Source organism: Dioscorea cayenensis, chromosome 15 (assembly GCF_009730915.1).
Source record: "Dioscorea cayenensis subsp. rotundata cultivar TDr96_F1 chromosome 15, TDr96_F1_v2_PseudoChromosome.rev07_lg8_w22 25.fasta, whole genome shotgun sequence".
Taxonomy (NCBI): Eukaryota; Viridiplantae; Streptophyta; class Magnoliopsida; order Dioscoreales; family Dioscoreaceae; genus Dioscorea; species Dioscorea cayenensis.
The window spans coordinates 6,360,642-6,430,530 of record NC_052485.1 but is presented as its reverse complement, the minus strand read 5'-3'; the positions used below and the strand labels follow the sequence as shown (position 1 = coordinate 6,430,530).

The 69,889-nt window shown below is 34.6% G+C and overlaps 2 protein-coding genes, 1 long non-coding RNA gene, 1 other non-coding gene and 1 pseudogene across 5 annotated transcripts; 4 read left to right on the top strand and 1 right to left on the bottom strand.

Annotated features, from left to right (window-relative positions):
* The first annotated feature begins 21 nt into the window (after positions 1-21).
* Positions 22-2,089, top strand: LOC120276685. Its single transcript, XR_005541354.1, has 2 exons — positions 22-1,374; positions 1,722-2,089. It is a non-coding gene; the product is annotated as an uncharacterized LOC120276685 (long non-coding RNA).
* Positions 2,090-17,328: 15,239 nt separating this feature from the next.
* Positions 17,329-17,435, top strand: LOC120278335. The gene has a single exon (XR_005541671.1). It is a non-coding gene; the product is annotated as a small nucleolar RNA R71 (small nucleolar RNA).
* Positions 17,436-30,657: 13,222 nt separating this feature from the next.
* Positions 30,658-40,395, top strand: LOC120277639 (annotated as a pseudogene).
* A 1,518-nt stretch (positions 40,396-41,913) lies between these two features.
* On the top strand, positions 41,914-43,134 carry LOC120277638. Its single transcript, XM_039284495.1, has one exon. It carries the CDS (start codon positions 41,914-41,916, stop codon positions 43,132-43,134), a length of 1,221 nt encoding a protein of 406 aa, XP_039140429.1.
* Positions 43,135-58,817: 15,683 nt separating this feature from the next.
* On the bottom strand, positions 58,818-60,955 carry LOC120278147 (non-specific lipid transfer protein GPI-anchored 25-like). 2 transcript variants are annotated; one of them, XM_039285068.1, is made up of 3 exons: positions 60,570-60,955; positions 59,967-60,020; positions 58,818-58,973 (listed from the first exon to the last, which is right to left on the bottom strand). In XM_039285068.1, exons 1-3 carry the CDS (start codon positions 60,940-60,942, stop codon positions 58,837-58,839), a joined length of 564 nt encoding a protein of 187 aa, XP_039141002.1. In that variant the 5' UTR covers positions 60,943-60,955; the 3' UTR covers positions 58,818-58,836. The 2 variants fall into 2 exon arrangements, 1 of the variants encoding a protein (XP_039141002.1); XR_005541563.1 differs by lacking the exon at positions 60,570-60,955 and adding an exon at positions 60,139-60,163 and having other exon boundaries at positions 58,941-58,973.
* Between the last annotated feature and the right edge of the window lie 8,934 nt (positions 60,956-69,889).

Genomic DNA, 69,889 nt, shown 5'->3' with positions numbered 1-69,889 from the left:
TGGAAGTTGCCATTGCTCATTCAAATTAAGTATTTTTTCCATGTTGAAGTTTATTGAAATGAATGGTTAAAAGTTTCTACCTGAAAGTTATTTTAGTGTAAACTACTCCGTGCCTGTCTGGTTATCTATTCCCAATATTCATGTGAACAAATCTCTGTGTGGGATCAATGATCATAAGAATTTTTTTTCTTTCATGCTTCTGTGCATCTGTCGAAAGTTTCAATAAATTTTTTGCTATTAGAGCTCATGACTTAAAAGCTTTTAAATTCTATTGGAATGAAAAATGCCATTGACAACCTTGAGCAGTCTAATGTGTTATGATCACCATACAGGCATCCTTTTTTATGCATGTGTCCAATTTGTTAAAATTTTTGTCTTGCAGAAGTTCTATTGTTATCATTGTTTATTTGTTTGGCGATGTGCTTATGATTGTTGAAACTAAAATCACAATGTTAACCAGGATAAATAATCTATTTGATGTCGGGAGAAAGGCTTCTTCCTACCACAAGTCAATTGGCATTTCATGCTTCACGGATTCCAGTGTCTCCAGACAAACGTGAGAGTTGGACCAGACAGTGAAAGATATCTGAATTACAGTTAGGAAAGATATGTCACTGAACTAGTGAAGATTATTTTTCCTATTTTCACACATCCCTATATATTCTAGTGTCTTCCATTACTCAAGTAAGAAGAAGAATTCAGTTTACTTCTTCTAAACTTATAATATCCATTGAAGTTCTCATATATGAATTGTACTATGCGGCAATTAGGCAATGTGGCAAATCCTTCCGTTACCAATATTGTAAAGAATTTTTATGCATCCGTGAAATAAAATCACAGTAACTTCCCAGAAAATGCAGCCCTATGAAATGAGTGTTTCTTCCCATTGTTGAATCAGATTATGCAAATACAATGCTAAATTGTATAGATTGAAACTCATCGATGGTTGTTAGTCAATGTTGTTATTTGTTAGGTTTTGTTCTTTAATCATGTTAGTATCATACAGTGTTATTATGCACATTATTAGAATATCTCTAGAGAACCATAGTGGTCTATCCAAACTCATATCAAACATGTTGATTTATGAAATATACTGTGATTTTTTTTCCTGTTTTCTTTGTAAGCAGTGTCCTGATTTCATTCTCTTGTAAGTTTTTTATTTTTAAATTAATTTCTGAATCCATGTATGATTAGATACTAAAAACCACTTGAGCATAAGAGCTCCTTGTTGTAATTCGACCCGTGGAAGGGTTTTTAATGATCTTCATTGTTTTGCTATTCATTTACATTTTTCTCTTATATGTTTCAATATTATGACAGATTTATGATAATTAATTATCACGAAAGAAGAGGACAAGTGACTAGCAATTTCAGGTAATTGCCAGCTGTTTATAATACTATTTGTTATTTTTTGCTTCAATTTGTTGTGGATATCAGTGAATCATTCATGCTTGTATCACAACATTAAAAGTAGTACATACTCATATAAGGTGTGGACATTCAATTAGATATAGCACGACATGATAATCGTCTCAAATTATTCTTAGGTTACCATGATATTTATTTTGGGCAGGAGAAAATCTCCGACATGAAATGTGTGCTTAATCTCTTCTTTGTTTCTGTCAAGATAGCATGCCTTCTATTCTTTTTCTAAATTTATTTATAGAAGTTGTTATCATGATGAATGTTATATTCCTTTGACCAGTGCTTTATTTATATAGCAAATAGCCTTATCTTAGGAAGCACTGCCTTCAGATTTAAGAGAGATACATTGACTCCAGAACTGGTGGGGGGCTTCCATTTGTTTGATTGGTTCACAAGGACACTTGAGGTTTTTCTTGTTCTTCTTTCAAGAGAAAGAGGATAAAAGAATGGGCACAATCAGTTGATCCCAAATTCTTCTCTCCCATCCAAGCCGGTAGTGTTACCCTCTAAGGGATGTACTATTATATTCTCTCTTTGAAGTCTACTCATTGACTTTTGATATTGTAAAGTTAATGGTCAAAAACCAAAATTGTAAATATGATTAATTGCAAAAAACTTCCTTTCATACAAAAATTATACAATTTATCAGTGGCCTCTTGATCTATTGGCACGTGTTCTATCATGCTGAGAAGATGAGTTTGAATCTCAGTCTACACCGGAAAAAAGGTATTTACTCCGTATTTATGCACATCCCTGACATATGACTTGTTCATATTAAAAAAATTATACAATTTAGAACATTTTCTTGTTTTTTTTTGGATAAATGTTATGGAATAAGGCACGATAGACATTTAAATAAGGCTTGATATTCAAAATTAAAATTTTCAATGTACGATGCACATTTCATTATTATTATTGTGAGGATAAGTATCGGCTATGTAGATATGAATATATAAGTGGATGTATATGAATTTTGGTTGTAGGAGAAGGTTTTTTCATGTAAATCACATCCCCGAGCCTGAAATATATATATATATATATATATTTTTAATATTTGCATCCCAATATTATATTATTATTATTATATAGAAATGTTGAAAATGTGATGAGTGATGTAGATGATGAAGCACGTTGTGGCGGTGGCGTCTCCCCACTTGCAGAAGTGATCTCTGACATTGCAATGCATCAACAGGACTAGTGAATAGTTGATAAGGACACCACTCTTCCACTTTTATTCCCTCGTTAAAGGCATGCCTTTTCTTTGTAATGCATCAACAACACTAGTGAATGGTTGGTAAAGACATTTTTATATTAATATTAAAATATTATCTGAATAATGCTATATATTTATTATGGAATAGGTTTTTTCAAAGATGTCAACGCCAACTTGTAATCTTCGTCATTCATATTATTTATGTCATTTTTTCTTTCGTAAATTTTAAATTTAAACCATATAAATTCCCAAACTCTAAAAATAACATTATAAAATTCTATCTAAAATCCAAAAATCTTGAACTCAAATAGTATGAAACCTAAGATAAATTTTAGACTTTAAATCTTAAATCTTAAGCCCTATTTTATGTATGTGATTTACAATTTAAGGTTTAGAATAGAGTTTCTGGTTTACCGTTTGCGAGTAAAGGTTTGTTTAAATGATAAGAATAAATTCAAATCTTTTTATCAAAAGAGAGGAAGAGAGAGAATTAATGACCAAAGGTCGTTACTAAAAGATCTTTGGTCTAATGGTACTGATCTCAAAGATCTTTGGTCTAATGGTACTGATCTCACTATAAAAGATGTCTTATGGAGATTTTTATAACTTATGAGTTGAAATCCGAAATTATAAATTAGAAATAAAATGGTGCTAAAAAATATCCCTTGCAGCTAGGTGAGTACACAAGAGCGGACCATCAATACATATGACTCCTATGGCATATGGTTTTTTTCATTTACCAAGTGACTTTCTTTCTTTAATGATATATGATTTATATATGCATTTACTTCATCAATCACTATATATATCTCTCATATTTTATGTTTTTTAATTAAGAATCTAAGGTGGTATTTTAGTTCTATACTAATTAGTAAATTACTGTATAAATTACCATAAAAATTGTACTCCGATCCCTATTAGAAACAATAAAGTTATCAAACATTTGTAGCCGCTATATATATATACACACACACAAACATTATTAACATAGGGAAACATAAAAATAAAAATAAAGAAGCCAAACTATATATATGACAATGTCCACATCTACAAAAGAGCAACTTAAGATGTCCACCGTGTCCATGAACCTCCCAAAAGATTGTCTGATGGAGATTCTTTCATGGCTTCCGGCCAAAAAAAACAGCAATTTTGAAGACTGTGAACAAGAACTTCTTTCACTTAATATCCAACTCTTTCTTCAACGCTTTACAAGCGAGTCATGTTAAGAGTACCAACGCCGGCACCTTGATGAACAGTTACCATTGTCAGTGCATCAGTGAAGTTCTTTTTTTTGATCACGCATTCAATGTTCCACCAGATTCTATGAAGTTTTTGAGCAGGAAAATGAAAAAAATTTTGGGCTCATTTAATGGATTAATATTTTTTGAGGGGAATGATTATCGTTTATATGTGTTTAATCCTGTGACAAAAACTATTGCGGAGATACCTTCTCCCCCAAACGTTCAACTACATCAACAGGCCACGCACTTGTCCCTGACCGTGTGTGTGAGCTCTGACAATGGTGAAGAATTTGAGATGATATTCATAGCCTCAAAAGTGCATCTTGTTACAGAACCCCATCTGGAGGTGGAGGCCTTGTACTTCACGTTGGAGTGCATGTCTTACTCATCTAAATACATGTCCTGGGAGTATCTTGCTGAGGTTGATCATGATGAGAGGAATATATATGCTGAAGATCCGGTGTTTCTGAATGGGTATATCTATTTTGTTTGTCTTAAACTAGTAACTCTCAAGTAGATGGTCGTCGAACAATACATTCTTGCCTTTCATGTTGAGAAGAGAAGGTCAGAGATTGTGCTTTTGCCAGAACAAGTGCAAAAAATGGATGGTCATAGTTATGAGGTTAGAATTGCACCATCTAGCAATAATAATACTGATGGACAGTTGTGTTTGATTCAATATATTAAGAAAGAGCGGGTGGTGGTATGGGTGATGATGTATCATTCATCATCATCATCATCATCATCATCATCACAAGGCTTTTGAAGGAAAGTCCATGAGGTTGATATAATCTCATTGGGATTAGGTGAGGTTGATAGAATGGCATTGAGGTTTTGTGAGGACCGATATAAGGAGATAGCTAGGTAACTACATATTGATCGATGGCATGCTTCTTGTGTTTTCGGTTTCAATGTATATATATACTTATGATTTTATTGAAGGATCTTTGAACAAAGTTGGAAAACATAAACAAGGCTGGCGTCCGCGACTTAATCCATATGCCAATACTTTACATTCATGTGGGAAATTTGAGCAACAAATTTAATTAAATTGAGGAGAACTAATATGATCTAGTAGCTCTCCCTAGCTATATATCTTTGGAATAAATATATATAAACAGTTGATTTAGTTAGATGGTTTGACTTTTTTAGCTTGATATTCAAGCAAATACATTATTATTATTATTATTATTATTATTATTATTATTATTATTATGCGTTTACATACATACCATTGATCTTAAAGTATTACCTAGACAAAAGATTTGCAATAAATCCAAAAATAAAGCATCTCATACATATAAACTTAAACAATATAGGCTTAATTACTAAAACAATTTTGTACTTTTTTTTCTCTTTCATTTTTGGTCCGCAAATTATTATTGTCCTTGTATTTAAATAATAATAATAATTATTAGATGAAGCCTTTTTCTAATTTGATAAGCAATCGTAAAACAATAATAATAAAAAAAATAACAATAATAAAATAATAATAAAATTTAAAAACTTAGTTTGATGTCATCCAAGAGTCCATCAATAAAGAGGTAACTTGCGGCTACATGATTGACATGATAACCTACGTCAACAGCGCCAACTTGGGCGGCCTTTTGTGTTCCTATGTGCTAAGCAAAGAGTCGACCATCCACATCGCCATCATTGAACAAATTAAAGTGTCTCCCATGCCAGCCAAACCAACTCTCTTCATCTCCACCATCCTCAGCTAGTCAACCACCTTGTTTATCGCCCCAACATCAAGGTTTGCAATGCTGCCACTGCCAAGAACCTCATTATCAAGAAGGAAGCTAGAGTCATTGGCGTAGTGACTAACTAGGCTTTAGTGTTAAAGAATCATAACACGCACAGTCATGCATATTGGAATTTTAAGGAAATGAAAATTAACAAAATAATAATAATAAAATCTTTTGAGAATAAATTTATTGTGGGGTTCACACCAAAATTGATAATTCAGCATGCCTTTAAATATGTAATACATAAAGAATTTATAATATCTAAATTAAAAAAAATAACAAATATAAACAACTAAAATAAAAGCTAAAATGTTAATTAATTATAAATTTGAATTATTTTCTAACGTGAGTTCATGCAGACATGATGGACCATTTTTAATTCTGAGAAATTCTTCTCTCAAGACCCCACACCTCCTATTACCCCACGGGATGATCACTCAGAAGATGAATTGTTGGACTGGGGGGAAGAAGTTGATTTACCCTCGGATGTGATCGCAGATGACGATCTTATTCTGAATGAGGAGAATCTTAATCATTTTGATTCTGGTATTCACCCGGATGATCTAACTTCTGATACTTTAACTGCTCCTGGAATTGGGCTGCCTAGTGTCAAGGAACCTCACTCAGATATGCTGACTGAGAAAGTCCCTGATTCCACACTACCTGGAAAGCACTCTGCTGTAGCCTCCACACATGGTCAAAATCTTCAGCATATCAGAAGAAGCGATCGTCCCAAGAAACCCTTCGGCCGATGGAATGAAGAAGCTGGGTTTATTCCTATCCCACCCAGATCATCCAAGAAAAAAGTTCCTGTTGACCCTCGAGACGGTACGCCTAATTCTTTTAATGCAACTGTTTTTTCTTCCTGGACTGATTCTCAGTTTTTCAACTATATCAATGCATGTGGTGTTAATTTTCAAGGTTCACCAAATCATAAACATAAATGTTTAGATAAAGTACGCAAACTTGAAACTTCTAGGGTTGGAACTTCGACTTCCCCTTCAGGATCTCCTTCGAGATCAGATTGTTAGACCCTTGCTGTTTTAATGATTTTTCTATGTTGGAATGTCAGAGGTCTTGGCAGACCCTCTAAACGCCACTTAGTTAAAGACATAATTTACTCTTCACGGGCAGACATTGTATGTTTACAAGATACTAAACTCCAAGAAATTCATAATTCTATCTGGAGGTCTATTGGTGGTTCGAGACTTAATTCTTTTAACTACCTTCCTGCCCTTGGCACCGCTGGTGGTATCATTATCGCCTGGGATAGTTCACAGGTCATGGGTACTTTAATTCACATAGGGTCCTTCTCAATTACCATGGAATTTACTAACCTTCCCCTCAATACTAAATGTGCTTGCACTAGCGTTTATGGACCTAATACTAGCCCCTTGAGAATTGATTTCTGGAACGAACTCCGATCTATTAAAAATTTACACGAACTACCATGGTTAATCTGTGGAGATTTCAACACTCCATTCACTTTGAGTGATAAAAACAAAGGAGAACCTAATCCTAGGGATATTGCCTGTTCCCAAAAGTTCTTAGGAGATCTCAACTTTATTGACCCCCCTTTACACGGGCGCAACTTCACTTGGACTAATGGTCAATCTGATCTGATCTGGGTTAGATTGGACAGATTTCTTTACTCGCATGATTGGCCACTGATATTCCCTAGAACCTTTCAAAGTTCTCTCCCTAGAATTAGCTCTGATCACTCCCCTATTTTTCTGGACTTTGGAAATCATTGTTCGCGCTCTAGAACCTTCAAATTTGAGAAATCATGGTATTCCAATGATCAATTAGAAAATTTAATTCAAAGTTGGTGGTCGAATCAAAACTTTGTTGGCTGTGGGGCCTACATCATCTCTAAAAAATTCATGTTTGTAAAATCTAAACTTTGTATCTGGGCTAAAGAAAATTTCGGTGCTTCTAATATTCACAAGAAAAATCTTCTTGCCGAACTAAACTTACTCGATACCTCTCGTGAAAGTAGATCTCTTTCTGAGATTGAATCAGCTCGCTTCTCACATATTCAATCTGAGCTCTACAACTTATTAAAACAAGAAGAAATTTATTGGAAACAACGTTCTCGAATTACTTGGCTCAAGGAAGGTGATGCAAATACAAAATTCTTTCACCTTCTGGCTAATGGTAGGAGAAATAGAAATTACATCCCTAAAATACGGTTTAATGGAAATTGGATTGAAGGGAACCAATAAATTGGGAAAGTATTCACTGATCATTTTCAATCCCAGCTTGGTACTCCGATTACTCATAGATTCCTTCTCAACTGGCATCATCTGTTTAATTTCAAGGATAGAGTTGATCTCTCTATGCTGGAACTCCCTTTTACTCATGATGAAATTAAACAAGCGGTATTTGAGCTTAACGCTGATAAGGCACCAGGTCCAGATGGTTTTCCAATGTTCTTTTTTCAAAAACACTGGAGCCTTATTCAGGAGGATTTATTAAAAATCTGTAGCGATTTTTATGATGGCACTATTAACTTTGAAAGAGTCAACTGGGTTCACATCGCGCTAATCGCCAAAACAAATACCCCAATTGAGGTCACTGATTACAGACCCATCAGTCTTATCAACTCTACTTGCAAAATCATTTCCAAGATTCTCGCCACCAGGTTGAGTCATAAGATTGATCTCTTAGTGGATAATTCTCAATCTGGATTCATTAAGGGTAGATGCATTGCAGATAATATCATAGCTACCCAGGAAGTGATTTTTAATCTCCAAAAAAGGAGAGTCCTTGGCTTTGCTTTTAAAGTGGATTTTGCTAAAGCCTTTGACTCCTTAGACTGAAATTTTCTTCTTGAGATTCTCGAAGCCAGAGGTTTTGGTAACCGCTGGATCTCTTGGATACACACAATTCTCAAAACTGCCAAAACTCAGATTCTCATTAATGGAATTGCACAGGGTTATATCCGCTGCAAAAGAGGATTGAGACAGGGCGATCCTTTGTCACCCCTTCTTTTTGCTTTAGCAGCTGATACTCTAAGCGCAATGTTTTACCACGCTATAAATTTCAAGGTTTTGATTGGAGTTCAACTTGATCAATCAAACAACATCTGTCATCTACAATATGCCGACGATCTTATCATTTTCTCGGCAGGGGGACACGAAGATCTTAAAATCATTAAATTAATTCTTTATCTATTTGAAGGCTGCTCTGGTCTGTTAATCAATTTCTCTAAAAGCTGCCTATATTCCACCAATTTTGGCTTCCAACCGCTCTCCTCTTCTACGAGAATTCTTAATTGCAACAGAGATTGCCTTCCCATTACTTATCTGGGTATTCCCATTTCTGGTAGATGACCCAGAAGAACTGACTAGTCTAAGTTGATTGATTTTGTTCGCTTCAGACTTAGACCCTGGAAAGCAATCTATCTTTCATTAGGAGGAAGGTTAACTCTTATTAACTCCGTGTTATCTTCTATACCAGTTTACTGGATGTCAGTTTTCAAACTTCCAGCCTGGGTCATTCATGAAATTGACAAAATCAGGAGAGATTTCTTATGGAAAGGGCCTGATCTTGGCTCGAAAGGAATTAGATTAATTGCATGGAAAAGGATCTGTCGACCCCGTAGTATGGGTGGCTGTGGTATTCTTGATTTACAGGAATTCAACAAAGCCTTACTTGGAAAATGGTGGTGGAAATTCATCACCACACCGAATTCTTGCTGGTCCAACATCATCAGAGCCAACTATTTCAATTGTGATTCTCCCAGTATCTTGTATTCACAATCACCAAGAAATAAATCTTTCTTCTGGGTAGGAATCAACGCCATTTTGCCCACATTCCGTGCCTGCTTAATCAAGACAGTTGGTAATGGTGAAAACACCTTATTCTGGTTTGATAGATGGCTGGAAGGCCAATCCCCCAACAATCGTTGGGCATCTCTTTTCCTGGACTGTTCCAATCCTTGGATTACTTTAAAACAATTTATTTTCATGATTAATTCCCATGTTAATCCTTTTCGAACAGCCACAACTGTAGATTATGACTTTTTATTACATTCTTTACCGGATTGTGCAATTGATTCTGAAGACTCATACTCCTGGTCTTTAGATAAAAATGGAAATTTCTCCGTCAAATCTTTCTATAATTTCTTAATAGACGGAGGTCTCCGCTCCCAACTCTATTCCAATTTCTGGAAATCTAAATCTCCTAGCAAAATTACTTTATTCTGTTGGCTAGCCTGGGATAACAAGATTCTTACGCTTGAAAACTTATTCAAGAAAGGTTGCAATCCGAACGCCACTGACACATACATTCTTTGTCACAATAACTCTGAATCAGTGGACCACCTTTTGATAAACTGTATCTTCTCTTCTCGTATTTGGTCCTTTTTCAAGTGCCTTTTTGATTCTGAAACCCTACCTTCCTCAGTCTCAAATATCTGGACCAACTGGATTCCCTCTTTGAATCCCTCAATTAAAAATCTATGGGATCTTTGTACCAGAGCCATTTTCTGGATTATTTGGCTAGAACGCAACAATCGTATTTTTAATTATAGTTGTTCTAATATTTCCTCTATCTTATACAAAACAGCTAACTTGGTTCTTACTTGGTTATCTGCAGACTCGGAATCTCACCAGCAGAAAGCTTCAGAGGACATTCAGAAGATCAAACGCTCCTTAAGCTTCCTGAGCTCCAGATCCACCGACTTCTCCAGCGAGCTGGCGCCCAGCCCAAGCCAGGAGTAATCCGTTACATCCGTTTCTGGACAGGCCTGTGTCTCCAGATGTTTGACTTCGCCGGCTCCAGATTTTCCCTTTTATTGTGTGTTTTTTTTGTGTTTCCTTTGCTCTCTGTTCTTCTCATCTCTAGTGAGGTTTACAGTTTTCTATCTTTCTTGCTTTTTTTTTCACTGCTACTATTGTACCTTGTACTTTCCTGTATTACTTTTTTAATAAATTAGTGGTTTATCCACCTTATTAAAAAAAAAAAAATGATGGACCATTTGGCGCTATCAAAGTCAAGAGACTTCAAAACATATCTCAGAATGATCGAGTCCAAAATGAAGGTCTTGGACATGACCGTAGTTGAGGATGCCACTGTTAAGTTCACCGATTCCAAAATTTAAGATTTTTATCATTTTTTTCTTTTTAGTTTGTTAAAATTAATATTTTATTTGAAGAAAACCACTTCAGCTAAATTAGTCAACAATTTAAAGCAATAATATATAATAGGATGTTTGGTCGTGTTGTTGGTTCACTCTTTTTGTTTTCTAATAAATCGGTGATTTATTCACTTTATTTAATAAAAAAATAATATATAATGGTTTTATTTTTGAGAAAATGCAAATGCCTCTTAATTATTTGTTTATATATATATATATATGTTTATATATATATATATATAATTGATTATTTTTAAATATTGACTATGTCTCCACCCATAGCAGGGGAGTATTGAACTCATGTTTAAATATGAAGATGCCTATAACTAGATTCTTAAACTAAGGAAAAAAATATATTGTAGAATTCTATGTGATTACCTCCAAAATATACAAAAATTTGAAGAGATATATTCAAACAAAATATTAAATTTGGAAATGCTTACTGACATTTTGTGTTTATCCTGTGCAGTACTAATACATGAATGTCCCCTGATTTTTTTTCATAAAAAAAGCATGTTATATTTTCTCTTTATCTTATTTTTTTCTTTCATTTGCGATGTCTACACTTATTTTGAAATTTTCAAAACAAAAGTAAAAAATCCATAGTATTTTTTAAAAATTAATTCTAATAATATGAAAAAAAATTTCAATACAAACTCAAATTATTCTAACTAATAATAAAGCACATGCATGCAAAAAAGACCCACGGCATATGTAGCATAAACAAACAACTATTTATAATAAAAAACCCTCAATTTGATATATATTAATACCTTTTGAGGTTTTATAAAACAAAAATATATAATAGACTTTATATTAAATGAGGTCTCTTTAAATTTTATATTATTATTATTTTAATTATTTTAATTTAAGACTCTTTGAATACTTGAGATAATATGTAGAGCATTTATATATACGGTATATTAGAGAAAGAAACAAGTTATTATTTAAATGTGTGTGTATTCAAATAATCAATGAACAAGATAAGGAACAGAATAATGTAGCAGAGAACCAATAAAAACTTAATATTAATAAAGAGAGACAATGACAATTGTCAACAAAATTTATAAATTGATATTATTGTGAACTTCCCATTTGTAAGGTATTCTAATAATTTGGTATTTATAATTGTAAATGCTTGTAATAATTGTAAAAAAAATCAGTAAATTTATATTTATAAAATTGATTTATTGAATTTTGAAATATTTTTGAAACAGTACATTTAATTGATTGCAAAAATGTTATTTAATTTTATTTTTTCAAAAAAAATATTAAAAAAAATAATTTGATCCTATCACAATAGACGAATGGTAGTATGCTTAACTTCCTATGCGAAAAGTTGAGAGTTCAACTTACATCATATCATTAAGGATTTGAGATCTGTGTAAAGTGACTTCTCCTACAACTACTACTACTAATAATAATAATAATAATCTGATTAAAATGAGATCAAATGACTAATCTGAATGACAACCCAATAGACTGAAAGAGAGCATGAGGAACAAAAAAATCCCTTTCTGAAGAGCACGAATACTAAAAATCAAATCAGAACAACTACACAAGGAAATGATTTACAGTCCTTATTTAGAGTTTTAGAGAGAAACAAAAGAAACAATTTAGTTTGCATGTGCATGTTTGAACAAAAGTAAAACAAATGGGATCCATAAGCATACCAGCTGCTGGATTGATTGATCCCAAACCACTCTACCAGCACTGCTTTCCCTCCTGCCTTTCCTTTTCCTCCGAATTAACAAAGATGAAGAACCCTCTTCTGATGATGATCATCGATATAATTAGTTTTTTTCGTTATATATATATATATGGTTTATCTATTTTTTTTAAATATATAATTGGTTTTTTTATGATACTATTTTGTGTATGCATGCATGCATATGACATTGTGTATACATGGTCTTTTTTTCTTTTTTCTTTTGCTCATATGCTTTAGTTTTAAAGAGAGTGATAACATCGTGTGCAACTATGAACATGGTAAAGAATTTTCATCTAATATTATGAATTTGCAGTGATACATATGCAAAAACAAAATAAAAAAAATTCCTGCAATGAACAAATAAAAAAGTATTGTATCAAAATAAGTAAGACTTCAATGTACATAAAATGCATTTTATTAAAATACACGAGGAATAAACGTTTTTGATATTGAGGAATAAACGTTGATAAAACCAATGTTAACATAACTCAACAATAAGACAATTGGAGTCTTGTATAGGAGATTGGGAGGTCAAATCTTTCCTCGCACATGGTGAATAATATAAATAGTGTTTTGTCCACTTTGTTAAAAATAAAAAATCATAAATATTGTTTACAATTCAATTATTAGGTTTTGTTTTTTTTTTGTTTTTAATTCCAATCCTATTTTATTTCATATAAGGAATGTTTTAGTAACTTCCTTAAAATCAGAACTAACAGTTAGGAATAGTCCAAAACATACAATCATTTCATTATTTACAAGTCATTTATAATCACACATTTCATGCATCTATTTAATAACAAATTACGTTGATTTCTCTGTTGTAAAACTTCTGGATGCGGGAATCATTTATCCCATCTCCAACAGTGCGTGGGTGAGTACAACTCAAGTAGTCCCAAAGAAAGGAAGAATGACAGTGGTGAGAAATGAAAGGAATGAATTAATTCCAACCAGGACAGTTACAGGTTGGCGTGTCTACATTGATTACAGAAGGTTGAATGGTGCAACTCGAAAGGATCATTTTCCATTGCCGTTTATTGATCAGATGTTGGAACGATTGGCTGGGCATCATTTTTACTGTTTCCTTGATGGCATGTCAGGATACTTTCAAATCCCCATAGCTCCAGAAGATCAAGAGAAGACAACATTTACTTGCCCCTACGGTACTTTTGCTTATAGAAGAATGCCTTTTGGGTTGTGCAATGCACCAGTGACATTCCAACGACGCATGACTGCTATTTTTGATGATCTCCTAGAGGACATCATGGGATGTTCAAGGATGGCTTTTTAGTGTTTGGAGATTCCTTCGACATTTGCTTGAGAAACTTGGAGAAAGTGTTGACGAGATGTGAAGAGACAAATCTTGTTCTTAATTGGGAGAAGTGTCACTTTATGGTCCAAGAAGGCATTGTCCTTGGTCATAAGATTTCCCAAGTGGGAATGGAGGTAGACAAGGCAAAGATTGAAGTCATAGAAAAACTCCCTCCACCTACAAATGTGAAAAGAGTTCGAAGTTTCTTGGGGCATGCGGGTTTCTACAGAAGGTTCATCAAGGATTTTTCAAAGATCACTCAACCGTTGACAAAACTCCTTGAAAAGGATGCCCCCTTTGATTTCAGGAATGATTGTTTGATTGCTTTTAATTTGTTCAAAGAAAAATTAGTACAAGCATCGATTCTGATCATGCCAGATTGGAACGAACCCTTCGAGCTCATGTGCGATGCAAGTGATTATGCTATTGGGGCAATTTTGGGTCAGAGGAAAAGTAAACAGTTCCAACCGACTTATTATGCTAGCAAGACTCTTACGAGTGCTCAAGAGAACTGTATAACTACAGAAAAAGAATTGTTAGCAGTGGTGTTTGCTTTTGACAAGTTCAGGCCATACCTCATCTTATCTAGGGTCACTGTATTCACCGATCACTCGGCACTCCGTTATCTCATAAACAAGGCCAATGCTAAACCGAGGTTGATCCATTGGATCCTACTCTTGTAAGAGTTTGATATAGAGATAAAAGATAAGAGAGGGACCAAAAATGTGGTTGCAGACCATTTGTCTCAATTGTAGGGTTGTGAAGGTCAAGAGCCATCAAACAAAGAAATTAACAATTTCTTTCCCGAAGAGCATTTATATGCAGTCTAGAGTTTGGCATCAGAGGACACTCCATGGTTTGCGGATTTTGCAAACTACTTATCGGGGAAAGTGCTTAAGCAGGGTCTCACCTTCCAACAAAAGAAGAAGTTCTTCAGTGATTTAAAGAATTACTTTTGGGACGATCCATTCTTGTTCCGCATCTGTGCAGATCATGTGGTCCGAAGATGTGTATCAAGGGAAGAAGGTTGGGACATCCTTGTGCATTGTCACTCCGGGCCGGTTGGGGGGCATTATGCTTCAAGTAGAACTGCTGAATAGGCCTTGTCTGCCGGATTCTATTGGCCGACTTTGTTTCAAGATACACATCATTTTGTTCTTTGATGCGATGCTTGTCAAAGGGCCGAAAATCTATCGCGTCGGGATGAAATGCCTCAGAATCCGATGCAATTTTGCGAGGTGTTTGACGTATGGGGTATTGATTTCATAGGACAATTTCCAAAATCCAATGGTAATCAATATATTCTAGTGGCGGTTGATTATGTTTTTAAATGGGTGGAGTCTCAAGCTCTACCCACTAATGATGCCTGGAAAGTGGTAAAATTTTTGAAGAGGCTTTTCACTCGATTCGGAACCCCACAAATTATAATCAGTGATCGAGGAACTCATTTTTGTAACACTCAACTTGAAAAGGTGCTGAAGCGTTATGGAGTGCATCACCGTTATGGGTGGGTCATTGGGTTGATTAGATTTCCTCCCCAACTTTGTTGTCTCAACCAATGTTGTATGATCATAAATTGCACACAAAATTTTCTTGGACTGCCAAGGAAAAATTTTTGGTTAGGAATTGGCTAGTCCCAGCATATGTGGGTTGATGGATGCCTTTAGCTTACTACCCACATCTTCAAATACAATTCCTAGAATTTTTCTAGTGCACTTGACCAAAATGGACAGATTGGTTGAATGATCAATGTTGAGGCAAGTAGCTTCTTCAGTTGTCATTAGCTCAGTTTTTTCTACCTCCTCACATTTTTCTATGGCCATGGATTCTTCTATCCCCCTTTCTTCTTCCATAAAATCCTTAGGTGGAACTTCTACTGCTTGTTCATTGCTCTTTTTCTCTCATTAACTGTCTTGAGAAGTTCTACCACTTGTTCCTCAATTCTGTGAATATATGCTTGCACAATTGGCATGCTTGTTTCCAAAGCGTTTAAACGAGATTTCGTGATCCTCATGAACTTGGCTAAGACATCTTCAATGGTAAACGTCCTCTCAGTTAGTGGTGATCATTGTTGTTGGAACTTAAGTGGTTGTCGGGGTATTTGTAGCAATCTCTGTTGAGGGGGCACCCACTGTTGTCCACGGTGATGTGCCAAAAAATCCGGGTGCCCTCGCGAATATGGATTGTAGACATGTTGGAATTGATTGCTTTGGCTTGCTTTCCAGACCATGTATTCATTGATCTACCATTCTTGAAGACCCATTGCCCTGTGCATAAAAAAAAACTAAAAAAAAAATTAAGGTATAAAAGAACACAAGAATATTTATAAAAGAAAAGATAAATGACTAGAGTAGCAAGCTAGAAGTTTTCCTAGCATTCTTGGATGTCCCTGGCAATGGTGCCAAAAACTTGATGGGTGAGCGCACGACATACTAGAAAGCGAGCACACAACTCACCTCCCGCAAGTGCATGCATTGTCAAGTAATAAACCTCCCGCGCAAGCATGAGAGGATGGTATTCCCAAGGGCCCAAGATCTGCTATTACTTCCTACTAGGTATCACTATCTAGTCTACCAAACAAAGAGATTGTCGTTCCAAAACACAAATATGAAAATAAATATAATAAAGAACTATAAACAAAATGGACTAAGGCACACCATACAAGCAAGCTAAGGAGCAAGCAGCAATGAGAACTAGAGACCTCGGGCGAGGATCCCCACGGGAGAAGAACAAGTTAGGATGAATCTGGGAATTTAAGCACAAGGTTGGCTAGAGTTGGCCCGCTTGACTAGGATGTTGACTACCACGGAACCTCAGTATTGTAGCCCTAATCCAATACGGGTTCTTTCATCCGGAAGATACCTTTATGATGTCTTTGGGGAGAGGAAGTCTTGGTTAGGATAATTCTAATGATCGCTTTCGGCTAAAATTACCCAAACTTCACGGGGAGCTACCTGCACCCGAAACCTCTGATGTACCGGCACATTGAATTCCCCTTCAATCATTGTGCGACCTAATACATGCAAGCATCCTGCATTACATATACAATTTATGAATCAAAACCTACGGAATCCATCAAATGTAGGTTGAACATCAAAACAATAGATTGAAACCAACAAACATGCTAATATTCAATTAAAACTAACAATAATCAGGTAGCTTTAAGCACTGAGATGGGGCATAAAGTAACAGTGTGCCCCCTCCACAGGTTTCACATTTCATGACTAGTGTAACACTTGAACTTGCCCTTTCAACCCTTTCGGCCCTTTCGGACATAAGTAAACTAACTTGCCTTGCTAAAGCTTCATATTTGGCATCCCTAGCTACCTTATCCTTTATTTCATGGACCCCTCAAGTCTGGGTCAGCTTTGTTCTAGATCCCCAATGAGATTCATTCTTTGCCATGTTCTCAATTAGTTCTTTAGCTTCATCAGGATACTTGTTACTGAAGGAGCCACTGGCCGCGACATCAATAAGTTAACAGGTTTGATGATTCAACCCTTTGTACAATATCTGAATGTGTATCCAAGAAGCAAAGCCATGGTGTGGACCTTTCTATAAGAGATCTTTGAATCTCTCATGATCTTCATATAGTGTCTTAGAATCTCTCTAACTGAATCCTGAAATTTCTTGCCTCAGTCTTGCGGCTTTGCTTGGGGGAAAATACCTCCCAAGAGACTTTCTAACCATGTCTTCCCAAGTCTTGATGGAACCCAGAGCAAGTGATGTGAGCTATCTATAAGTGGTGCCCCATGAATTGAATGGGAATAAACGAAGTCTTACGGCATCATCAGAGACCTTGAATGTCGAGCACATCTGTAAGAATTGAGATAAATGCTCATTTGAATCCTCATCGGCCAAACCATCAAATTGAACTATATTTTGTATCATTCCTAGTGGTCTAGCCAGGTCAAAGTTGCCTGTACTAATAGCAGGTTCTTGCACACTAAGCTCACCCCCAGTGAATTGTGGTCTCTCATAATCTGATAGGGTTCTCCTTTCCTCTGCCATAGCAACTAAGATCTCTTTTTCTACTTTTTTCTACTTTGACAAATCTTAAGAATGAACTCTCCTGAACTTCTCTCAACTTCAAGGTGTATAGCATGCTCAATTTCTTTGTTCGGTTCTACCAACCCTATGTGATTTGCACAAGTTATACACGAAGTACCTTGCAAAGAGTAGAAAGGGTGAATTAGTTAATATGCACAAAGTGAAAAATAAAAACAAGGAAGAATAAATATTCACAAACAAAAATAAAAAGACTAGATCATTGAACCAAAATTTTTCCTAGTATTCTCGGCATGGTCTCCGGCAATGGTGCTAAAAGCTTGATGAGTTGTGAAATGACACTCTAAAAATAGAGCATAGGACTCCCCAGGTGCAAGTGCAAAGGTTGTCAAGTAATAACCTCTCCCACAAGTATGAGAGGATCATTTTCCTAAGGGCCCCTAGATCTACTATTACTTCTTTTTGGGAATCACTGTCTAGTTGATCGAAATGGAGTTATTGTTTGTGAAAATAAAAACTAAAGAAAATAAAGCATGCGAGTAAATAAAACAAGCTAAGCAACACAATCTCGAACAAATGCAAGGATGAAGAAACCAAGTGTGAAGAAAGGCCTCTGGTGAAAATTCCCAGGGGAGAAGAGAGTAAATACGGATCACAATGGAAACTTAAGCATAAGGTTGACCTGATTTTGGTCTGCTAGACTCGAATGTCAACTACTCTGGAACCTCCGTGGTGTAGCCCTAATCTAATATGGGTTTATCCATCTGGGAGATACCCCTACAATATCTTTGGGAATAGGGAGTCTTGGCTAGGATAATTCTAATTCTCGCTTTTGGCTAAAATTACAATAAACCTCGTGGGAAGCTATCAATACTCGGAACCTCCGGTGTATTGGTACAATGAATCCCCCTTCAATCATCATGCAATCTAATACAAGATAGCATCCCGCCAAACAAGTATTATTCAAAATCAATTTTACGGAATCCATCCATTGTAGAATGAACAAGAAAATGATACATTGAAACCAACAAAAAATCAAGCATTCAATTACTAAATATAAATGTCATCAATACAAAGTCTTCTCCCAAGTTTTACTGGAAGCTCAGTGGCCTTGGGACTCTAGTTCAACATGGCAAAATAAAAGAGTTTAAAATACATATAAAGCATGGCAATAATGATCAATGAACTCCCTTGAAATGTCAGCTAAAAGGTGGTGATATTAACTCATCGGATCTGCGCCGTTGAGTTCCTTGATGCTTTCCTGGATCCTCCTCTTCTTCTATACTTTAATTTCCCTCCAAAATGGCCTCCTTGAATGAGAATTTCATCTAGGGTTGCTTGTAGATGGATGGTCATAAAGCTCCCTCTCAAAACCTTAAGGATGGGTATATATACCCGTTCATGTGTGTAGGCAAGTATTAAGGCATAACCAAGGCCGCATCCCACTGTTTGGTCATCAAAATAAGTCATCACAAGCTTGTGCAGGCATGTGTGTGGCCGCACGAGAGCCCGGACAGGCTTGTGCCTACCTTGTGCAAGCCGTGCACCAGGCCGCACAGCTCACTAGTAGGGCTATGCGACCTATATGTAGCCCACACAGGATGTTGCACAACCCTCTGTTTGGGCCATGTGGGCTATACAGGGCCTGCACAAGGCCTTCTCGTGCTTAGAACTTGGTGAGGTTTGTTCGATTCACATCTAGAGCTTGTGCAATCTTTGTTTTTTCACTAATTCCCTATGAAATGACTCATAAAATACTTCTCCTAGCATATATGGCCTCCCCATGTCCTACGATGAAAGAAATAGATATAGTGCGCAAAAGAAAATCGACATTAACCAAAAAATGCATGATAGTGCAAAGAATCTATAAGTAAAACATGGTGTATTTAGACACTTATCAAATACCCCCAACCCCAACACTTGAGCGTTTGCTTGTCCCTAAGAAAAAAAATATGAAGAATAAGAGAAATTAATAAGTGTCTAAATACACAACCTCCAGCTTAGAAGTAAGTATACAATAGCAATGGTAAAACTCAAGACACTTCGCATCAACCATTTAAGAGAATTCATGCATTCAATGGTAATAGAATGATGTGTGTGTGTGATAAGTGCTAAAAAGACAATATTTTTTATATCATTTACACTACATCCAGCATGAAATTTGACATGTTTAGCACCTCATTAGTATGAAATTTCATTCTTTTGTTCACCATGACCTTTATTTCTGCTTTAAGGAAAACGAAAGTTAATTTGGGGCATTTTAAAGCAAAATAAACCAAGTTACTGAATGAAGGCTTCACCATGGCTCACAAAGGGTGTGGTGGCAAGTTACCATGGCCATTGTCTACACTTACTACTACCATTATCAAGCTGTGGCAGCATGGAACCATTGGAAGTAACACAGAAGCCACAATATCCTCACAACGGCCATTGTGAGGGCACATCAAGACCGTGATCTAGCCACATAACACCCAAAAAGCCATGCCAGGATGTGACTTGGAGCCTAAGCAATAACTTACTCACCATGGGTATCATAACGCTCGTGATGAGGCCGTGATAGACTAGACTCTATAAATACCCTAAGTTTCTCTAAAATTGGAGATATTCTTTTTGTTGAATAAGGTAGGCCAGCCAGAGTTCTAGAGATCTGAGTGGCTGGAGATGAGTTTTCTTTCATATTCCATCAGATTCCAGAGAGTTTCTTAAGATGAAGTCAACGATCATCATTAGAGGAGGGCGCTCATGATAGGTGACGAGTGCATTTTATATAGATATTTTATATACCCTATTGTGTGTTTTACTTATTCTTTTAGTATATTTTGGTTATAGATAGATGCTACTTAGGGTATGTTTGCTAATTATTGCAAGTAATTGGATTTAGACCAAAAGGAATGAATAGAGATAAATTATGATGCAAAACAACGTTGGAATACAATTTTCAGGACAAGCATGGTCTAAAGCACACCCGTGCTTGGAAACATGGTCAGAAGTACAGGCGTGCTGAGCCCATGCATTTTACTGGAAAATCCTCCCCAAGGGAAGCATGGTAGTGTAGCACAATTACTATAACACTGGTACTGTAGCATGGTTTCACTGCTCTTGGCACGGGCGTGCTCAAGCTAGTGTTTTCTACTAGGATTTCACCAAAACTGATTTCCAGAATGTGGGAAAGAGCACGGTCATGAGCATGGCCTCGAGCACGGCTGTGCTTGCCTTGGGAATGCCTTTTTAAGCCCCAAAGTTAGGTTTTCAAGGGGAATTTTGGCTAGGTTTCTTCCAAATCTGAGGGAAGATGGTGGCAAAGCTTTATTATTGATGGATTGGGTAGATCTGAGGCACTAGGACACCAAGTAGTCTGTGAGACTTCATCAGAGCACTGTCAGAGTTGTTTGTGAAGCAAGAAAGGTGGTTTTTTTATGATTTCATTATCTTTTGTTTCCTTTACTCTTTCATGTGTTTGTATAACTATGAGGGGCCAACTATCTTGTGGTAGCTCGGATTATTAACCTTGACTTTTAATGTTTTGATTTTAGTGATATTGATTATTGAGTTTCCTTGTGGTCTCCCTTTTGTTCATATTGTTTATTCATCTTTGTGTTAATTGCCTTATTATGGGGTTATTGTTAACTTTACATGGGGATTACCGATAGTCACGTGGGTGTTGATTTTTCATTGCTAGTTCCTAGTCGTTGTAATTGTAATTAAGTTGCTAGTTAACACTAGATTATCTTTCCTCTGTCTAGAGGATAGACTCGATTCATCAAGCTAGGGCATACATTAGGGAAGGGTTTGAGTCCGCTTCAAGCCATGAGTGAGGACATACATTATCAAACCCTTCATAGGTGGCCACCACAGTCCAAGAAGAAACTCATGAATCATTGCTTAGTCATTGCATTTGTCGAGGGGATTAGTCCGAGTACTACTTTATCTCAGTAATTCTCACCTAGGTCACCTCCAGTCCTATATTTACCTTAGCTGAGTCTTAGTTCAATTTCACTCTTGAAACCCTTTTTATTCCACTAGATATTAAACTACCTGACCCATTCACGAGTACTGAAAGCTTACCAGTTCTTGTGGATTTGACTACCTGACCCATTCGGATACGCTTTAACTACTTGTACGACCTATGCACTTGCAGATATGCAAAAGGCGTATCAATAGGCGTCATCTAGTCAAACTTGGGATCCTCTCACCCTCAACCTTTGGAGACCTATTCGAGGGAGTTAGTTTAGGAATACTTTGAATGAATATATATATATATATATATATATATATATATATATATATATATTCTTTCTTTGGTCTTGTGGCTCTCTCATACTTTAATGCTTTATTTTTATGATCTATAGGAACCTAATTTGAGGGGAATTGTATGTCCTGGTCCTCTGACTATCATTCATGAATCTTGATTGTTTAATTCAATAAATCTATCTAGTCTATGAGATAAATCCCATGTGATTGATATTCTTGTTAATGTGGATGAGGAAGCTATGCCCCGATGTTAAGAACACATATGCCATGATAGATCTATGCATGCACTAAGAAATTAGGTATAGCTAGGTTTCCGGATTAGGGATTGATTGCCCTTTAGGCTTAGGATTTGATTTGCTCCTTCTCATGGAATTCTTGTACTTAAGGCAAACATAGGAGGCTAAGGTAGGGGAGATTCCATCTTAAGTTTCTAGTGATTTAGACCTAGTCACCAAAGATTGTGGTTAGTAGGCCTTTGAATTCCCCCTGTCCAATTCTATAATATGATTGTCACATTGAACGCCTATCATAATTAACAATCAAGATAACTATCATACAACCTCCTAACTCCTTTCTAATTGTGCTTAACGATTCTCCAATTGTATTATGTAATAATTTTGTAGAAGTAGACTAAAGAAAGAGCATAAACATTTAGGCTATTGATTAAGTGAAAATGAAGTAATAGAAATCTCTCGCCATTCCTGGAGAAACACGACCCGCGTGCTCACCCATGAGGTATTACTTGACGACCCTAGAGGTCCATCAAGTTTTTGGCGCAAATTGCCAGGGAGCGCTTAGTCAAGAGATTGTAGGAAACTTGTAGCTTAGTGTTTTAGCCATTTATTCTTATTGTGTTGTTTTATTTATATTCATACAACCTTAAAGACTTATTGCCACCACTCTTTTCTATAGGAGACTATTCATGACTAGAGCTAATCCCACTGATCTAGCAGAAGGAGACAATAAACCAGAGAAAACCCTAACGTTGTTAAGAAGACTTCATAAGAGGGCAATTGTGGAAGCAGGTAGTGGTAACGCAGAATCTGCTACCATGGCTGGACCAAGAAAAACACTGTCAGAGTATAAGAGGCCACAGTTCTTAGGAGAAGAGTTCAGTGTGCAAGCCCCAGCTGTGGCGACTAACAACTTTGAAATCAAAGCTAGCACTATTGGGATGATTCAGAACTCCTGTCAGTTTCATAGCCTAGTAGATAAAAACACAAATGCCCATCTCTCAAAATTTCTGTAGATCTGTTTGACATTCAAGATGAGTACAGTTACAAGTGATGCAATCTAATTGTGACTCTTTCCTTTCAGTTTGAGAGGTTCGGTGTACCGGTGGCTTACTTCTCTAGCACAATGTTCTATCAAGACATGGAACAACTTGGTGAAAAAATTCCTTGGACGTTACTTTCCACCAAGCAAGGTAGCAAAGATCAGACAGGAGATCTCAGTATTTAAGCAAGGAGAGTCTAAAACATTGTTTGAAGCACATGAATGATTCAAGGGGTAAGAGATCTCAGTGTTTAAGTAAGGAGAGTCTGGGATTTGGGGGTTGTGCGGCTCCTTCTTGTGCTTGGAACTTGGTGAGGTTCATTCGGTTCATGTCTAAAGCTCATGCAATCTTTATTTCTTCGCTAATTCTCTCTGAAATGACTCATAAAAGACTCCTCATTATATAAATGGCCTCCCAATATCTAGTGATGACATAAATAGATAAAGTGAGTAAAAGGACATTGACATTAACTAAAAAATGCATGATAGTGCAAAGAATCTATAAGTAAAGCATGGTGTATTTAGACACTTCTTAAATTTCTCCAAGTTATTCATCATAAAGCAAGAAAAGAGAGCAAAAATCAAACTTCCAAGTTCAATCACAACCCTAGATTTGTCATCCTAACCCAAAACCAAGAAGAATAAGGAAAGAAAGAAGAAGAAAGTGTTTACCTCTAGATCCAAAAAAAGAAGAAGATATGGCTTCAATCCATATAGAAAAAGACGATCATCCAAAGCCTTCTACTTCTCCAAGAGATAACAAAGAGAATGAGATCAAGAAGAGGGAAGAAAGGGAAAAGGATTAGGTTTTACAAAGACTCATAAAACCCTTAAATCGAGGCTAGAAAATTCAAAGCACTAGCGTGCTTAACCTGTGAACTGTTATAGTAACTTTGCTATTGTGATGTGCTACAGTAAAGAGCACGCTTGCACTTCTCCAGGAAAGTACTGGTGTGCTTCACCTCATGCAAATCTCTGGAATTTCAAAAAATACTCAACAAAGATAGGGGCCTCCCAGCAAGGGTGTGCTCTCCGAACCATGGGCGTGCTTCAGGGTGTGCTTATTGCGGTTTGGCCAATTTTTCTCCAAAACTAAGCCAAACACTATCCAATAAAATGCACAGGCATAAACACGGGTGTGCTTATGTTTTAAGACTGAAAAACAACCAAAATGATCAATCCACCCTTGCAAACTCTCCCAGTTAAACCAAACACTTCCGGAAACACTCAGAAAAGATGATATAAACAAAGAAAAGGTCACTAATACTACAGTCTTATGACACCCTTGTGCCTTTCTAAAGAATAGGTATAGTGTACCATCCACAAGGGCACCCATACGGGTGTGTGGGACATCCACACGACCATATGGCACCCTATTTTTCTTTCTGTCAAATTACTACAGTACTGTGCTATAGTAATAATGCTACATTAATAATTCTACAGTAATAACATTTAACACCAAAAAGAACAAGGATACTCACATGAGGGTGTGAATGCCGATGTGTATTTTGGGTCATATATTATGCAAAAAACACATAAATGACTAAACTACTCAAACTACACTACGACACACACCCAAAGCACAAAAACAAGCTCGGACAAAAGGTACATGGAACAACATACATGGGTAAGATACACGCCCATGTACTTGTCCATGTACTGGTCAAATTCCTGGAGGTTGATTTGCTTAAAATGAGTGTGCATGCAAGTGTACACGTCAATCGAAGTAATACATACAAATAGCAAGGTCGAATCCACAGAGACTAGATAATATAAGTATTTCCTCTATCTTTGCTAGCTAACCAAATAACAAAGATCAATTCCAAATTTAATAGAAAAAATATAAAAAAGACAAAGAACCAAATCAGAGGAAATAAGAGATTAGAAACGATGGATAAAACCGTGCCCGAATTGACTTCACCTAGGAATCTAATGATTAGGATGGTTGCAAATCAATAGAGATTAAACCTCGGCTACACGGATTGAAGGAAATCAATGTTACACCAAGTCTTTTCTCAAGACTCCCTAGTATCTTATCCTATGCTAAAGGTGGAAGTGAATCTCTCCTATTTCTACCCTCGCACGATTGCAATGAGCTCTAGGATTTTCATGTCAAGAATCGGAGGAAACTACCAAAATTATAATTGAAAGGTACATGGCATCCTAATGATCACTAGCAAGAATCAATGATCACAAGGATACCTTGATACACAAGTGAAATCAATTTGGTAAAGCCTCTCCTGATAAGCAAAACCAATAGAGAATACAAGGATGAATCTGGAAGTGGAAGGCAATCAATATTAAAAAGGAATTAAAAGATAAGAATATTCCCAAGCTACATCAATCCCGGCACTCAAGGAAGTTAGCCTTCCATAAGGCCCAAGTTCATCATTACAAGTTAAAAAAAATCACAATCTCTAAAACCCTAAGCATGTAAGGAAAACCCCCTCTCAACATCATATGGTTGGAGATGATGTGAGCCGCTATCATCGCCAATGGATTGTCACTCCCGGTGACTCCTTCAAACTCCTCCTTCAACCCTTCCAAGCTCTCTTCAACCATAGCCAATAGTCTTGACACACCCTTTGTGTATGTCTGCAAGTGAATAAAGTGTATCCACTTGGTAGGGTAGTCGAATTCACAGTGAACGAAAGTATTAGTAGTAGCTACTTCTAAGTTATCTGGTCAAATGGTTAAAAGTATGATGAAATGAACTAAATCACGGAGAAATTAATGTCACAAACAAGTAACCAAAATATAAAATGAAAGTATGATGAAATAAACTAAATCACGGAGAAATTAATGAAGATGAGACATTCTGGCGATGCTCCCTTTAGGATTCAATAATAAGCACAAGATTCACAAAGTGTTCCTAAACCGAGTTAATTAAGCCATGGAAATTCAAAGATAATCGGTCCCTGTCTCCAGATCACTGATACTACCCTACGAGGTCTTGTGGAGAAATCACTCAATCTTAACACCTCATACCACATATGATCGCAAAATACTCTAGGGATTCCAAAGGGTGTATCCGATTCCTAAAGATAGACCTACACCTACCCCTACTTCTAGGTGAAAGGTACCTAACCCCCTACAAGATCCTGGTGGAGACCTCTCTTAATCTTGACACCTCACACCTCATATGGTTGCTTAGATTTTAGGGAATATAGAGATAGAATACACCAATCGGAGGGGAAAGGAGACACTCCACTACCTCATGACTCACCCTCTCAACCCTCTCTAATACTGAGATTCTAACCCTAATGGAGACCTCTCCCTCACCAAGGTGAATGAATCAATGCAAACACATCAATCAAAAGACCAATTAAGCAAGCAAGCATTAAGAACACAAGATTAAAACTAGATTAAACTCAGATTGAATGGACAACACAATGTAAAACAAAAGAAAAATAGAATCCTAGGGTTCACATACCCAAATAAGCACTAGGATTTTAGCCCTCCATGGAGCAAGTTACAAAACAAAGAATAAAGGAAAATAAATCTATAAATGCCATGGAAAACCCCTTTTAATTCATGATGATGGCCTTGATGGGTAGTCTCAACGTCTTGAAGGACTACTCTCCGAAGCTAGGGTCGCCAGTGGCTTCCTCGATGCTATGACAAAGGGAAAATCAATCAAAGTTGATAAAGAGATGTGCCCAAAGCCACAAAGACCTCCTATTCAAAACCTAGCCACTTTGCTTCTCCAAAACTGTGAAAAAAGTCTCCAAAAAATAGGGCAAAACCGTCTTTCTTAAAGCCCGAAACGTGCCTATCATGTGCCTCCATGCGACCCTGTGAGCCTCCACCCGCCTGGGTGGGCTACAGATTTGCCCATGAGACTTGGTGGAATTTTCACACATTCGTCTAGTAGGTTATAAGGTTTCTTGTCAAATAATCATCATTGGGAGAGCTTTTGAAATTTTCACATAAGTCGAGACACGGGAATGTGGTTGCCTTTGTGCCCTTCCACTTTGAAATCTAACTTACATTCTCTTGGAAGTCGGCACACACTCCTATGTAAAAGCTCCGCTTGTGTCTTGACCCTTGTAATGCATAAAAGACTCCCATATTGTACCTTCATTACCTATCTTTGCTTCATTTTCCTCTCTAAAAGCTTTCACATCTTTATTTGCACAAAAGAACACCAAATACAATTTATGAGACATAAAACATAATAAAAATGATGCTCAATGCATGTAGAATATATAAATAAATATGTTCACTCGAACACTTATCACGTCTCGAGATCCTTTCCCCCAAATTTGGCCAAAATCGGATGGCCTAAAACCCTTGCAATCTTCTATTTATAATTATAAGAACTCGACCAGTACATGGGCAAGTACACGGGTGTGTATCTTGTCCTGTGTAGCTCCCAGGAAAACCCAAAGTCTACTAATCCTAATGTACATGGTTGAATGTATACGGCCGTGCACTTCTTCATCTGGTTGTATAACTCTCAGGTCTTCGCTTCTCTATTGCTCTCGAGTTGCAAGGCCATGTATCAATCTTCTACCTGTGTTCTTCTCTTGGATATGCTCTACAACTCCTCAAATGTGCACATGCATGTTTTTCATTTACACGACCGAGCTCTCCTCAGTAGGAGAGTAATAGGGAAGTCGGTGGTTGATCACATGATGCTCATGTGATTTTCTGAGTGGTGCTCTACTGAAGTGTACAATGGCAAGTACACCGGCATGTACCCTGACCGTGTGTCTCACTGTTTGATAATTTTGACACTGATTTACTCCTGATTTTCTTTCTTTGGATTTTGTTATGCTTTTTTTAACATGTGATACAAAATGAAACAACCAAGTACCAATTATCCACAAAAATATTCTCTTTAGGGTTCATTAAGTGTTGAATAAGTTCAGCAAAATATGAATAAAATAGCACTTATCAGAGATATAAATAGAAGTTTGGGAAAGTGATTGGTATCCAACTTTTGACCTAATTTATGGGGGAAAAGAACCAAGGACTAATAGCTACGGTATGGAGGAGATCAAATGCGGCAAAGAGGAGATTGAAGGAGTTGCCAGAGTGAAGATCCATGGGTGACGATATCGGCTCACATCTATTCCAATATTGATGACATTGAGAGGGGGCTTTACTTTCCATGGGTAGGGTTTTAGAGTTTTATGTTAATTGATTAGAGATGAACATTTGCCCCATGGAAGGCTAACTTCCTTGGGTATCCGGATTAATGTAGTTTGGCAATAACCTTAATTTGATATTGTTTATTAATATAGATTGCCATTAGCTTTTCAAGTTCATCTATGTTCTATATTGTTGATTTAGCATAATGAGAGTGAATGTTTCATATTTATTTCATGATTAAGATCTAGAGATTCATTACGAGTGATCATCCCTAGATGAAGGGAATTAGGAGTGTGTGCTAGAGATAGACCACTTTCTGATAATCTGAATTGGGATCACATAGCGAGAACTCCAATTTCTCATAGGGATTTTCTAAATCTTTATGCAATTGTGCAAAAGTAGGATTATAAGAGATTCATTCCTACCATAACATGGGATTATGAACCAAGGAGTTTTGAGAGAGCACTTGGTATATTTTTGAAATCCCTAAGTCAGATAAAGTTAGAGCTTAACTATATTGAATTACAATTACATTAATTCCTAATTTCCTAAATGGAATCATATCCGGGCACTGTCTTCAACCATTGCTTCTAGTTCTTATCACCTTTGATTTGGTCTTTTATTTATTTTATTATATTTTTTTTTTGTCTTTTTAGATTGACTTTCGATCGTTGACTACTAGTTAGCTAACAAAGATAAGATTAGTATTAGTACTATATAGTCCTTGTGGATTCAACTTTGCTACTATTCATGTTATTACTTTGACTTGCACACACATTTGTGTGCGTCTCATATCAAATTTCCTCTATCACGAAATGTTTCTCAAGAGATGAAAGATCCATTCTCTCTTTGTGAGTGAATAGAGCTTTCCAATAATTAAGGAAGTGGTAGGGTCTCGGGGAATCGAGGAGAAAGCGAAAGTGATCTAAGAAGATCTTACCTAGTTCTTGGTCCCCTTCAACCCATACCCACTACGGCTAATACGAGGTATACAATTCTTGTTACACCTGCCATTAGCCACTAGGTAAAAGAATATTGTGTTGAAATCCCCTTCTTTAAGCCACTTAATTCTAGAGCGTTGTTTCCAGTAGATTTTCCCTTGCCGTTAAAAGGAATGTAACTCCAACCATATTTGGGAAACACGTTGACACACGATGTTGGAAAGGGGTCAGTTTTCACTATTGGTGTCCAGGGAATCTAGTTCCAAAGTAAAGATCTCTTATGCATTTTACAATGCCTGCCTTTCAAGTGGATAAGTTTCTTAGAGAGAATAAAGGTACCACTTTCCTCTGGGTTAATTTCAAGCCACCAATCCTGGATTGAGGCTCCTAGTTACTCATTTGAGTACCAGGATTTCTCAAAGCGAAAGACTCTAAATCGTGAAGAATGTGTACCAAAATCCAGGCAAAGAGGAGTATGATCATATCCAAATCTAGGAAGGGCGAATTGACTTGTCCTTGGAAAGACAGAGGACCAGATGTGGTAAAGTTAAAAACAATCTAAGCATATCCGCAGTGGATCCAATTGACCATTAATCCATGTGTAACCTCGACCATGGAGAAGGCGGGATGAATATTCAATATTCATCATGCCTTGTTAATGTTGATTTCATTGATAAAATCAACCTTTTTTCCCTATGTATTTTAAAATATTTTTAAAATAATATCAATATCAAAAATTGAATCAGTAAAATGTTATTAACAAAAATGAAAAGCTTATATAGACTTCTTATTTATAGGTAAACTTTTTATGTTAATAATTTAAGAATTTACATAAATATGTTTTAATATATTATAAGATAAAAGAACTCACCTCAATTGTTTGAAAATTTACTTTATAACATTGGAATAATAATAATGATAAAATTTATTTATAATATACGATGAGATAAAATTAGCTATTTCCATTTCCGCCATATTCAGACAGGGTAACGGTTGCCGTTTATACACTGTGTTTGACACGCGCGCACACACACACACTCTCTCTCTCTCTCTCTCTCTCTCTCTCTCTCTCTCTATATATATATATATATATATATATATATATATACCCTTTGAAAAGCTGGTGACCTTCAAAGTCGGGCGTCTCTCTTGTTTTCCATTCCAGGGACAAGGCAAGCCTTCTCGCCGGCTAAACAAGAAACACCTCCAGCTTCTCAGACACCAGCCTCGATCTTCTCGCCGGCGAAACAAGAAGCACCTCCAGCTTCTCAGACGCCAGCCTCGATCTTCTCGCCCGCAAGAGCTCTACAGCATCCTTCTTGCTGGTCCAGTGCGCCAGGTCTCATCTCTTTTCCTCTTCTTTTATCTCCCTCTATTTCTTGATGTACTCTTCAATGGTTTAAAATGTAGCAACGCGATCGAGATGCCTCTTTATGTTTGTAAAATTTGAAACGTTTAGCACGGTTTTAGTGTTTTGATAATTTCTGTTTGAGCACACTATGATTGATTAATGGCGTCAAATCTTCATTAGACCGTGTTTCTTAATCAAAAAGACTACTTTGAAAGGAAACACTCATATGTTTTTTATCACTGGCGGTGTTTAATTTGAATGCATACATGTTCTTGGAACAACCTGTGGTTCACTAGTGCATCAGACCGTGTTGGTTTCTTTTACATCCCGTGTTATGTTGTTTTGTGCTGAACATCACTGATTTTATTGTATCTTGTACAGTTACAATGCCGAGAAACACTATCGCAAGCAGACATGCTAAGAGACCAACAGAGGAGGGACAGAGCTCCCTAGCTGTGACAGCCCCCTTTGCTGATACTGAAGATTCTAAAGACGAGCATTTCAGGAGATTTAGAGTTTCTACAGTTGTCAATGATGACGTTCTCACAGAGGTCTTGTCCTGGGTTCCAGCCAAGGCAATGGTCAGACTACAGCATTGCAACAAGGTCATGGCCAGGCTGATTAGAGATCCCTTCGTCCAAGGCCTTCACATGAATCGAGTCAACCAAGGACTCGCCATTATAAATTTGAAGTCTCCCGTATTTGATGCAATCGCTCTGGACAAGGCCTTCGGTCTTCCAGCTGAGGCGCAAAAATTTATGAAAGAAGACGTCAGAGAAAAATTGGAGTGTCAAGACGGCCTAATCGTATATTGGAGTAATTCTGGTGACCTCAGGGTATTAAACCCGCTTACTAAAAGGTTCTCTATTATTTCCACGCCTCTAGGACTTCGCCATGGCGGGAACAAGAAACTGGCTGTATGTTTGCGGGCTATTAATGGTAAAGACTATGAAATAATTTCTGTGGTCTCAGATCACAGAATTGTAGAAGAACGTCCAAAGCTAGCTTTGGAGGTTTGGCGTTACTCCACACACAAATGGGAGCACATTGCGAGATTTGATTCTATTAGCTTTGACATCTCAATGCGAAATGCAGTAGTTGTGAATGGAGTGTTATATTGGCTAGCTTTTTGTGAAGAACGAAAACTGATTTCATTTGACATAAATACGAAGATACAGCAATATGTGCCTTTCCCCGAAAATGTCTCAAGTGAAATTTCTGTTTCTACACAGGTCGCAATCTCTCCTTGGCCCAATGAAACACTGGCGCTTATCGAAAACAAGAGAACTGGACGCATAATGAATATTTGGGTCAGGAAGGGTACTGCCTCTGCAGAGTCTCACTGGGTTCATGTTGAATGCATCAATCTGAAGATTGGAAATGAGGAAGCATGCTTTCATGCTTTACTTTTTGATAAGGCAGTTATTATGTCAATTCAAAAGAAGATTTACAAATTTACTTTTAAGGGAGAGGCATTGGAGGAGCTTGGACAATTTAGAAGTACTGAATTAAGTATGGTAAAAAAATATGTCGGCACATTTCTCTCAACTGGAAACAATGAACACCGTTTTTGATGTATAGAAAATACATGACAGTCATGACAGTATTTTTGTTGAATGAGGACATATAGTACAAAAATGTTCTATCTTTTTCATTCTCTATGGTTTTTTTGTTGAATAGAAATGCCTGACAGTATTTTTGTTGAATGAGGACATATAGTAGAAAACATGTTCTTTTTCATTCTCTATGGTTTTTTTTTTAATAGAAAATGCATGACAGTATTTTGTTGAATGAGGACATATAGTAAAAGCACCTGTTTGAGAACATAAAAAGTGTTGTAAATACCCCCGATTATAACAATAGACAAAACTTTCATGTCAGGCCCATGTTTCATGTTTCACATACGGCAAATTTCTCATTAGTCACACCCTTTTTTTTATTTGGAAGGCCATTTTCTTTGTTTGTAAACTGGACAAAATTCGAGCTAAAGAAAGATTAATTGACATCAAATATAAACTTGCTAGAGTACACCATGCAATGGGAAGAAGTCACTTAGACAACTGCTTAATTAATGTCTGATAAAAGTTATCATATGCTTATGAAATTTGTTTTAAATTAAAACTTCTCTAAACAATGTACCTGCAGTACTTTGGTTTACTTATTTTGCTGTGGTGTATGATCTGACTAATTGTTACTGGATTGGTGAAGTTGTTTGGAGACAAGCACCGGAATGTTGTACATTTATATGAAAGAGATTGCAGTGTGCAAAGAAGACACCAAAAGATAATTGAAGAGGCTCGAGCAGTAAAGATAATGGTTTCTGTTGCTCGTTTGTTAATATTTTTCAATTGTGATAATTTTAATCATTCCTTGTGCAGCCAAATGTAGTTAAGGAGTTCCGCTCTTACTTGGGTGAAGATGCTGTCTCTGCTATAAGTGTCTAGAGATGCTATCTATGTATTAGTTTATTTCATGCTGTTGGACTAAATTCAGAGTTTTTCTTTATCTATTACATTAAATCACCTCCTAGTTGTAATATTCAGTCCCATTTTACTCAAATTATTGATTATTTATTATATTAGTTCCTAATATCTAGAACTTCACAAGTAATAGAATTGTCAGGTGATTTCCTTTTGCTTTTCATGATGATTTGCCTTACATGTTGGATCATTTCTTTTCTTTATCTGCATAAATTAGGCATTTTTTTACTTCATAGAAGTTAAAAAGAGAAGTTTTGCTTGCTTTTTTTATATGCATATATTTAAAATTATGTCACCTGTGATACTTCTCTCAGTTCTCTGCTTTTTCATTGATTCTCTTTTCTCTCTCAAGATGGTGGACATTATTTCCTGACCACATTAGAGTTTATCCGTGTGGTGCAAACTAAACTTTAAACGCATATGTTGATTTGGGAAGCAATCAATCAATCTCAGAATTAACTTGGAATTAATCTATTATTTAAACAACTGAAACTGTTTTGTCCTTTTCTAGTTGGTCCAATCAAAGTTCAATCCCATTCCCATGTAGTTGGTCCTAATTTCTGATTTATGTATCAAACTTAACTTAAAAATATGGATGGCCTATTAACATGCTACATTGCATGATCTCTTAAGCATAACATGACTTTTAATATTAATATTTGCAACACGGAATATAGAACAATAGACAACATCTCATAAGGTATTTGAAATGCCTTCTAGTTGTGATAACTCTTGATTTGTTTGTTGCAACTCTCATTTCACATACTATTGTTTTCCTGATAACACTTGGTAGTTTACCGCACTGGAACTCCGGAATTTATAATGGACACAACCTCAGGCCAATTCCATTTCATCGAGATGAATACACGTCTGCTGGTTTTTCTCGTATTCTGTATCAATTGAGACTTTTCAAGTCGTAAATTATTGAAAACAAAATTAATTGAAAAGTGAAATTTGAACATTGTGTTGACTGTAGATATTTAGCTTGTATATTTGGTTAATAGTGTTCTCTACTGCATGATGGACCTGATAATTAGTGAAAACTGTTGTGTATGGAAACTGTTGTGCATGAATTGAGATCACTGGATCCTGCCATAGTAAACTTACCAGATATGCCAGTTTCAACTCTGTTTATGATAACAATCTCAGATCATGTGCCATTGCCAATTCTGAACACGTTTTTCCATTTTTGGATCTTACTGGTAATTTCATTGGATATAGATTCTCAGATTGCACCCTGAAATTCTGAGGTGTATTGCTTCCATATTTTCAGGTTTTTGTCGGCTATTGCATCAATAAGTATTATCAGATTGATCACCATTCATTTTTGTTAATCAAGTGTTCCAAAAATATGTATAAAACATTAATTTCTAATTTTAATGTGATGTTTGAAGGTTGAACATCCAGTAACTGAGATTATTGTTGGTCAAGATCTTGTGGAATGGCAGATTCTTGTTGCGAATGGAGAACCCCTTCCTTTGACACAATCAGAAATTCCTTTGGGAGGTAAATTTTGAGTAGGATGATTGCCAAACACTTATGTGATGGAAGTTCTTTGGCAAAACTTAATGCATGCCCTTGTACTTTTGTCCTTGCTCTGTGTTTTCCATTTTTTAGTCCTCTATTTGGTTCTTTCTTCTTCTTTTTCTAGAACTATAACATGCAAGTATCTTGCAAATCATAATTCAAGTTTAGCTTTCCCACATACATCTGTTGAACAAGTCAAACACCTATCTTGGAGTTGTCTGCTAGCCTAATGTTGTTCATTTTCGAAATACCTTCTCTCTCTTTGTTTCACATTTGATGCCAAGTTTTAACCTTTATCTTTCACAGTTGCTAAGGTTAGTTACACAGATAGCTTTCGTATCTTACACCTAATAAAAATTCTATAGAATAAACAATCAAACTTGGTTTACCTTTCCAAAAGTTTCTGCTTGTAAAATAATCAACAAGATTGAGCCTAATTGTCACGCCCGACGCACAGGCCCCACATGTGACATACCGCCACGGCAACCCAGGGAAGGTCAAAGACCTGCCTCAACCCTAGATTGCCGTAAGGCTAACATGTTCCTTGTACAAAACTCACTAGAATAACTAGGAAAACTCAACAATAATCTGAATGTAACAATTCTCTACACAAGACTAACTTGATTATTTTAAAGATAGGAGACATAATGCCCACACTTCAGAATACAAAATTTTACTACAAAACAAACGCTGAGTATGGTTTCTCATGCAACACTTAGACCACAACTAATACAAGGGTTCCTAAGATATAGAAATGAGTACACAAAATCATCCTAGGAAGTGGCCAAAGCACACAATGCAGCTAAGGTTAGTGCAGCCTTAGTTGCTGCATGTATTTGTGATAGGGAGTACATTACTTCAAAGGAGCTCTTCCCAGGTATTTGATTCTGTGAAAAATATGCTTGCTGTTCTGCAGTGATAGGCATCTTCTTGTATTAGTTTTATACACTTATGTACTCAGCATGCACAAGTGGGGACAGATTACTTTCACTGTGGTATACAAATCCCCCTTTCAGGATGCATCACCCTGCCAAGTGTACAGTGGAACTTGAGTGGGATAAAGAACAGATAGATGACAACCAGGAAGTATTCAAATTCATTATCACCTATCAATTAGATGGAAGTTATTTAATTGAGGTAATGATAACAACCCAAAAGCAAGGCGCTGATGCATCTTTCTTCTTGAAATTTGATTTTTGTTTGTTCTTTGATTTATGTATTAAAAATTACTGTGGTGGTGTGAGAAGGCTTGCTTATAAATGTCTGGTATATGGTGAGGAACATAATATTGTGATCAAAATTGATAACTGTAGTTAGTTGTTAGGGTGCATGAATTACATTTCAGTAGTTTTGGGGTGTCTGGTGGTTGATGGGGTTTCAACTGAGATCATCCATGACTTATTTTTATTTCTTGTTATGGTGGCTCTATAAAGCAATGAAAGTAAAATGTCTATAATTGTTCTTGAAAGTCTTTTTCTGGAAATGTATTGGAAGAATTGAAGTTTTTAGGCTTCGTTTGGTTGGGAAATTGCAAACACCCGTATAAAGAATTGGAACAACAATAATGTTACTTGATAAGAAATAATGAAATATTAGTGAGAGATATTACCCACCTAACCTGTACTATTTTCATACCTGGAATAGTGAGAATAATTAGATTTGAGCAGAATAACCATTCTTCCTATTCTCATGGGCATCAATTAAGCATTTGGCTGGCATAATTAGCCAGCGTTGTTTCTCAACCAAATGGTTTCTCAAGCATTGTCTGGAATTTCTTGTAAACTCAGTACATTTAACATGTCTTATGTTTTACGCAGTTGATGCAACGTATGTGTCTTATTACCTCATTTTAATAATAGCAGACTGAGGATGGCAATTCCTGTGGTTGGGAGATCAAGGTTGTACATTTAGGAAACAATGAGTTCAGAGTTGATGTGGATGGACGACATACTCATGTTACTTTGGCACTCTACTCCCAGGTCTCTTTCCTAGATAATTTTTGACTAATTTAGAAGCTTTATATCTTCATAAATTGTTATCAAATTATAAAAAAGAAGTATATGTCGTACATCTTCTGTGAACTATGTGTTGCCTAATTGCCAGGATAGTATGAGGCACTTGCATATTTTGCATGATGAACATCACCACCATTATAGACAAATTATTAAAGCTTGAACGGGGAAAAGATGATGGGTCCCAGCATAAATTCAGATTTGAGGTTTCATCTCACCCAAAAGGCAGTGTTTTGGCCCCTATGGCAGGTCTGGTGGTTAAAGTTTTGGTGGAGAATGGTGCTTCTGTGGAAGGAGGCCAGCCTGTCTTAGTATTAGAAGCTATGAAGATGGAGGTTCAGAGGAGCAATGCTTTGCTTTCTTGCTGTTCTTTAAACTTTTTAATTTTTTTTTCAAGAGGTTATTTTTCTAACTACTGTTTTTACTTTTTATCTTTCAGCATGTTGTCAAATCACCCCATGCTGGATACGTAGATGGGCTCCAAGTAGCTGTTGGCCAACTGGTTAATGATAACAGTGTTCTTTTCATGATCAAGGTATCCATGCCATTCTATTTCTTATTTTCTGAAATTCTAACAACTTGAGGAACCCATTTCTTTGTTCACCTCAACAAATCTGTTGATGGTATGGACAGTTTTTGGTTCATCATAAATGGGATTAATGGTGAAAAGTATAAATTCCACTTCTTTCCTTTCACTTGTATTGTTGCATCTAGCATGCAAAAGCATGCCTGCTATCTTATGAACCCCTTTCTTACGATCCACCTGAACTTATTAGTCTGCCATTTTATGTTGGAAGCTCATCTAGTGGCAGGAGGTACAGAAGCATGTACATCAAGTTTACACAATAATTGTGGTTAGATTCAAATTTTTTTAAAAAAATTATTAAGGGTGTCTCGCACATGATTTGACTTAAATAATTTTGAAGCAGGAAAGTGAACAGTGTTTACTTCTTAGGGCTATTAATGGGCTTGTCTGGTGGATCCACCTGAAAATTTGGTCAGTAAACCTCCAGTCTTGATATAGAATAAAGCCTAGGCTGGCCACAGGTCTGTGTTTTCTGAAATTGAAGGCCTGACTTGTCTGAAACATATCCTGAGAATAGCCTAACATCGGGTCTGATAGGTCTGTGTTTGTTTCTGAAAAATCTTGGTTGGATCCTGTAAACTTAGCCCAGAACCAACTTGTGTATAAACCTTAATAGGTTGGATGTTATGATAAATCTTTGGATGATAAGATTGGTTTCAAGCTAAAATCTGTCAATGATTAAATATAAAACATGCCCAACACATTTATTTTTGCTTATGCTTATGAGCTGGATTATGAATTTTAAGCTATTCTGAAAGCAGTTTCAGTTGAGTGTTGGGTATAAAACCCTCTCCATCCTTGTGGAATATTCCGCTTTCCTACAGCTTTTTGCAGGTTTCCCCATGTATGGCATACTCCTGCTTTCTTACCTTCAAAGATTACAAAAAATTCATAATCTTGTTTCATTTCTTTTGTAAAATAATGACATAATGCATTTAAGGCACTGATTTTGGCTGTTGCTGTAGAGGCTTTCCATAATGCATTTAAATCTTTAGCAATAATAATAATAGTAGTAGTAGTGGTAGTAATAATAATAATAAAATAATTACTTTTGATCATTAATTGATGGAGCTTCTAAGGAATAGGGATGCCTTCTTTCTTTTTCTTCTGATTCTGACCCCCAATATTAGCATCAATGGTATTTGTCGATTCAGACTCAACTTTTCCCCTGGTTGTTCAGTTTAGTAAGCCATGGATGTTGCAGTTGATCTAGCCATTGATGTCGTATATGATTAAGTGAATTTCAAGATTCATGTGGACCGTCATGTCAACTTCTCAAACTCTGGTTCATATTCATTTGCAACCAGTTGTTAGAGTAAAAGTAATGATTATATTAATAAATGGTGGAGTTACATTTATTGGTGTAGAAGAGAGAGGAAAGAAAAGTTATGATAGAGTCACTAATATGGTTTCTCCATCCAAGGCTGTAGCCTCCTTAACTAATTGAGCAATGCTGAAATATTCCGGATATCCCGATTATTCCATTGCAATTGTTTTTATAGCCTCTAGTCAAATATCAGTCATATCTCCTCCATAATTGCTGATTCTAATTCCATTTGTGCTGCTGATCCATCTTCCTTTTCTGCCTATTCTATTTCCTTATTTTGTTGACATATTTTCCTTTTTGGGTGCAGACCCTTAATGGCCAGGATTCCTTTAAATCCTGCACCTCAACTGGTCCTTGATTTCCTGCTGAAATGCCCTCATTTGGATTTGCATGACTTGTCTCTTCACGTATGATTTGTTGTCATAACACCAATTGTTGATGACTTGCTGGATTATCCAAAAACTTTAGGCCATTTTTTAGCTCATCCTTTAATTACAATTATCCCAACTAACTGCATTTTGATTTTATTTGCAAATTTCTTCCTGTTTTAATCACATCAGCATGGATGGGTTAGTGTGGTATTTTATCTATAAGGGTCTGTCTGTCTAATGTCTATGCAGCATACATTTCACATACGAATGCCATATTCTACAAAATTGGTACTTCCGGATTAAAATTAATGAATAATTTTTCATTCAGTGGAATTTGAAGCACCAAGTTTAAAAGAATAAGATAGTTTGCCAGTTGACATGTTGAATTTATCTGAATTAGTACACAATGCACTGAAACTTGAATTCAGTACTTGCAAAATGGAATCTGATGAGTTATACTTGGCTTGTTTGGTCTATCTAGTTCAATTAAATTTTTTAGTTAAGTATTGTGTTCTAAATCAGTACTTTACCTAAGCTTGAGGTTTGTACATTAATATTTGGCTACTGGATGTAACAAATTCTACAATATTCATATGATTTTGTCACCACAATTCCTCAATTTACTATGTGCTCAAAATCAGGCTACTTTAAATTCAATTATGCACAATTTTGTTCTGCCTAATTTAACAAGCTACTTGAGATTTAAAATTTAATGCGTTCTGCTATATATATATATATATATATAGATATATATATTCATTCGCATACACTCACGTGATAAACTATTCAAAATCACGTATCTTGCTTGTTGAAATTTATTGAATTGAATGGTTAAAAGTTTCTACCTGAAAGTTATTTTAGTGTAAACTACTCAGTGCCTGTCTAATTATCTTCTCTCAATTTTCATGTGAACAAATCTCTGGATGGGATCAATGATCAAAAGAATTTATTTTCTTTTATGCTTCTGTACATCTGCCTAAATTTTCAAATAAAATTTCTGCTATTAGAGCTCATGACTTAGAAGCTTTTAAATTCTATTGGAAAGAAAAATACCATTGACAACCTTGAGCAGTCTAATGTGTTATGATCACCATACAGGCATGCTTTTTTTATGCATGTGTCCAATTTGTTAAATTTTTTTGTCTTGCAGAAGTTATATTGTTATCAATGTTTATTTGTTCGGCGATGTGCTTATGATTGTTGAAACTAAAGTCACAATGTTAACCAGGATAAATAATCTATTTGATGTCGGGAGAAAGGCTTCTTCCTACCACAAGTCAATTAGCATTTCATGCTTCACGGATTCCAGTGTCTCCAGACAAACCTGAGAGTTGGACCAGAAACTGAAAGATATCTGAATTACAGTTAGGAAAGATAGGTCACAGAACTAGTGAAGATTATTTTTCCTATTTTCACACATCCCTATATGTTCTAGTGTCTTCCATTAGTCAAGTAAAAAGAAGAATTCAGTTTACTTCTAAACTTATAATATCCATTGAAGTTCTCATATATGAATTGTACTATGTGGCAATTAGGCAATATGGCAAATCCTTCCGTTACCAATCCTGTAAAGTGTAAAGAATTTTTATGCATCTGTGAAATAAAATCACAGTAACTTCCTGGAAGTGCAACCCCATGAAATGAGTGTTTCTTCCCATTGTTGAATCAGATTCTGCAAATACAATGCTAAATTGTATAGATTGAAACTCATCGATGGTTGTTAGTCGATGTTGTTATTTGTTAGGTTTTGTTCTTCAATCATGTTAGTATCATACAGTGTTATCATGCACATTATTAGAATATCTCTAGTGAACCAGAGTGGTCTATCCAAACTCATATAGAACATGTTGATTTACGAAATATACTGTGATTTTTCTTCCTGTTTTCTTCCTAAGCAGTGTCCTGATTTCATTCTCTTGTAAGTTTTGTTATTTTTAAATTAATTTCTGAATCCAGGTATGATTAGATGCTAAAAACCACTTGAGCATAAGGGCTCCTTGTCGTAATTCGACCAGTGGAAGGATTTTTAGTGATCTTCATTGTTTTGCTGTTCATTTACATGTTTCTCTTATTTGTTTATAATACTATTTGTTATTTTTTACTTCAATTTGTTGTGGATATCAGTGAATCATTCATGCTTGTATCACAACTTTAAAAGTAGTACATACTCATATAAGGTGTGGACATTCAATTAAATATAGCACAACATGATAATCGTCTCAAATTATTCTTAGGTTACCATGATATTTATTTTGGCCAGGAGAAAATCTCCCACATGAAATGTGTGCTTAATCTCTTCTTTGTTTCTGTCAAGATAGCATGCCTTTTATTATTTTTCTGAATTTATTTATAGAAGTTGATATCATGATGAATGTTATATTCCTTTGACCAGTGCTTTATTATATAGCAAATAGCCTTATCTTAGGAAGCACTACCCTCTAAGGGATGTACTATTATATTCCCTCTTTGAAGTCTACTCATTGACTTAAGATCAAAAACCAAAATTGTAAATATGATTAATTGCAAGAAACTTCCCCTCATACTAAAATTATACAATTTATCAGTGACCTCTTGGTCTATTGGCACGTGTTCTATCATGCTGAGAAGACGAGTTTGAATTTCAGTCTACGTAGGAAAAGAGTTAAGATGTGTTGAGTTTGAATCTAAGATAGTATTTTAGTTCTATACTAATTAGTAAATTACTGTACAAATTACCATAAAAATTGTACTCCGATCCTTATTAGAAACAATAAAGTTATCAAACACTTGTAGCCGTCCGCTATATATATACATAAACATTATTAACATAGGGAAAGATAAAAATAAAGAAGCCAAAGTATATATGACAATGTCCATATCTACAAATTAAAGAGCTCCTTACATTATCCGTGTCCATGAACCTCCCAAACGATTGTCTGATGGAGATTCTTTCATGGCTTCCGGCCAAAAAAACAATAATTTTAAAGACTGTGAACAAGAACTTCTTTCACTTAATATCCAATTCTTTCTTCAACGCTTTACAAGCGAGACATGTTAAGAGTACCAACGCCGGCATCTTGATGAACAGGCACGGTTGGCGTTACATAAGTGAAGTTCTTTTCTTTGATCAGGCATCCAATGTCCCACCAGATTCTATGAAGATTTTGAGCAGGAAAATGCAGAATCTTTTGGGCTCATTTAATGGATTAATCTTTTTTGAGGGGAATGATTATCGTTTGTATGTGTTTAATCCTGTGACAAAAACTATTGCGGAGATACCTTCTCCCCCAAACGTTCAACTGCATATAAATGCCACACTCTTCTCCCGGGCCATGTGTGTGAGCTCTGACAATGGTGAAGAATTTGAGATGATATTCATAGCCAGAAAAAAGAATCTTGTTACAAAACCCCATCTGGAGGAGGAGGAGGAGGAGCCCTTCTACTTCACGTTTGAGTGCATGTCTTACTCATCTAAATACATGTCCTGGGAGTATATTGCTGAGATTGATCTTGGTGAGAGGAATATAATTGCTGAAGATCCGGTGTTTGTGAATGGGTATATCTATTTTCTTTCTACTACAGCAGCAACTGATACAACTAGCGTCCATCCCTACATTCTTGCCTTTCATGTTGATAAGAGGAAGTCAGAGTTTGTGCCTTTGCCAGAACAAGTGCAAAAATTGGATGGTGATAGTTATGAGGTAAGAATTGCACCATCTAGCAATAATAATACTGATGGACAGTTGTGTTTAATTCAATATATTAAGAAAGAGCGGGTGGTGGTATGGGTGATGATGTGTCATTCTTCGGCATCATCATCATCATCATCATCGTCATCATTATCATCACAAGGCTTTTGGAGGAAAGTCCATGAGGTTGATATAATCACATTGGGACTAGGTGAGGTTGATATTATGACATTGAGATTTGGTGAGGACCGAGACAAGGAGATAGGTAACTACATATTGATCGATGGCAAGCTTCTTGTGTTTTCGGTTTCAATGTATATATATACTTATGATTTTGTTGAAGGATCTTTGAACAAAGTTGGAAAACATAAACAAGGCGAGCGTCCGCGACTTAATCCATATGCCAATACTTTACATTCATGTGGGAAATTTGAGCAACAAATTTAATTAAATTGAGGAGAATTAATATGATCTAGCTAGCTCTCCCTATATATCTTTGGAATATATATATATATATATATATAAACAGTTGATTTAGTTCGATGGTTTGAATTTTTTAGCTTGATATTCACGCAAATACATTATTATTATTATTATTATTATTATTATTATTATTATTATTATTATTATTATTATTATTATTATGTGTTTACATATATACCATTGATCTTAAAGTATTACCTAGACAAAAGATTTGCAATAAATCCAAAAATAAAGCTTCTCATACATATATACTTAAATAATATAGGCTTAATTACGGGGTAGTTTCTCATAAAGAAAGATAAAACATAAATTTGAAAAAAATTGAGTAAATAAAAAAAAAACTCACGATTAGTAATTTACAAACAATCTAGAGTTGAATTTTACTACTTGATTTATAAAAATAGAGAAAGAGAGTGAAATTAAGATTTTTTTTTTATAGATTGTGAGAGAGAAGTAGGGATTTTAATTAAGAGAGGGGTTGTATCTATTTTAGGGTTTTATTTATATTTATATTTATTATCATCATTATTATTGTTTTTTTAGATATGCTAAAATTTGATTGTTATTAAGATTGTGTATGATAAGTCTAATAAAAATATATATCTAAAATATAAAATTTAAAAATGACTTATCTACAATAATAAAAAATTTAAAAATAAAAATATTAAATCAATCTATATTTGAGTAGATATCTTATTTATTATTATCCTTAATATTTAATTTTTATTTAATATATTTATTTTATTATATTATTTTTTAAAATAGTGAGGATTATATATAAAAAAAATCCATAGTGCAGAGTCTGCATACCATCTCCCAGACTCCCACGTGATTATTGTTATGTATTATTTTTTTTTTTTTAAAAAAAATCATATATGCATATGTTATATGTGCCATGGGTGTGCAAAAAAAAAATTCCCCCCATCCACCACTGTGCACAGTCATGCATATTCCCTCCATCCGCCACTATGCACAGTCATGCATATTGGAATTTTAAGGAAATGAAGATTAATAAAATAATAATATTAATATTAATTTGTTAAAAAAAAATAAATTTGTTTATATATATAATTGATTATTTTTAAATATTGACTATGTCTCCATGCAGAGCAGGGGAGTATCGAACTCATGTTTAAATATAATTCTTAAACTAAGGAAAAAAAATATATCGTAGAATTACATGTGATTACCTCCAAAATATACAAAATTTTGAAGAAATATATTCAAACAAAATATAAAATTTGGAAATGCATACCGACATTTTGTGTTTATTCTGTACAGTACTAATACATGAATGCCCCCTGATTTTTTTTCGTAAAAGACAGCATGTTATATTTTCTCTTTATTTTTTTGTTCTTTCATTTGTGACGTCTACAATTATTTTGAAATTTTCAAAACAAAAGTAAAAAATCCATAATATTTTTTAAAAAAATTAATTCTAACAATATGAAAATTATTTTTTCAATACAAACTCAAATTATTCCCACTAATAATAAGCGCATGCGGAAAAAATCAACGGTATATGTAGCATAAATAAACAACTATTTATTATAAAAAAAACTCGCAATTTGATGTATATTGATACCTTTCGAGGTTTTATAAAACAAAAATATATAATAGACTTTATATTAAATGAGGTCTTTTAAATTTTATATTATTATTATTTTAATTATTTTAATTTAAGACTCTTTGAATACTTGAGATAATATGTAGAGCATTTATATATATGGTATATTAGAGAAAGAAACAAGTTATTATTCAAATGTGTGTATTCAAATAATCAATGAATTATAAGAGAACGAACAGAATAATGTAGCAGAGAACCTATAAAAACTTATTGTTAAGAAAGAGAGACAATGATAATTATCAACAAAATTTATAAATTGCTATAATTGTGAAATTCCCATTTGTAAGGTATTCTTATCATTTGGTATTTATAATTGTAAATGCTTGTACTAATTATGAAAAAAATTAGTAAACTTATATTTTTTTGAAATATTTTGAAGCAATACATTTAATCGATTGCAAAAATGATTTTTAATTTTATTTTTTTAAAAATTTTAATCCAATCGCAATAGGCGAATGATAGTATGCTTAATTTCCTATGCAAAAAGTTGAAAGTTCAATTTACACGGTTTTGTTAAAGATTTGAGACATTTGTAAAGTGACTTATCTACACTATCCTAAATAATAATAATAATAATAATAATAATAATAATAATAATTAACAACAAATAATCCGATTAAAATGAGATCAAATGACGAATCTAAATAACAAACCAATAGACTGAAAGAGAGCATGAGGAACAAAAAAAATCCTTTCTGAAGAGCATGAATCCTAAAAATCAAATCAGAACAACTACACAAGGATATGATTTACAGTAGTTGTTCACAGTTTTACAGAGAAACAAAAGAAACAGTTTAGTTTGCATGTGCATGTTAGAACAAAAGTAAAACAAATGGAATCCATAAGCTTACCAGCTGCTGGATTGATTGATCCCAAACCACTCTGCCAGCACTGCTTCCCCTCCTGCCTTTCTTTTTCCTCCGAATTAACAAAGATGAAGAAGCCTCTTCTGATGATGATCATCAAACTCATTATCACTAATCAATCAATATTCATTCATTCATTCATTCACTCAACATGTTTTAAGTTTTTTTTTCCGTAACATGAACTCTATAATATAGTTAATAGAGTTAAAATATTAATTATTAATATTAATTATTAATTTGATGTTTTTACCAATTTATGAAGACGTAAATTAACTCAAGAATATTATAAAGCTTATCTACAATTAGACATCAATATAATTAGTTTTTTTCGTAATGCACATGTGGTTTATTCATTTTTTTAAATATATATATATAATTAATTTTTTCATGATACCATTTTGTGAATACATGTATGCGTATAGCCTATTTTATTTTTCTTATTCTCATATGCTTTTGGTTTTAGAGAGAGTTAAACATCTAAGCGTGCTACTACAAATATGACATTGTGTATATGATAAAGAATTTTCAACTAATATTATGGATTTGCAGTGATATATACGCACAAACAAAATAAAAAAAAAATTCCAGCAATGGACAAATAAAAAAGCGTTGTATCAAAATGATTAAGATTATCATGTACATAAAATTGCATTTTATTAAAATACATGAGAAATAAACGTTGATAAACCCAACGTTAATATGCAAGTTACGATAATGAGTTGAGTGGAAATTGTGACCTGAATTCGGAGGTCATATAGGCGGGATTTGTAGAAGATTAAAATTGAAAAATTGTAATGATTTATTTGATCTATCTATCTGCCAAATTTCATATTTATTGGGCTTACACTCTATAAGATATGATCCATTCTATTTGACGTGTCCTAAAAATAATATTGTATGGACTTATGGATTCATAGACAAATTCCGGACTTAATTAGTAAAATGAGACAAAGTGCTCAGTATAGAAAATATTCCTTATTACCTTGACCTTTAATCTACAAAATTTCAAGTTATTGGATTTGTAGATTAGAAGTTACGATCTATTAAAAGACTTGTACAAGATGATGTCTTTACAGAAAATCTTCAGGTTTAGCATGATTTTTCTCACTTCTGGAGACTAAATTTTGTGAATGATTTGACAAGGAAAAAAATATTCGAGGATTGTCCTAAGTTTGTTACGGTCAAATATCTTTGCAATTTTTGGTATGATGTTGGAGTTATGTGTTGAGAAATGAAACATGTTAGAATTGATATTATGCTGAGACCTTGAGAGTGTAAACTTTCAAGGTGATTGGTTTTTATTTGATGATTTTTCATTTATATACTTTTGTAAATAATTTCTGTTTATTCAGTTATTTTCCCTAAAGTGGGATTCTGAAATTCTGTATTTTTGCTCGTGTGAGTATTTTGGGAAATACTTGTGAATATTCTGTATTTTGGCTTTGAAATCTGTCTGAATGTTTTGGTCTCTAATTGAGCGATATGCAACCCTGTCAGTGGGGGGTTAAACCCTGACCTTGTCGACAAGAAATTCTGGAAAAATGAGACTGCAGTTTCGCACCGTGTCCGTTCGGTGAAATAATCAACGGCCATTTGATATTCAGTCTCGGGTCACCGAGGGTAAATAAATGACTTCTTTTTATTCTGGCTCGGGTCACCGAGGGTAAACAAATGACCTCTGGCATCTATAGTGAATTTGGAGACATATACTAAAATCTGTTACTTTCTGCTTTGTTCTTTTGATTTTGATTATCTGCAAGGATACGAACTTTTTGTTTTGTCTTTAAGTTGTATTTCTGAGATCGTATTCTGGGTTTTAAATTTTTATGATTGACATGGAATTAATCTTTTATTAGAATATTATACTCTGCATTTTGTTTAAATTATAATTTCGGAGATTTGTATTATTCTGAAAATTCGATAAGCTTGAAACACACTTTTAGATTTTCTGGTTGGAGTAATTTTATGTTTTGGAAATGTTTAGAGAACCAGTTTCCGTATTTTTGCTGGTAGTTATGAGTTATCCACTTGTTTTCACCCCACTCACTGAGTAACCGAGTTACCCAGCCTCTCTTCTTCTATCTTTTCAGGTTCTGGACTCTAAGGTTATTGTGCTTAAGACTAGTGATGTTCAGCCAGTGCTAGGATGGATCCACTAGGGTTGTCATTTTCTTGAAATTTGTGAAAACCTGTATTTGTACTTTGGATTCTTGTATCTGCAAGACTGTCTTGTATTTCTGTACCATTTTTTTTATATTTTCTTTTTTCCTCCTCAATTGGTTTGTTATAAGTTATCTGCTCTGAATCAAGTTCTGAGGCCTTGCAGGCTTATGGGGTTTATGCCTTGTGGATCTGCGGCCGTTTGTCCGCGCGTTGGGTCCGGCGAGCCGAGTTCGGGGCGTGACAAGTAAACATTCTTTTTTTGGATGACGGCTTTGGAACCTAATGTGTTGATTTTGTTAGATACAAACTAAGCATGTTAACCACCTTTACATTAGAAGGTTGGTAATTATTTCCCCTGCTCAAAACAAAAAACTGAAATGATTGAAGTTTTTCGATTTGGAATCGTCTTAGGACCAATTCCTATTACTTTGGTAGGATTATTTGTATGCATATTTACAATATAGGCATGGTGATCAATTGGATCTTTACTTGAGTAATATTTTTTTTATTGACCTCTGCTAAGTGAGAGGTTGAGGATCAACTCCCTCTCACGACATTGATCAAGATGGGTGGCTTATCCACTTTATCGAAAAAATAATAAGGGACTAAGCATATTATCTAGGCCCACTAAAGCTTAAGTTAATAGGTTGAGAAACCTGGGATTATATATCTTGGTCTACATGTACTAAATTAACCATTGTGGTATTATTAATTATGCTAATATGTCCTTTTTGGTATGTGGTAGCATACTTTAACTTGCCATGTTGTAAATAAATCAAATAAATCAAGCTATAATACTATGTTACATACAAACTAAATATATTATTAAACTTTAGTTCAGGCCAAAAATTAAGCTAATAAGTTGAGGAACCCAAGCTTGTATATTTGTTCAATGCAAGCTTAACATATTATCTAAGCCCGAGTTAACTCAAAAGCATTCATGTATAAGATGAGAAACACAAGCTTTATATATATTCAGGACTATATTTACTAAATAACTGATTCCGGATTATTAGCAACTCCACTAGATATGATAGAAAACAATTGTCATTTTCTGATTGTTTTGCAATTTATGAGCGCTTTATGTATGTGCATTTTTCGGAGATCAATACAAGTCTAGAGAACACCACTGCCTGTCCAAATGCACATCTATGGTATGAGGCACTTGCTTTTTCATGTGCCAATTGATTTTCAATTTTGGTATTCATGTCTGAAGATCTTCAAAAATACGCACACAGAAAACATGCAGCACAAGTGTTTTCAACCTTCTGTAATATTTACAAAGAGTTTGCTCGCCATGGTATATGCAATGACAATGATCTGTGTACTTTGTCCCTTTTAGATATTACGACAATTATAGTGTGAACATACTCACAAGCAGACATGCATACACCAGAAGACATCATGACATGAGCAATTTTCATTCTCGGCTTTCATCCTTCATTGTGTGATATCTACATAAGACAACATGCCATGCTTGGTGGGATGTGTGATATAAATAATGAACCAATACATGGCCCTTTTATTTATCACATGACCTTTAAGGCTTTATCGTATATTTTTATTCCAAATAACTAACAACAATATGATTGTTTTCATTGCCCAATTGTAAAAACACATTTTTCTTTTTTGGGGGGGATAATCTTTACTATGGTGGATTTTTTTTTTTCTGTAGGGAAACGCGTGTAAGAGAACTTGTGACGGTGTTGCTTCGACTCACCGACGCAGAGCTGGGACTGCAGAAAAGCTAGATTTGGAGCATGATCAGAAAAAGCAGAGAAGATCAGTTCTTGATACCCCATTATTGATTTATCACTCCTGCTCAAGTTAAAGAACCACTGTGTGACACACAAGATATATATATATATATGTACAGCTAAAGTGGCTGGTTTTCCAGTGTAGTTAGTTGTGTATTCGAGTTGTATATAGTAAAGAAATATATTCAAATGAAATACTAAATTTGGAAATGAAGACTTCTGTGTTGATCCTGCGCACTATAAATGATGCCCTTTGATTTTTAAATAACATGTTTCATTTTCTCTTTCTCGTATTAATTTCTTTGCCTTTCATTTTCTATGTTCTCCACTTAATTTAATTATTGATAGAATTTCAATTCTATGTCTTATAATAAGAGTTATACACGTACGATATACATGAGAGATAATTATAATAACAATATACATGAAAGATAGTTATAATAGATGAGTTTTATAATATAGTGTGCACTAACAATATGATCTTCATGTAACAGTTACGGATTTTTGACTAAAATTCAGAGCATGGCATATCCAAAAAAAAACCTCATAATTTGTATGCTCAATATTCATCATGCCTTGTCAACATTGATTTCATTGATAAAACCAACTATTTTTTTCCCTATGCATTTAAAAATGTTTAAAAAATAACAATCTCAAAAATTGAATCAGTAAAATGTTATAAAAAAAATTGAAAAGCTTATATAGGGTTCTTATTAATAGATAAACTTTTTATGTCAATAATTTAAGAATTTTCAGAAATATACTTTAATATATTATAAGATATAAATATTTTTAGATCTTTTATACAACTTATATATAAATGAACAGATATATATAAATGAACATCAATCCGACCGAGTACTGGAGATAGATCACCTATAGTTTTTTTTTTTTGTGGAGCATGATTGAAGAGCTACCGATCCATTTAGGGCATGTGGTGGCCTATTTAATCAAGCACTAGTCTAAAATTCTCGAGTTGCAGTATTATTCTGCGGGTCATATATCATGAGATATATTATTATTATTCACACGTCAGTATGTCTAGTAGTTCATCGGAGAGTTATGTTTCTTGTTTATCTTTCTGTGACGATGACCTCCCTTAGTGCAAAAACAATGCTGAGGTGCAAGAACGTCACTCGTAGAACGGGCAAGAGGGCGAGAGAGAAGGGAGAGAGCTCTCGTCCTGCAGCACTACCCTAGAGCTTTTATGACAATGCTGAGCGCTATATGAATATATATATATATTTTTTTATTTATGCTGAGTGCTATATGATTATGATATTTGATTTACGCATTTACTGCATCAATCATTATCTATATATATATATATATATATATATATATATCTCTTGTGTTTCATGTTTTTAAGTTAAAATAGTATTTTAGTTCTATACTAATTAGGAAACTACTAGCATATTACCATAAATATTGTACTCCGATCCTTATTAAAATAAAGATATCAAACATTTGTAGCCGCTATATATATCCACAAACATTATTAACTTTAGGCCACAAAAAAAAAAGAAAAAAGAAAAGAGAGAAGCATGCCAATGTCCACATCTACAAAAGAGCAACTTACGATGTCCGTGTCCATGAACCTCCCAAACGATTGTCTGATGGAGATTCTTTCATGGCTTCCGGCCAAAAAAACAGCAATTTTGAAGACTGTGAACAAGAACTTCTTTCACTTAATATCCAACTCTTTCTTCAACGCTTTACAAGCGAGTCATGTTAAGAGTACCAACGCCGGCATCTTGATGAACATGCACGGTTGGCTGTACAGAAGTGAAGTTCTTTTCTTTGATCACGCATCCAATGTCCCACCAGATTCTATGAAGTTTTTGAGCAGGAAAATAGAAATATTTTTGGGCTCATTTAATGGATTAATCTTTTTTGAGGGATATGATCATCGTTTATATGTGTTTAATCCTGTGACAAAAGCTATTGCGGAGATACATTCTCCCCCAAACGTTAACCTTGATAAAAATCTCATCGAATGGTCTAGTTCCGTGTGTGTGAGCTCTGACAATGGTGAAGAATTTGAGATGATATTCATAGCCAAAAAACCGTATCTTCATACAGAACCCCATCTGAAGGAGAGCTGCTTCAGGTTGGAGTGCATGTCTTACTCATCTAAATACATGTCCTGGGAGTATCTTGCTGAGATTGATCATGATGAGAGGAATATAGAGGCTGAAGATCCGGTGTTTCTGAATGGGTATATCTATTTTGTTTGTTTTAAACTAGTAAATCTCACGAAGATGGACGTCGAACAATACATTCTTGCCTTTCATGTTGAGAAGAGAAGGTCAGAGATTGTGCTTTTGCCAGAACAAGTGCAAAAAATGGATGGTCATAGTTATGAGGTTAGAATTGCACCATCTAGCAATAATAATACTGATGGACAGTTGTATATGATTCAAAATATTATGAACGAGGGGGTTGTGGTGTGGGTGATGATGTGTCATTCATCATCATCATCATCATCATCACAAGGCTTATGGAGGAAAGTCCATGAGGTTGATATATTCACATTGGGATTAGATGTGGTTGATATAATGTCATGGGGTGAGGAACCAGATAAGGAGATAGGTAACTACATATTGATCGATGGCAAGCTTCTTGTGTTTTCGGTTTCAAAGTGGATATATACTTATGATTTTGTTGAAGGATCTTTGAACAAGGTTGGAGAACATAGTCAAGGCTCGTTTCCTCTACTTAGTCCATATGCCAATACTTTGCATTCATGTGGGAAATTTGAGCAACTAATTGAGGACGATTGATATGATCTAGCTCTCCCTATATATCTTAGGAATATAAACAGTTGATTTGGTTCGATGGTTTGAAATTTTTTAGCTTGTTATTCACGTAAATATCACTTGTCAGGTTTGCAGCTGAGGTATTTGCCCTTGCTGTAAATACTTCTGTTTATCTTTAAATTAATGAATTCACAGAAATAATGTATTATTATTATTATTATTATTAATTAATACATTATTATTATTATCTGTTTACATATATATATCATTAATCTTAAAGCATTACCTAGCTGAAAATTTTTCAATAAATCCAAAGATAATATATCTCATACATATATACTTAAATAATATGGGCTTAATTACTTAAATAATCCTGTACTTTTTTCTCTTTGTTTTTTTACACTGGGAGATAAACCAAAGTCCAAATTGTTACTGTCCGTGTATTTTAATGAAGCATTTTTTTAATAAAATATTAATAAGCAATAACAAATCAATAAAAAAATTTTGAAAAAATAATAATGAAAAATTACAAAATAATAAAAATATTAATAATAAAATAAAAAACTTAGTTCGATTGCATCCAAGAGTCCATCAACAAAGAGGTAAACTTGCCACTACATGACCGATATGATAACCTATGTCACCATCGTCAGCGAAGGCAACTCTCGTCACCTCCACCGTCCTCACCCGCCTTCTTTATCACCCCAACGCCAATCTTTAAAACGCCGCCACCGCACCAAGAACCTCATTTTTGTCAAGAAGGAAGAGTCATTGGCGTAGTGACTAACTAGGCTTTAGTGTCAAAAATCCATAACACGCACAATCATGCATGGATCCCAACATTATGGAACTCAAAGTGGTAGTGAGTTCATGCGAACATGATGGATTATTTGATGCCACTAGAGTCATGAGACTTAAAAAGCATATCTCGGAATGAGCGAGTCCGTGCTCAGAATGAATATCACTCCCCAACTCACGGTCAAGCACGAGACAACTGCCGTGTTAATCCAAGTGAGATGAACAATTACACCTTTCTGAATTAGCGTAAGGCTGACAAAGAACCTGAGCAAACCAAAAGTTGGATAGAACACAATGGATAAGGATGAAAGCTTCTAAACAATAGAGCTTTTACAATCTCAAGGCTATAGATAACATTCAGCTTTAAAGAGCTGGTCAGTTAAAAAGTAATTAAAACAATCAAAGAAGAATAAAAACAAGCTTGGTCATCAACAGTCACAATAACGTTTGCCTGATCAACTTAGTCAAACTTGGTCAAAAGGAATCAATCTTGGTCAAAATGGTTCAAACGACAACTAAAACACAATGATCAAAAGACAAACTGATTTTCGAAGTGAAATGGCTCATTTTCATGCCCAAAGAGCAAAAACGAATTCAATTTGTGTTACTGTGCATACCGGAAAAAAAACATGCAAAAGCTAGGTCTCACAATCTACTTCCCTTAAAGGAATTTCGTCCACAAAATTGCCATTCTAGGGGCGCAGAACTACTCTGAGACACACTACAACAACTACCTCCACAGAAACTGTTACCTTCTCTCATGCTCTTTCTTTGTCCAAAACTCACTCTGTAAACATATAGTCTAACACTAACAATGACATCACAGAGTCAAACACAAAACTTAAGCAAAGTGAAAAGCTCTCACTCCACTGTATATCATTACAATACACAAATATACATAAAGATATACAATCCTAAAGCACAACAAGTTCTGGACAGAAAGCACAAAAAGAAAGTAGCCAAGACCACAACAAAACACACACAACTAGGAAATAGCAACAACAATAGTCCCAGCATGACAACTGCTTACAAGACAAGCCTTAGATTCACACTAACACCTCTTATTCCTCTACTAAACTGCCAAACCTTGAATAACTGCATGAGCGTCATCATAGGTTGTCACCATATCTCCAATTACTCCGTACCATCTGCGTAGTTGCAACATGTGTCATGGCTCTATGTGGCATTGCTCCATGTAGATGTCTAGGTCTCATGCTCACCACCAGGTGTGTCTGCAGCACTAAGACGTGAGTCTAAACTTGCTCTTGCCTGCTATTTCCCAAGTTGAGTTGGTTCGTAAGAGTTATGCATGAGGTTTCTTGGGACACCTCCGAAATTTCTCCTTGCTCATCCACAGTAGTAGCAACAGCAGCGGCGACAGCAGTAGCTGCCGTAGCTTCCTCTTCCTCATTTGCTCCTCTAGAAGATAGCTCTCCACTCTCTATCATTCGAGGAGGCAATCGTCGTTGTCGTCTGGGTGGCATGTTGGCTGACTCTCCAAGTGCGTTGCCTTGGTCTTCACTCTTGCCTTTATTTATAGCCAAGGTCCAACAATGTAGGCCATGAAGTCTATATATAGCGCAATTTCCACGAGTAGGTAGTCCGAACACTGTCATGACACATCACATCATTGGCTTCCATGCTTCAACAATCCTCAGCTCTCATCTTCCAGGCACACATCCCAAGTGGTGGTGTTGTCGCATTTAACAGGCTAAAAATGACTCTAGTTATCACACCACTCTGCACCTTTTGAGATCGACAGGGCGATGATTAGGGACCGAACCAGGACTTATTCATTGGGGGGGAGGGGGGACTGAGGGTAAAATGTCAAAAAACTATTTTAGTCAATATAACAATTGTATTCAATACAAAATAGTGCGATATTGTGACATTTAATTAAATCAATTACAAAAAACATAAAACGTTTATCTACGCACGCTCGAGCTAGAACTGTCATCTGTGCGACTCATGCTACTCAGAGGAGGTAATTGAATACGACGAGTTTGCAATTTTCGAAAATATTGTAGAATCGCCTCATTGTCAATAGTTGCAAAAACTTCTTTCTCAATATAGGCAATCATGCATTTTGCTATATAGATTTAACACTAAACATTATTTAGTTATACATATATACATTATGAATTTATGATACATATTAATATTTGATATTTTCAACATTTTAACTCATTAAGGCATTTAATCGAACACATTGTAGATATATTTATAAAAATGAAGTTTATCATTCATGTTCTCTTTAATTCACCCATAAATTCAATTAATAAAATTTTTATAATTTTTTAAATTTATTTAAATGTTAATTTATATTTTAGTTTATAAAAATTAAGTGTCAAAACAATAATTTTTAAAAAATTCTACTAATAATATAATTTTATATATTATATAAATTAATTGGGTTTTTAAATTAATTTATAACATATCCATAGATTAAATTATAATTTTTGTAAATATTTTTTTAAAAAAATATTATTATATTTTTAGACTATAGCTATTAATTTATAAACAAATGATTTGTTTTTTTAAATAAAAAAATAAAAAAACCTAAAAAAATATTTACAAAAAAATAAAAAAATAAAAAAATTCTATGAAGATATAGTGATAAAGAGAGATATTTAAAAAATAAAAAATATATATATGAAGAATTAAAGATATATATATATATATATATATATATATATATATATATATATATAGAGAGAGAGAGAGAGAGAGAGAGAGAGAAGTAAAGATGAGAGGGGTTTGGTCAGGGAGAGCGGGCGGAGAGGGATTGAGAAAGAGAAGTATAAGGGAGAGGGGGGCCCGCCGGCGACAAGGCTGCTGGCCAAGGAGCGGAGGTCCGGAGGAGGGGCTGTTGGCCGGCCGAAGGGGGGTTGATTTTGAGTTTTTTGGCCAAGCATAGAAAAACTCCAGTGCCGAGGGGGAGCTGAAGCCCCTGCTAGCCCCCCCTTGGTTTCGTCCCTGGCGATGATAACAAAAGTACTCTCGTTCTGAACCAATAACTTAATTGCACCTCGATGTTTCCACTAATATTCATGCTTGTGGTACTGGCACCACTAGCTGCCAAGAACACCAAAAACTGACTAGACTTATTCTCTATATATACACTAATTCTACATGCAAGACTCTAATTGGATCCACTAATCGCTATAGAAGAAAATCCAAGTCAAGATCAAGAAATATATAAGGCTAAAGGAGTAGCTCTGATAGCACTAAAATTGTCTCACCCCAACTCACGGTCAGATATTAGACAACCACCTCGTTAATCGTAGTGAGGTGAATAACACCTTTTCGAATTAGCACAAGGCTAACAAAGAACCTGGGCAAATCAATAAGGGAATACGCCAAACCAAAAAAAGTTTGGATAGAATACGAGTGGATTAATATGAAAAACTTACGCACAATGGAGCTTCTACAATTCTAAAGCTATAGGTAACATTCAGCTTCAAAGAACTAGCCAGCAAAAAAAGTAATTAAAACAACCAAAGAAGAATGAAAAACAAGCTTGTTCAACATTCACAATGACTTTTGACCAGCCAACTTGGTCAAACTTAGTCAAAATGGGTCAAACTTGGTTAAAATTGTTCAAACGACAACTTGAACACAATGATCAAAAGACAAATTGATTTTCAAAGTGAAATGGCTTATTTTCATGCCAAAAAAAAAATTTCGATTTGTGTTTTTGTGTATACCGAAAGACAACAACATGCAAAAGCTAGATCTCACAATAAAAGCTTGGATACTACTGTTAAGTTCACCGATTCCAAAATTTAAGATTTTTTATAATTTTTTTAATTTAGTTTATCTATTAAAAATAATATTTTATTTTAAAAAAACCACATAAGTTAAATTGATCAGCAAATCTAATAGTCCCAAGGATTTAGACTTAAATTTACCCTGTTTTAAAGTTGTAAAGACCTAATGTAAAATCTAGAGGGTAGGAATAACAAGAAAGTGAAAAAAAAAATATAAAGCTTATTTCAGTGATTTATATAATAATATATAATGATTTCTCGTGGGAAAATGCACATGCCTCTTAATTTTTTGTTTATATATATATATATATATATATTTGTTGTTTTTAAATATTTACTATGTCTCCACATAGAGCAGGGAAGTATTGAACTATGTTTAAATATGAAGATGTCTAATGTACTAGATTCTTAAACTAAGTGAACAAATATATCATAGAATTATATATGATTACCCACAAATTTTTGCCCAATTTTTGTAGAATTATATTAAAAAAATATTAAATTTAGAAATGCTTACTGTCATTTTGTGTTGATCCTGTGCAGTACTGGTACATGAATGTCCCTTAATTTTTTTTTAAAAAAACAGTATGTTATATTTTTTTTTCTTTATTTTTTTTTTAATTTGCAATGTCTTGCTTTATTTAGAAATTTTCAAAAAAATAAAATAAAAATTAATATTAATTTTTAAAAAATAATTCTAACAATATAAAATTATCTTTTTCAATACAAACCCAATTTGTTCTCACTAATAAGCATATGCATGAAAAAAATAATTCTAGCAATATAAAATTATCTTTTTCAAAACAAACCCAATTTGTTCTCACCAATAAGCATATGCATGCCAAAAAGACTCACAGTAGATGTACTATAAACAAACAATTACTTAATATACAAAAATCCTCAATTTGATGTATATTACTATTTTTCTGGGTTTTTATGGAAAAAAATATATATAATAGACTTTATATTAAATGAGGTCTCTTTAAATTTATATCATTATCATTATTATTATTTTAATTTAAGACTCTTTGAATACTTGAGATAATATGTAGAACATATATATATATTTATATATATGGTACATTAGAGAAAAAACAAGTTATTATTCAAATGTGTGTATATTCAAGTAATTAATGAACATGAGTAAGAACAGAATAATGTAGCAGAGAACCTTTATAAACTTATTATTCAGAAAGAGAGACAATGGCAATTGTCACCAAATTTTATAAATTGATATTATTGTGAACTTCCCATATTTAAGTTATTCTTATCATTTGGTATTTATAATTGTAAATGCTTGCAATAATTGTGAAAAAATAAATCTGTAAATTTATATTTAAAAAAATTTTTGATTTATTGAATTTTTGAAATATTTTTAAAGCAGTGCATTTAATTGATTGCAAAAATATTTTTTGATTTTATTTTTTTAAAAGAATATCTTAAAAAAAAGTTTGACCCAAAAACAATAAATGAATGGTAATATGATATGCGAAAAGTCGAGAGTTCAATTTATAAAATATCATTGTGGACTTGAGACATGTATAGAGTGTCTTATCCACATATTTACAAATAATAATAATAATAATAATAATAATAATAATAATAATAAAATTTATGGAAAATGCATGCAGTTGCATATGTCTATTAATTATAAAATTTATGGAAAATGCATGCAATTACATATGTCTATTAATTTAGAAAGATATATATGGCCATAGGCACCAATAATAAACGGATAATGATCAAATGACTAATCTAAATAACAAACCAATAGACTGAAAGAGAGCATGAGGAACAAAAAAATCCTTTCTGAAGAGCATGAATCCTAAAAATCAAATCAGAACAACTACACAAGGATATGATTTACAGTAGTTGTTCACAGTTTTACAGAGAAACAAAAGAAACAGTTTAGTTTGCATGTGCATGTTAGAACAAAAGTAAAACAAATGGAATCCATAAGCTTACCAGCTGCTGGATTGATTGATCCCAAACCACTCTGCCAGCACTGCTTCCCCTCCTGCCTTTCTTTTTCCTCCGAATTAACAAAGATGAAGAAGCCTCTTCTGATGATGATCATCAAACTCATTATCACTAATCAATCAATATTCATTCATTCATTCATTCATTCACTCAACATGTTTTAAGTTTTTCTTTTTTTTCCGTAACATGAACTCTATAATATAATTAATAGAGTTAAAATATTAATTATTAATATTAATAATTAATTTGATGTTTTACTAATCTAATTATGAAGACGTAAATTAACTCAAGAATATTATAAAGTTTATCTACAAATAGACATCAATATAATTAGTTTTTTTTTTAATGCATATGTGATTTATCCATTTTTTTTTTTAAAAAAAAATATATATATATAATTAATTTTTTTATGATACCATTTTGTGTATACATGTGTGCGTATAGCCTATTTTATTTTTCTTATTCTCATATGCTTTTGGTTTTAGAGAGAGTTAAACACCCAAGAGTGCTACTACAAATATGACATTGTGTATATGAGAAAAAGTTTTCAACTAATATTATGGATTTGCAGTGATATATACGCACAAACAAAATATATATATATATATAAAAAAAAAATCCAGCAATGGATAAATAAAAAAGCATTGTATCAAAATGATTAAGATTTCTATGTACATAAAATTACACTTTATTAAAATACGTGAGAAATAAACGTTGATAAACCCAATGTTAATATAACTCAATTTTATTAAAAATTGATCGTTTTATAAAAAATAAAAAATACACTGTCATAAATATCTATCTTTTACAATTCAATTATTTGGTTTTGTCTTTCTAAAAAACTTCTAATCCTATTTTAATGCATAAAAGGAGTGTTTTAGTAACTTTCTTAAAATTAAAACTAAAAAAAAAAAAAAGTAAGGAATAGTATAAAATGTACAAATTATATTGATTTCTCTAATGTGTTAACAATCACCTAATTAGAAACTTCATACTTAATCAATCAAATCAAAAAGTTCTAATTATTACATTAAATAAATAAATAAATAAGCATGTGAGAAATTAAGCAAGCTCACCAGGAATAGGCTGCTGAGCCGGCGGCTTAGGACTCGGAGCTTCGGCTTCAGTATCTGAAACACAATTCCAAATACACCCATCAAACACCACATGAATTACATGCTTTTTACCATCCTATATCACCATTATAAGACACCCCAACAGAGGGGTATAATGGGTATTTCAACTCACCAGCAGTGCCCTCTTCAGTCACCTTTTTAATCTGGCCGTAAAAAGGGATTTTTATTTTCGGAATCTCTTGTGGAAAATTTAGAAATTTGAATTAAAAATTGGGGAGAATAATTTAGAAATAGAAGAAAATTGGAGGAAATTTTTTTAGGAAAATCAAGAAAATAGTTCCGGATGGCGGCAATCCTGTCCATACAATCCGATGATCGGTTTCATCCTCACCGCCCAAACAATCTACTGTTTAAAAAATATCACAAAATTGTATAAATAAATTAAAATTTTCGGAAAATAATAGCAAAAAAGGAAAAAGAACCAAGAAAATTGAGAAAAATTTTCAGAGAGTTCTTTTCAAAAAATTAAAAAAAAATAAAAAAAAAGTGAAAAAAATAATCAAGAAAATGGGGGAAAATCAAGGAAAGAAAGAGGGATGGAACCTCGGCAGAGATCACTGAAGTTCTTGGCGTCGGCGGAGGAGCGGCCGCAGGAGACGAAGAGGGAAGTGAAGAGGGAGCCATTGACGGGGAAGCCGAGGAGGATCGGCTCGCGGATGAGGTGGCAGAGGCACGCCGGACCGCTCCAGGTGCCATCGACGGCGGCGAAGAAGTTAGCGCAGCAGCTTGTGGATGGCGCCGTAGTGCCGCCATCGGAATCCTCCGCCACGGTCGGGAGGCATGGTGAGATCGCCACCAGCTCATCGGTGCAGGGCATCGAAGAAGATGATGCCGGAGGTGGAGGAGATGCCGATGGACGGAAGACGGAGAGGAGGCTGATGAGAATGAGGAGAAGGAGATGGGGTTTCGTCGCCATCAAGCTCGAGAGATTTCTTTGTGTGACCTTAATGCCCTCGCTTTCGAGAACAATAACCATCTTATATGTGACTGGTTAATTTTGTAATATTTTGTAACTTTATGCCTTTTCTTTTTTCTTCTTTATATTTGATTACTTTGCTTTTCTTCCCGCCTTTTTTTAAAAAAAAGCAAAATTTTTTAATACCCTCTAAAATTGGGTATATATATATATATATATATATAATATTTATTTTAACATATATATTTAAAATAAATAAAAATACAAACAAACAAACAATTCACTGGAACAAATTAAACAATAAGAAAACAGTGGACAAATACTATAGGATACATATTATGGACAACAATGCTACTAATGAAATATTTAAAATCTAGTTCAATATGAAAGTTCCAAGTACTAGGAGTAATATAATGAAAGTAGTAGATCAAATACTTGAGAGAATCACAAGGGTTGGTAGCCCAAATTTCATCATTAGATTTTGAAATAAGGTGAGTGTCGGTGGATATGGTGTCAGAAACAAGGGTAATGCATGTGATGAAAAAGAGTAATGCTATATCAAACGAAGAAATCACACGAACCAGCCACACGAATGATGTGGCTGGTGACATGGCAAATTTTTTTTTAATTTTTTATTTTAAAAAAAACAAATTAAAAAGAAAAAAGTAATAGATCGTGTCTCTCTCTCACTCTCTCTCTCTCGTGAGTCCCTCTCCCACTCCCGGTCGCCGTTCCCGTCGCTTCCCTCTCAGGTCGCCGCTCCCACTGCTTCCCTCTGCCAATCCCGGTCGCCGCTCCCGCCGCTTCCCTCTCCCACTCCCGGTCGCCGTTCCAGGCAGCTTCAAAGCCAAATGAGAGAGGGGCGGCGGCCGGGAGCACAGAGCCACACGAGAGAGAGAGAGAGAGAGAAAGCGAGAGAGTCCCACACGAGAGAGACACAAACTAGGACAGATCTGTGCCCTAGTTTCTCTTCAAAGCCAAACGAGAGAGGGGCGGCGGCCGATCGCGGTGGAGAGAAAGAGAGAGAGTCACACAGGAACGCTGCCCTAATTTCTTTTGGGAGAGAACCGAGAGTGAAAGAGAGAGAACCCCGAGAGAGAGAGAGATAGATGCCCTCGTTTTTTGTTTGTCCTTTTTTTTTAAAATAAAAAAAAAATTGCCACGTCACCAGCCACATCATTCGTGTGGCTGGTTCATGTGATTTCTTCGTTTGATATAGCATTACTCGATGAAAAATCTAATCCTGGAATATTACTTGTGGAAGCTAAAAATAAAGAGAAAATCTTGGCACTGTATAATATTAATTAAATATTAATAAAGTTTTATAAATAACCTTTCCCAAATGCATTATTGATAGAAGAAAGAATCAAGAGTAAAGTCATCTTTCGTGTTGCTACAATACCCATACGAGTTCCATGCGGGTCGTATGCCGCCCACATTAGTTTTCCCAAAATCTCTTGAGAGTCTCTTTGCGGCTGCTATAGTTCTTTGCTACAATTCTCTTTACGAGTCTCAACAAATAGGTAACTTGTCGCTACATGACCGACATGATGACCTACGTCAACAATGTCAATGCCAGTTTGGCCAACCTTTTGTGTGCCTACGTGCTAAGCAAAGAGTCAACCATCCACATTGCCATCATTGAACAAATCAAAGTGTCTCACTACAAGAAAACAAGGTCATCAATAATGGAAATTTCCGTCACTGAAAGATCATATTCCATGGGTGATGACTTTCACGGACGGAAATTTCCAATTTCCATCACTGGAAATTTCCGTGATGTTGAAGTATTAGTGACGGAATATTCCATCACTAAAAGTGTTTTTATCTATGAAATTTTGTTACTAAAAGTGTGTCACCCACGGAATTCTGTCACTGATTGTTGTCATCACCCATGGAATTCCGTCACTGATTGTTATCATCACCAACGGAATTCCGTCACTGAAAGTTTTTATCATCCATGGAATTCCATCATTGATGGTTTTCATCACTAACGGAATTCCGTCACTGAAAATGTTTACCAACCATGGAATTCCGTCACTAAAAGTACTTATTGCCAACGGAATTCCATCACTAATTATTTTCATTATCCATAAAATTCCGTCTCTAATTCTATTTTTTAATTCATTTTTCCTGCTTTATTTCCCTGTATCACATATATATTACCATTGCTATTTCACAAATTGTTTATAATGTCTAAAATTATTTATTCATTAAAAAAACAAGTCCAACATTGTTTAAGACAAAAACCTTCAATGTTTCATCAAATTTAAAACATCATAAGAGAAGTCATATGTAAAATTAACCATAAAATGCCCAAGTTCTATGAATCACTCTCTCAAACTTTCAATCTTCACCATCGGTGGTTTCTTCTTCACGGTCTTTGTCCATCGTTCCAATTTGACAAAATCCAACATTCCTAGAAAGTGTCGCAGGATTTAACATCTTAATAATGCGATGCAAAAATATCTTGATTTCATTCTGAAGATCCTCCAAGCTTTGTAGTTTATTCTTTATAGTCATACTTCTTCCTGTAGATTATCAACTTCAGTGGAAGAACATGGAGCTTCAACTAGTGGACTACAAACCAATGAATCGGAGCCTTCCCCAATAATAATGGGAAGAGAAATTAAATTTTTTCCACGTGGCATGCCCCAGAATCCATACACGTGTACGCGTAGTCTCCATTCCTCCAATTACATCACACCAAGCTTGTGTGTCAAATTCAGGATGAGAAGATTCATCGACACCATATTTTTGGCACATTGAAGAAGTATAAAATTCCTACAAAAACATAAAATTCTTATAAGTGGTAGATTTAAGATATAAAAGAACTATTAATGTATTAGAAATAAAAATTGTATATTCATAATTTGAATATAATTATGAAACAAATTTACTTACACTCATGGATTGAGACTTGTTATCAACATAATCACCACAACCCTTCTCACGCTTGTGTGTGCGATTAAACACTTCTTCATATGTTGGCTTCTGATTTAATTGTGTTGCCTACACATAGATATAGAATAAATTACACAAAGAATTTATAATATCTAAACTAAAAAACAAACAAACAAACAAATAAACAAATTCAAACAACTACAATAAAATCTAAGATGTTGACCAATTACAAATTTGAATTATTCTCTGACAATGCATGTATCCCAACGCCATGAAACCCAAAGTGGTAGTAAGTTCATGCGAACACGATGGACCATTTGGTGTCATCAAAGTTAAGAGACTTAAAAGCATATCTCAGAAGGGCAGAGTCTAGAATGAAGGCCTTGGACATGACCGTAGTTAAGGATGCCACAGTTAAGTTTACCGATTCCGAAAATTAAAGATTATTATCATTTTTTTTCCTTTTTTATTTTTAAAATTAATATTTTATTTGAAAAAAACCACATCAGCTAAATTAGTCAACAGATCTAACTGCCCTAATGTTTTAGATTTAAATTTACCCAGTTTTAAAAGTGTAAAGATCTAATGTGACAAATCTGGAGTGTAAGAACCAAAAGAAAAGAGAAAGAAAATATAAAGACTATTTCATTGATTAAATCAATAATATATAATGGTTTCTTGTGGGAAAATGCAAATGCCTCTTAATTATTTGTTTATATATATATATATATATATATGTAATTTATTCCTTTTCATTTAACTTTGGAAGCAATTGAGCACACAAGTTTGAAAAAACTGGAAGAATTTCTAACTAGAACAATTTCACACTCGAAAACACAAATATTTAAGATTTAAAATATTAATCCAAAATCTGTTATTCGAGTTTAAAATTGTAAAAATATTTTAACCTTTAAAGCAGTTTTAGCATGTCTTGGATTTTGAATACCCAATCCCCCATTAGTTTTCCCAAGAGTAGTAATGTTTCATCCCACCGAATGTAGGCCGCTAGGATTGGTACTCTCCTCCCAAAGAGGAAAGTCTTAGTTGCTTTGGATATTTGATCCAACATAGAGTCAAGGATGGCAACACAAGCTAGTTGGTAGTTTACTGATAAACTCCAGATGGAGGTGTAAATTATGCAAATATATCAACATGCAAGTATGCAAAGAATACTATAATTGGACTGTAATACCGTAAGTGTACGGGTTATCAAGTAATACCTCATGGGTGAACACGAGGGTCATATTTCTCCAGGAACAGCGAGAGGCTCCTATTACTTTCTTTTTACTTAATCAATAGCCTAAACGTTTATGCTCTTTCTTTAGTTTACTTGTACAACACTATTGAGCAATACAATTGGAGACGTTGTTAAGCACATCTGGAAGAGTTAGGAGCATTGTTGGAGCCTTGCAGTATGTAACCATAACCCAACCAAATGTGTTTTTTACTATTAATAGGGTGTGTCAATTCATGCAGGCTCCAACAACATAGCACCAGGCTGCTGTAAAATGCATTCTATGCTATCTCAAGTACTCCAAGGGAGCTACAATGGAAATACATCACTCAACATCAACCCATCTTAGTGCCTTTTCAGACGCGGATTAGGCTGGTTGCTCCGACGATCGCAGGTCAACTGGTGGTTTTGCCGTCTACCTCGGCAGCAATCTAATCTCTTGGATCAATCGCAAGAAAGCCAAAGTGTCCCATTCTAGTACCGAGTCTGAATATAAGGCCCTAGCTAATGCGACAACTGAACTCATTTGGTAGCAATCCATACTAGGAGAATTGGGAATATCACAGATGAGAGCGCCAAGTTTGTGGTGTGATAATTTAAAGGCAACATACCTCTTTGTCAATCCTATTTTTCATGCTAGAACAAAGCATATTGAGGTAGATTGCCATTTTGTGCAAGAAAGGGTTGTGCGCATGATGCTTGAGATACAGTTTATTTCATCCAAAGATCAAATTGCAGAATCTTTAACAAGCCTTACCTGTCCTAGCTCTGTCCATACTACGGCGAAATATCAACATTGTTCTGCCTGCTGAGATTGAGGGAGGATGATAAAATACATGTGTTTAAGTATTGTATGTGTAATGTGTTATGTTTTACAGGTCTTCAGGCCTGCTATGTACACAGGAAGTAGCGCGTGTGTGGCGCATGATTAGCACATCATGGAATCTCTGTATTGTTATGATCCCCATTTTTTCAGATCTATTGTTGCATATTCAGCATTGATATATAAACGAAACCTGAACACTGAGTTTAGTATGGGTTCCTTCTCCAATCATCTTCCTATTGTTTTTCTTTAAACATCACTTGGAGTTAGTGGTTTCTAAAACATGGCTTCTTTGATCTTTTCCATTGCTGTTGATGATGATGTGGTATGTCTAACTCCCAAAGAGATGGTGGTGGTTGAGGGGAGATGATCAAGTGGTATAAGAGAAATGCCTTTGAACTACTACTGTTGTGGAGAATATTGATGATGTATAGGTTTGCATTTATACTCTATGAAGTGAAATTTGGTTGTAGGGAGAAAAAATGACAAGGTGTGTGGAGAGAAAGGGTAGAAGAAGGGGTGGCTATAGCTTATCTCAACAACAAGATGGCAACAAAAGCTTAAAACAAAGCTTCATGAATTCCCCAGTTTGCATTGAGAAGCTAAAAGATTTCCTTGAATCCCCTCCCCCTTAAAAAGAGTTTAGTCCTCTAAACTCACACCTGATCATAACAAGAAAGGCTACCCTCTAGAGTGAAGTGATTAACAAAACCCAGATTATGATCAAGCAGAAGGACAACCGATGACCACCAAAAACAAGAAGTGAAGCAGTAAGACATACCTAGAGGTTACCTCTTAGAATGCTGACACTAAACATAAGTTAGAAATCTGTCTCCTTGCGTCCCTTAGTAACCCCAATCTGATGATTATTAAATTATAATGCTGCTATGCTTAAACTTTCCTTACTGGTAAGTTGTCACCAACTGTCAAATTTAAAACCTCAAACATACTATCCCCATTTATATACCATCATCATCCTCATCATCTTAATAATCAAAGATCCAATTCTGCAACTATCAAGCATTTTAAGATAACCTCATAAAAATGATGACCTGACAAATAAAAGATCACTCATTTAAGTGATGTCGTCGATCGCATCTCATGAACATAGCAAGAACCCTCAAAATTATTAGAATGGATCTAACTAAAGCAGGTCCTAAAATATCAAAACCGTCTCAAATTCTTCATCAATTGAAAACCATATTTCTAATAAAATTAGCCAAAGTCATTTCTCAAATACTTCACTAAATTAATGGTAAAAGATAATTCCTCAAATCAAAACACGTTTATAATATCTGCCATACATCGAGCTCAAGCCTTAACAAAAACAAATATCCCTGCCTTACGAGCACCATTACTGTAATAATTTAATAATTACCTTAACGATCAAGTTTCCAACAAAATTATAATTTTCTTGAATTTTCCACAAGCAAATGTTCTGAATCTACACATCAATGACTGCATAAGATTAATTAATTCCACTTGAACATCACTGCACGAATCCTATCATAATCAAGATGAAACACTAGTAATAAGGCTCATTTTATCTTCTCAAGATGATTCTCCAATGATTATCAATTATTAACTGAAGACATTTCAACAACATGGCACTCAGAATTATTCCTAGTATCAAGGAGGATAAGAATATCATCAAAATATAAGAAATGTTGTTCCTCAAAATTTCTAAAGCATATCTTGCCACCCAAAGCTCAAATCAATACTCCAACAATTAAACAAGGGCCAAGGACAAGCACAAATTTCCTTCACAAACTATTTTGGCATTTAGAGATGTCAATGAAACACATATGACTAACAAGTAGTGTACCACCTTCTGGAATTTAGAACATTGAAGAAAAATGGGTCTAAATGTACAAATGATGTCCATAAGATGATAACATTGTATTGCAACTCAACAACAAGATGACAACAAAAGCTTAAAACAAAGCTTCATGAATTCCCGGGTTTACATAATCACGGGACTTGCACAACTGTGTTGGTCCAGCCGTGTTGAGACAGGACTATGTTCAGTACGGTGTTTAAGTGCAAGTGAAATCACCGCAATTGAAACATGGGCTTGTCCATGTCCTGCTATGATGTGTTTACGAAAACAACGTTATAGAACATGGGCGTGTTTATGTCTTGCAAGGGCGTGTTTGGTGCATTTAGACTTGGCATGACAAGAAATTTTTCTATATTATTCTCAAGTGTATGATTTAATGTTAATCAGTGGGATTTGCATCACATTTTACGTTTTGATAACCACTCGAGCCGCTAATATAGTAACAATCAGTGTATTGAGTAGAGGGGGGCACAAGCGATTTTTTGGCCCGGTAATAACCGCCGGTCGCTGGGCCGCCAACTCATAACCGGCCAGCACTGTAGCGAGCCCTGTTATGGGTTGGGCTGTCTCCAACCCGACGGGTCACCGTCGGGTTGAACCGGCCAACCCGGTTTTTATTTCATATTTTAATTTTTTTAAATTTTATTATAAAACCAAAATATGGGCTTGGAGATATGGAACTCACAACCTTTTATATAGACTCCCAAAGCTCAAACCAACCCACCTATAGACGGTTATTATTTTGTTGTTACCAAATATTATTATAAACAAGCTTGTCTTATTTTATATTTACTATTCAACATGAACAAAATTATTTATACTGAAAATTATTATTATAAAAACCACCATATTTTTAATGGTGTAAAATAATATAAACATGTTAATTTAAAATTATAATTCTTTTTGTAATACTTTTATGTATTATTTTACGTGGAATTTATAAAATTTTATGTACTTTTAACATGTTATTAACGTAAAATTATAATATTTTTTGAAATATTTATTAATAAATAATTAACTAAAATTTTTATTAAATTGATAAGAAATTTTTTACTCCAACATAATTTTCAAAAAATTCTTTCAGTTATAAGTTTTTTTATCTATCTTCATTTAGCAATTTATTTTTAAAAAAAATTAAATTATGATAAAAATATTCATTATGAGATAATTGCAACAATTCTATCATTATAAAAAGCAATTAATCCTTTAAAAGTTTACAATATATATCATTTCCATATTTAACATTTTTTTATGAAAAAAAAATTATTATTTAGTAAAATCTCTTCAATTGGGTGAGTGATTTATTTTAATCAAATCAATGATTTTTAAAAATATTTTAATTTAATCCTATATCAACAAATATATAGATTTGAAAACATTGTTAAAAAAATTAAATAATAAGTAATTAAGAACAAAATATATATTATAAGTGAGTTTGTAGTCGTTACCATTTAATTCAAATTATGTTGAATGTTTTTTTATTTTAAAAAATTATATATGATTTTGTTTGGGGGAAAAAAATCAACAAATGTAATAGACAAGATTTGAACAATTGACCATGAATGAATTATAACAACACCAACCAAACCAATCTAACCATAGCTTGTTTATTGATAGTTATTTTTTACTAAATAATATAAATAATAAATAAGGCATGCTAAGCTAGTCCCACATCGTCTAGCGCATGAAAGTGAATATGGTAACCACCTATAAAATAACCATAGCCAACACATTCTTTTGATAAATTGCTTTTAAGAATTTTAGTTAATTTTTAAATCAAAATTTATAATTTATTATTTTAAAAAAAATAAAATCAAAAATATTAAAACCCGGCCCGCCCAGTCGGTTTTGGAATATGGTCCGGGCAGGGTCCGAGTCATTCTAGAGTGACTCGTGAACCGGCGGGTGTGCCGAGCTAAACTGGCTCGGGGAAAGGCACTGTAGGACGGCAGGTTCCCGATCCTCCTTTGGCCAACCCGGACTAGGCGGGCCCGGTTAACTAGCCCGTGCACGCCTCTAGACTATTGAGTTTGCAAATTTGTAACCATTTTCTGTAGATCTGGCAAGTCTTTAGCAACTGCTTGAAATTAAGTAGGAAAGCAACAACCAAACTTAATAAAACAAATTTACTGTCCATTACATTTCC

Bases quoted from the DNA above. Each gene is read 5' to 3' on its own strand.
- LOC120277638 (XM_039284495.1), top strand. From the start codon at position 41,914: ATGAACCTCCCAAACGATTGTCTGATGGAGATTCTTTCATGGCTTCCG.
- LOC120278147 (XM_039285068.1), bottom strand. From the start codon at position 60,942: ATGGCGACGAAACCCCATCTCCTTCTCCTCATTCTCATCAGCCTCCTC. The intron at 60,021-60,569 runs GTTCCATCCCTC...ATTGTGTTTCAG, and splicing joins CTTCAGTGATCTCTGCCGAG to ATACTGAAGCCGAAGCTCCG. The intron at 58,974-59,966 runs GTGAGCTTGCTT...GATCATCATCAG, and splicing joins GGCTCAGCAGCCTATTCCTG to AAGAGGCTTCTTCATCTTTG.